At 39.4% G+C, this 60,948-nt stretch overlaps 1 protein-coding gene across 9 annotated transcripts; it reads right to left on the reverse strand.

The window, feature by feature from the left end:
• Positions 1-4,215: 4,215 nt before the first annotated feature.
• Positions 4,216-60,048, reverse strand: csnk1a1 (casein kinase 1, alpha 1). 9 transcript variants are annotated; one of them, XM_034599064.1, is made up of 12 exons: positions 59,284-60,048; positions 58,921-59,027; positions 47,935-48,061; positions 41,972-42,070; positions 18,388-18,471; positions 13,510-13,649; positions 13,114-13,192; positions 12,431-12,505; positions 12,241-12,347; positions 11,685-11,797; positions 8,800-8,884; positions 4,216-4,935 (listed from the first exon to the last, which is right to left on the reverse strand). In XM_034599064.1, the coding sequence occupies exons 1-11, from the start codon at positions 59,404-59,406 to the stop codon at positions 8,844-8,846; spliced, it is 1,095 nt and encodes a 364-aa protein (XP_034454955.1). In that variant the 5' UTR covers positions 59,407-60,048; the 3' UTR covers positions 4,216-4,935; positions 8,800-8,843. The 9 variants fall into 9 exon arrangements, with proteins under 9 accessions (XP_034454955.1, XP_034454953.1, XP_034454957.1 ...); XM_034599062.1 differs by having other exon boundaries at positions 11,649-11,797; XM_034599066.1 differs by lacking the exon at positions 8,800-8,884 and having other exon boundaries at positions 59,284-60,047.
• Between the last annotated feature and the right edge of the window lie 900 nt (positions 60,049-60,948).

Raw genomic sequence — 60,948 nt, forward strand, 5'->3', positions numbered from 1 at the left:
GCCAGGACAATTAGATAATGTGTTTGCAAGGTGTTTTTTTGGCCAAGTACAATGAGTGAGACTTACTATACATTGAATTTAACTTATATTGTTATTTCTGATGCTTCGTATTGCATAGTGTGGATTTACTGGAAGATGAGACTTCTTTGGTGATAAAACACCAGATGATGTTATGACATGCAATCATGCAAAAGAGACATGGGGCATTTGGTTGAAAATATTTATGCAGTGACTCCCCAAAGGAAATTTTCTAATACATTTATACGGTCAAGTATTTTCAATCGTGATATTTAAAAAAGGAACCATCTATGTAATAATCCAGTGCTTCTTAAATCATTTCCGTTAGGGTTATTGATGGCAGATGTTAGACCTTGTGAATGTTTAGTATAAGTTTGTATAAGTTAAAAAAAATGTTGACTTAGAGTATTATTATTATTTTCAAATCTTAGGTGTTGTGATATCGTTATTGTGAATTATTGTGGCCATAAGAACTGTATGTTAAAAATATGATGTCCTGACAGCCATATGTAACGGAATTCAGAATTCCCTTTAATAATTATTATTTTCAATTTACATTTGTGAATTATATTTACCATTTCACGACTCTGTTGAGTATTTGTGAATTTTATCTGCTATTTTCATTTCATGCTATCTTTATTCATGTTTCCCGTGGGAACATTAACTCGTTGCGCATCGCTCCGGTGTACTTCCTGTATGTTCGGAACTTCCGCCTTCTCCTCACAATGCGATCCACATTGCTGAGGGTAAGTCGAGTTAAGTACCAGTGCTTTGTCATTTTCTGTGGAAAATGTATCCCCTAAGCTGTAATACTACTTAATAGTGATGGCGACATGAAGCTTCATGCAGCATTGAAGCTTTCCATCCAATTGGTTCACTCATGGGCCGAAGCTTCATGGTGCTTCATTTGCTCTACTGTGCCATCAAGTGGACAATAAATGTAAAACAGGCAGAGTGATTATAATGACACCATGGCTTTGGTGTGTGAAGCTTTGAATTGAATAAATGAATGAATGATGTTTGTGATGCCAATACATAAATTATGAACTTATTAATATGGCGTCTGTCTTTATGATACAATGTCGGGGTCAAAAGGGAAAGTGGAAACAAATTGGGCAGAGGGTTGTAATGTGAATGTGCTTGTGTTACTAGGGACAACATGTAACACGTGAAATAGGGACAACATTTTATTCATTTTTATTTAAAAATAAAAACTTTTCCACAGTGCTGTGTTTCAGGCGGTTTCTTTTTTTTTGCAAACAAACGCGCAATAAAGTCCCAAGTCCACAAAATGTGAGGGGGGGGGGGGGGGGTCCATTGCGTTTCGCTGCCCCTTATATTTCGATTCGCACGCCAAACCCGCGAACCATTTCCTGACTCATTCACGTGGTACGGCCGGCTTGCGAGGCTTTGAACGTCACCACATACGTCATCAACACGAGCCTCGATACGCGCTTCACAAAATTCTTCCTGGATTACTCGACACACGCTTCGAAGCCTCGACACGGAAGGACACATCACTACTACTTAATATAGCATGTTGTTTTGTGGTGTTTTGAACGTTAATTTAAGTTTTATATGTATTTTCTTGAGGTTGTTTTTGGCGCGATTTCTGTCATGGCAGTGTATTGTGGGACATTCTATATTACATTACATGTCATTTGGCAGACGCTTTTATCCAAAGCGACTTACATTTGAGTGCAATCAACATCTATGAAGGGTCATTTAGGGGTTCAGTATCTTGCCCAAGGACACTTTGAATATATATATGTTTAGGATGTACCATCATAGGTCTGATGTGCAGACAAGAAAGTACTGGAAGGACATTTATGTTTTTATATTGTCCTTTGCAGGTATTTTCTCCTTTGTTAAATATTTTGTTTTCTATGTTTCTCTGCAGTTACCCTACTCATTGCACCTTGCTTATTCTGAGCAGAAGGTGTCACTGTTAATCCTTTTGTATATGTTTTTCATGGTTTTTGGAAACATCTTATTATAAATAAATATAAAATGTTTCTTTGTCAGTTTTAATAGCTCCTGGCTATGATTAGCAATGTACTATGAGCTAAGTATAGACTAATGTCTGATCAATGTATTTGTATGCGTTGTAATACAGACAAAGCGATCCACATTGCTGAAGGAGCTGATCTGCAGACAAGAAAGTACTGGAAGCATGTTTTCATATTGTCCTTTGCAGGAGCAAATAAATGCTGGGAAACAATTTGTGAGTCGTGGTCTTCCATGCCCTTATCCACACACCCGTTACAAATACAACAAATCCTTGAATAGAATGATAGAAGCATATATCATTATTCTTTAATTATATTGGAATCATAAATCTTAAGCCATTTAGGTAAAATATTTTCTGTAATCTTAAATATTTGTTGCATATTTTCCCACTATGTATAAGTCACACTTAGAAAAGAAGTGAGAAATCACATGTTAATTGGATAATCTTTCAAGTAGGCTACATTGAATTGAATAATTTTTCCTGTCCATACTGTTTGAAATATTTTAAAGAGGATATAATTAATACAATTTAGCTTAATAATTGTATGACTGAATATTGTAACCTTTGCTGTCTCATTTTGTAATGATGGACATTGATGAACTAGAAATATACATTTTTTTGTCTTATAGTTACCACTTGTATGATAATAAAAAGAATAGAACAGGTTATACAAGCCATAGATGTTGTGATCGGTGCTCAATTGGTTTGAGGCAATTTCACTGGCATATTCTTCCTCTGGAGCAGATCCTCCGGGGACCATCAGAGTGCATTCAACCAGGGGAATCTCCTCCTCCATGGCTCTGCACGGATGAATGACAGTGGGAGACATTTGTGCTGCAGCCTCATGGTCTCCTCCGTAACATCAAATTCGACTCGAAACGGCTTAATTTACAGTGTTTAAAGCCTGCTACAGGAAGTAACAATGCCAGCGGATGTAGCGATTCTAATGCACACCCCGTGCGTGCCCTTGGGTGAGAGCTAGAGTGAAGTGTGTGCCTCTGATGATGTTTTTAGAGGTAATTTAGGCTTAAAACACATCGTAAATGATGCCGTTTCGAGTAGAATATGAATGTCGGGGCTTGCGGACACTTGGATGACCCCACACGAGCAGTATGGAGGCATGTTATGTTTTATTCTTGTTTTATTCCGTCTGAAGCATAAGTCACTATTTACTTCAATTGTATTAATTCGGCTGTAACACTGTCTACCCCTGAAACTCCAGGGGTAAACAGTTTTTCACCCACTCCTCCATCGGCATTGTGGTGAGTAGTATTTTTCGGTGAACTATCCCTTTAAGCTACATGGAAACCAGCTGCTGTGTTTCTATCTTATAATCATTAGATAGGACTCATTTCTTCTGTTGCTGAATGAATTTACAGTCAAGCTGACTCAATTTACACCCGTCATTAAAAAAGTCCTGTATCCAGATTGTATCTAGGTAGGACTTAAATCTGATTACATTTACACTTATAATTGTATTTATATAGCACTTATCTAAATAAGGTTACAAAGTGCTTCACAAAATAATGGTTAAAATGAATAAAAATAACGCTGCGGCTAAAGATAAATCTGTCTACTGGCTTGTATGGCAGTACTATGAAAGCCATGTGGCCTACTCAGTAGATCAAACATTACCCCTGTGCCTTTTTAAACTAAACACATACGGTCATAGGCAACAGAGGTAAGAGGTATCCCATTTAAGAAATATCTCCCTGAGGGAGAAACTCCACAGATTTTACATATTGGTTTTCAAAAATTGTTCTTTTTCATTGCAGGATGAAGAAGAAGATACCTTATCAGCTGCCACAGTGAGGGAAGATGCAGAGAGGCCTATTAAGGTTTACAATTTAATGGAGATAATGGCATGTCTGGAGGCTTTGACTACAAATAAAGTGAAACTCTGGATTACTGGAAGAAAAAAATTCTCTATTAACTGTTACAATAAATAAAAATAAAATTACTGTGATACTTGTTTTTTGTCATCGATTGTTGTCCATTTATCTAGTGATTTGACTTAAAAACAATGTAATCATAAAAATACTCATGTACGGGAGATTTAATAATTCTATTTGCATAACATGAACAGCTCAATCGGCGAATGAGGGAAATCAGATACAACTGGTGCTTCACATTTTCTTGTGACAGTTCTTGTTAAATAGGTGATTGATAATGACATGTGCTTGGAAGCCTGAGTTATGTTATGTTTTTATTGGTATTTTTGGAGAAGACCAAAGGTAGTACAACAGATTTAATAATCATTCAGAGCTCTAAAGAAAGAGGGAGAGAGCCAGAGTATCATTCTACCACTGACTGTTGCCATCAGCTGCTTATATTGTCAACAGGCAAACTGCTAATCACCAAAGGAAAACAAAAAAAACATAGTCTTTTAGTAAATAACATCCAGGGTTGAGTCATTCAATTATTTGAGAAAGAAAAAGGAGAACAGTTTTCAGGTTTACATGTTTTAACATTTGCTTGGTAAAATGCGGGAGTGAAATAATTAGGGAGGGGGAGAAATGCTGTGGCGTATCCACTGGGAGAGAAAAAGGGGTCATCTGATTAACTTCTTAACTTTAGATTCCAAAGAAACCTTACAAAAAGTCAACACAGAACAGACAGAGGGATGGGTGGGGGATAGGTGTATGTGTCTAGGGGGGCTACAGCAACCACATCCAAAATAAACCTGCTTTTTCTTTCGGAGTGGAGAGTTTTATTATATATATACATTAATATATAGATAACACAGCAGACAAAGGCATGTGTAAATCTATACATTGCCATTACATAGATACTTATTGTGAAAGGAGAGACAGACTTTCTTTGTCGTTTGTCCAGGAAGAAACATTTGTTGGCCCTGGTCACCAACGCTTCTGCAGCTCTACTCTGAGCAAAGAGCTCTCAGAAACCTAGAGACACACAGACACACAGGCAGCATCATTAGCACAGTGTTCACACAGATCAATACAGACTGATATAAATGCTGGCCAAGGACCAACTGGACCAGCTTAGTGTCAGCGAGCAGGAGGTCAACACTGAAGATGAGCAAAAACAGGGAATAAGACAAGACACCAAAGATCAGAAAGAGCCTCCAGTCTGTCACAGGTCAACGCACCCACTCGCTCGCTGTGACTCCAGCAGGGGATCCCCCGCTGTGTTCTTAAATCGGATTCTCTTGACTTTCTGCTGACTTTATACTAGGGGGCCATGCAGTGAAAGTCCGAAGATAATCCGGAGTCTGTCACTCTGACATTTGCGTTTACACGTGCATCTCCTCTGGAGAATCTCCAGAGTTTTGTCTGAAAGCAGTTTTAAATGCAATCAGAAAAAATCCTATTGCACAGATATTTAAATATTTTATATAAAACCCAGTATTTTTGTTTGTGCTACTTTTAACCATGTGGTTTTAAGCTATGACTGCTACGACTGTGACAGAACATAGGCTTTAACAGGCAAACAGTGTGAGCAACTATACACAGACAATGGCAGCGTGAAGGCCAAATAAACACTGCTTTTCAGATGGTCTGTGCACTTCGATCAATTCAGTAATTAAACCGTGAGCAACATCCAACAAAACTGATCATCAGTGATAACTTAAGCACATTAGACACACTAATCATGTTGTACAACAGTGGTGTTCAGTGATTTAGATAAAAAAAACGATCCAGTGGTTAGATTAAGGTATGTGGTCAGGATGTGTGCACACATCACACGTCTGATGACAGCAGATCAGTGTTGCCTGTGTATGCACAGCAGCAGTAAACCCATGGATAACAGATGGAAGCCTTGAAGTCATGATATGGTTAACATCAGCACTTTTACGTCATAAAAATCTATATACAATACTATTTATTATAGCTGACGGTATGAATTATTCCTCACCGCGGTGATAAAGCAATATATTACCGCTGTTTGGCAGTTTACCGTCATCTCCCCCTAGGACATTTAGGGGCCTGTCCATACGCAGGGTTGTTCCTGCATAAAGAATTGCGAGCCGGCTGTCTGTCTCCCTACAAAATTCTGTGGAAACCGCTCATAATGATCATGTTTGTCCATGCGAAATTGAACACTAATTGACTGATTACTATAAACGAATGGTGTAGCTTCTGTATGATAGTCCAGGAACTTGAGGGCAAGGTAACAGCGCTCAGGGGCACTACGCAAATTACTGACACCAAATATCTTTAGCTGCCTTAGATCTCACAGTGAGACCTTCATGTATTGGTATTTGTATGGTTTAAACCTAAAACTTAACCACACATGAGCTCAATTTGACAATAAAAATGGAATAGACGGGTGATCAGCGTTTTTATTTCACCAAATCAGACAGAAATTCAAAGGAGCACCAGGAGGTAATTTACTTTATGACAACATTCATAAAATCAGTTCCATTTAAGCAATTAGTCTTCAAGGAAAAAAGTACAATGTTTGTTTGTCACTGCAATGCTTTATATCCAGCTAAATTACAGAGGTTTTGTTTTAAAAAGTTTTGAATTTGGGTTGGAAGATTGTGTTGATTGCTTAACAGACCAGCAATGTATGAAAAGGTCAGTAATTCAAACATGCATATAAGCCACACGTGAACAGTAATAAAGCAAATAGGTAGGCAGGTAGGATAAACGCAAAGTTTCCGAACTTCACTTTGCTCCATAGACAGTATATAAAAAGTTCTGCACTCAGACAATGGAAGTATATTGTGAAGCTGAGGTGGGCTCAGTTATGCCAAGGAATAATTTGAGGTTGAACAGCGGGCACATGCACTTGTCTTTATAAACTAAGAATATCTGATATCCTCCTCAGGAGACGCTTTCGCCTGTGGATCACAGCCGACATTTAGGCTCAAAACATGGTGTAATGACACTGTTTCCAGTTTGTGAGCAGCGAGCAGAGAAGCTGAGGTCTCACACACTCAGAAGGAGAGGGGTGAGGGGGTAGGGCTGAGAAAGGGGGAGCGGGGGAATCTATCAAATAGCGCAGCTCTAACTTTGTACAGTACTAACACTGCAAAATGCTACCTAATATTATTCATGATTGTTATGAATGTACACAGTTTTGATTTCTATCATTTATATTTCTGTAATTCTATAGAACTTGTTTCAAATGTGGCAATGAAAAAGACTGAGGAATGGTGTTTTATATACACTGCTCAAAAAAATTATGGGAACACTTTATCGTGACAATAAAATGCCAAGTCAGTTAAACTTCAGGGATATCAATATGTCCATTGAGGAAGGACAAGTGAAGTGTGTTGGTGCAAATGAATCCAAGACAACTCCCAAAAAGGGAATGTTTTGCATTGAGTGGCCACACAATTGCTCTCTCCTTATCCTTCCTAACTGAGTCTTCTCTAGTTTTGTATTCTGCTAGTGTTCTAGTCACCACTGGATAGCACGAGGCAGTACCTGCAGCCCAATAAGGTTGCACAGCTAGTTCAGCTCCTCCAGGAAGGCACATCCATACGTGAGGTCGAAAGAAGGTTTGTTCTGGATGTCTCCCAGCACAGTCTCAGGAGACCAGAGGAGATACCAGGAGACCGACCTTCACAGGAGGAGAGCTGGACAGGGCCGTAGAAGGACATCAACCCAGCAGCAGCACTGGTATCTGCTACTTTGTGTGAGGAGAAGCACTGCCCGAGCCCTACAAAATTACCTCCAGCAGGCTACTAGTGTGCATGTTTCTGACCAAACTGCCAGAACCGGAATGCATGATGGTGGCATGAGGGCCCGACGGCCTCTAGTGGGACCTGTGCTCACTGTCTAGCACCGTTTCAGCTGTGTTTACCAGAGAGATGGTCAATGCGCCAGAATGAGACCGGTGATAGTCCTGGTCTCGTGTCACTCAAAGTGCAGTCAGCAGATCAGAGGAGAGGCTCAAGAGGCAGGCGAAAACTGCCTGTTCTGTCTGTAGCTCCAGAGAGAGGACATGGAAATACACATTGCAGCAGTTTTTTTCAACTTTAAACCACTAATATATCATTTTAGGGATACCAATACCTCAGATTAAATCCCAGAAAGGTGTAAAATATGGGCCCTTTAAGTACTAGTATGAATTCCTCAGAGTGATTGTCAGACTGTACACTGGTGCAGTGGGCCCTGGGTTCATCCTGGTTCAGGACAATGCCCAACCTCATGTGGCCAGAGTGTGTTGGCAGTTCCTGGATGACAAAGGCATTGATGCCATTGACTGGCCCTCACATTCCCCTGACCTAAATCCAACTGAGCACTTATGGGACCTCTGTATCGTGTAAACAACGTCTCCAAGTACCGTCAAAGACTGTCCAGGGGCTTACTGATGCCCTAATCCAGGTCTGGGAGGAGATCCCCATGACACCTCCGCCGACTCATCAGGAGCATGCCTAGACATTGTTGGGAGTGCATAAAGGCACGCGTAGGCCATACACACTACTGAGTCACATTATCAGTTGCTGTGATGAAATTCTCGCACGTTCGATCAGCCTGTGATTTCAGTGAAGATTTTCAACTTGAATAATTCGTACATCAAGATCTGATGTGTGATTTAAGTGTTCCCTTAATTTGTTTGAGCAATGTATATATATACACACAAGAGTATTAGAGTGTTATCTCATGTCGACAGTTGTCTGACTAGGCAGAGGATTTGGTGTCAAAAGATGTTCAAAAATGTTCTGGATTTTAAACCAGTCAACTAAGACAAAACACGACAAAGACCCGTCAAAGAGTCAGAAGAGAGAGAGCGAGAGTGGCGCTGCTGAACATATGAAACAATGGTAACAAACACTGAGTAAGAGATCTTACGTTAAACAATTTCTGATCCAATGACCACTGAGTACATAGTATGCTCATATCTCCTGGTCCACTAGCTGTACTTTCTGTGTGCGCGCTGAAAAAAAAAAAAAAAACATGGTTTAAATACACAGCATTTGTATTTGGTATTTGGTAAATAAAAGAAAACTGGACTACTTGAACAGCACAACACTGGTCCAGCCAGTCACCAACAGTGTAATTCGTGCTCATGCATAGGATGGTCTCTGAATGGTCATAAACAGTATATGCTAATGGTACACTGATGTTGAAACATCATCAGTTACATCTTTAATTAAATAATGAAATCATTTATACCTACAGTCATTTTCACAGTAGTGCTGCAAATGCTAAGTGCTGAAGCACCACAGACTACAACTAAGCCAAACAAGAAAATGAAATAACGAAAGGGCCAGACTGTGTGGTGGGCTGTTGCAATCACACACATGTCCGCCGAGCGAGAAGTAGCGAGTCACTATCTCTGATAGAACAGAGATAATGGTACACCAGTGTCTGATTGTCTGATTCTTCAAGGGCAGACATTCACTCATTGTCGCGGCTGATTCTGGAGGTTGAACTTTTGTAAATACAAAAAGGTATATTTTGTTTACAGATAATGCTAATGTTTGTGATGGCTAATTGCAACTTTTGAGATCAGTGGTGTACCTTGCCAATAAATGTGCATGAATTTGGGGACTGGAGCTTCTGTAGAAGTGGTAAAGGGAGGGCTGAAAATAGGTAGGTAAGAATTGTGTTTCTGCCAGATCTATTATTGATGTCAGGGCTGCTGGGCCACAGGGATTTTAACCTGTTTTTTTCTCAGCCTTTACAGCTTTGTCATATCGCACTTTGTAGTGAAGATTAAGGTGAGTGTTTATATCAGTTTAAGTTGAATGACTAACTAGAAATACTACTGGGGTTGTATGCCTCCGCCAACCACTGCAGTTTCCATCTACATCATTTTTTTTCCAGATTCATCTGAGGTCCCCTTGATCTTTTTGCCTTTGAGCACTGAATTCAGTTAATCTTTGAGTCCAGGTCACAACTGGTCAAAAGTTGAAGTAATTCCCTCAAGGTAGTCTTGATATATCGCATTCAAGAGGCCAAAAACGTGTTTTGTGAGGCCACTGTGAACCAGACCAAAGAGCCCAAATTATACAACTTATTCTCTTAAATCCAAGTGAATGTTACTGCCCAATGTGAAATGATTTCTTCAAAGCATACTGGAGATATCTCAAACACAAGGCAAAAATGTGCCTCATGAGGTCACACTGACCTTGCCCTTTCACCACCAAAAATCTAACAAGTTGATCCTCGAGTCCAAGGGAATATTTGTTCACAAGAATGGGGCGGACGTATGACTACCCGACATAATGCCTCCGGCCACTGGCTATTGACCACGCAAAGGCATAAAAATAGAGATTATAAAGTTGCTTATATTTTCATCAAAGTAAGCCCATTACTCTGGTTGAGGGTTAAGGACAGAGGATGTCGCACCTTGTTAAGCCCTCTGAGACAAATATTGAATTGTGACTATGGGTTATATACATAAAATTTGATTGATTTAATTTCATGGAGTCATTGCTTAAATATCTTTACTTATCTGAAGTGGCATTACATTACTAATTATTTAACAATGTTGTTGAACAGCTGTTTGTAATCAGTGCATGGGCAGGCACATGCAAAATACTAATGCACTTCTCTGTTGATGGCTCCCAGGCCACTGGATAAAGTGCTCAAAGAAATACAACATGTGGAATAAATCTTTAAGCCAAATGTTATCTACCAAATTTTTGCAAAGGTTTGCATTACTGTTTGAATGTTGTGGTGGTAATGAAGCTGTGATTTATCTAGTCACTGAATGATTTAATTAAAATATGCAACAATTGTGTGTATGAGAGAATAATGGCGTTAGAATGTACAAGATTATGGCTTTTAAATTTTCTGATTCTCAGTCTTCAGTTTTGTTTTTAACTGAATTTACAACGTTTTATTGGTGCTTGATGCAAACTTCTTTTTCTGCTACTCTGCATCATGTAAGGTAATGCCACATTGTCATTGGTTAAGGGAAAGTAGCAACGCCTGTTTTCATGCAGCCGGTGTCCTAAATTAAAATGCGGCAGAATCGTCAAATTAGAAATCAGATCACATATTTTAATAAAAATAATTGTGCAGCCCTAATTAGCCATCTTTTGTTTTCCACTATGTTTACCAGTTAGGAGAACAACCATGGCAACGTTTGCAACAAGTAACATCACATGCATACCCTTTATTTCAGTCCTGAGGGACCAATAGTCCTCAGGTTGTTGCGCTTAAGGAACCACAACTGGCATATATTAGCATTTGACCAGATGTAGATCATAATGTCACAGCGACAGAAAACAAGTTTTAAATAAGGAGGGAAAAACAATCATAATCCAGTTTGAAGAAAGTCAGAGGCATGTAATGTGAGCACATCGGTCAGCATTATAACAGTGTCAAAGCAGAGAAAGTCCGTTGAGCCCCAACAAAGGAACAGAATAGCATGGCAGCAAAGTTAGTAGTCAAATTCCCCAAGGACGCCTTTGCTTAAGCAAGACATACCAATTGTATCAAGGTTTTTGATTTTGAATGTTCTGTTCTTTTAGGGTGCCCTCTCAGACTAATAAAGCTGTTAAGCTTCATCATTCCAACAAGAATAATTTCTTTAGTTTTTCTTTTCCAATTTGATGTTTTTTATTATTTTCAAAAACGGGCACTGAGGTGTGGGAAAGGGAATAGAACAATATCTAAATACAATACTGTAAGAATATATGAGCAATTGGTGTCTGTAAAAAAACGTCGCTTGGCTGTTTGCTACTAACCTTTCATGTTAGGCTTGGATTTGTCAGTTTGCTTGCCTGTGGGGGTTTGTGCCTGCTGGCCCTGGCCACCAGATGAGGCCCCCTGCTGAGCAGCTTTCTGTTTCAACATGGTCCAGTCAAATGTGTAGTCATACTGGTGGTTCAGAGTCCTGAAACACACAGAACATTTTTTTTGCATATTTACAGCAATTTGAAACAGGAAGGAAGTAAAGGGTGGACAAAGAGGGCTAATAATGAAAGAATGAAGCAATGAAAACGTTAAGAGGGAAATAAGTAAGAGATGTAGGAAGAGCAAAGTCAGGTGGAAAAAAGTAGTAAGAACAAATGAATATATTATATGAATAAATAATTTAGGAGTAGTTTTTTATAACTCTACTCTAGTGCTGAGATAATAATTCAAACAAAAGCTAAAGAGAATCAGCAACTAACATCAGAATCTATCAAAAGCATGTATTAGCAGTTGCTTACGCAGATAAGAGCAGGTATGCAGTATGATCTTTGAACATTTCGAATATTAATAGTGACAGTTGTCATTTAAGCCAGCACAGGTGACGACAGGGGCTAATGATTGGGCCACTGCATGTGTGTTTACCTAAAGAGGATGCGGAACAGTTGGCGCAGGTACATGTAATCTGGAGCCTCCTCAAAGCGCAAGCCACGACAGTAGTTCAGATACATGGCGAATTCTGCTGGGAAACCCTGGAAACAAGCATTCATAAAACTATGTCATGTGGCTGTGGACAAAGTAATCTGCAGCAACGGTCCTGTTTAATGTGTCTTACCTTACAGAGGACCTCAACGGGGGTGGACATCTTCTTCTCTGAGATCTTTTCATACTTCTGCTTCTTTGTGGCAGCCTAACAGAAACACAAAACCAACAATAATATTACTAGGAAAATGCAACCACTGAAACACCGGTGTAGAGCCCCTGTAACACTGGCCACAAAAGTATTTAAGTAACTTTTTTTTACAGCACAACAAACATAGCTGGCACCAGAGAGCACCACCTGTCATTGTAATATTTGGTAATAACTCTACTGATTAGTGGTAAGCCAAAATACTGACAAAAATAGTTGCATCTTTACGTTTCATAAAATTAACAAAAATGACATTAGTAACACTTTATTAGCAGTATATGAGCTAGTAATAGCTGATTAAGTAGCTGTAAGCAGTTTATTAACACAGACACCTGTGGGAACCCTTAGGCAGAGGCTGCTGAATTAAAAATGATCAACGAAAACACAAACACAGAATATAAAATATATGTTCACAGAAGAAGTTGGAACAAATACAGTGCATGCATCAAAACTTGTGTAAACACTGGTTATAAAACATAACGTTATTGGTAGACTAAATATTACCAACAAACTTTAAAACACATGTAAACATTTTTATTAAAAAAGTAGTTTTGAGAAAAGAGATGGATTATGATCATTCACTGGCAAAGTCAGGTATATTCTCATACCTTTAATCCCTGCCATGGCAGACTGGTTCTGTTGAAGTACATCAGCACATAGCCTAGTGACTCCATGTCATCACGGCGACTGCAGACAAAAGTAACGTTATTTGTTGAGTCAAAATATGCTCTATAAAGAAAAATCTATGCAGAATAGATGTTTCTTTTATTACTGTCATGGAAATTGAAACATGAAGTGACGGGTTAGTTGCATTAGTGTTAGACTAAGAAACTGCAAATCAAGTCCTTGGTTGCTCTGTTCAACTAAACAAAATCGGTTACCATGTTTTAAATGCTAAAAGCAAACACATTCAACTTATAGGCTTGATTTCTAGAAAACATTTTTATAAGAGGAAAACTATTTTCCTTGAAAGTCATCTTTGAGTATTAAATGTATGCACAGACCTCTGTTCAATGCCCAGATGAGCATTGATGGAGGCATAGCGGGCTGTGCCAGTCAGATTCTTGTCTTCTCTGTAGGGGATGTGCTGTCGTGTTCGGTTGTCTCGGTACTTCTTCGCCAAGCCAAAGTCAATAAGGAACAACTGACATGGGGAGAGAACAGATGGTGGTTATCAGTCAGAGACGGCGGTAAAGAACAGGGAAAATCCCAAACTCAAAGTTTAACAGGAATTAACATATCGTCAAGCTGTTTGTAACTGCCGTATTTCAATGTCTTAAAATGCTGTGAAAACTCCAGTAGGATTTTTTATTTATTTATTTATATATATATATATATATATATATATATATATATATATATATATATATATATATATATATATATCAAGTTAAAGATATCTTAAATTCGCCAAAATTGAAGATACCTTAAACTAAGCTTGAACTGGGGCCATGACAGTAACCACATTACCGCAACACTGCAGCCATGTGATGCCTACCATGGGATTGGGCTCATTGCAGTCATCACTGCAGGTGGTACTGAGCCGTCATACCCTTCTGCCTAACCCTGTCCTGGGGCAGACACCCAGGAAGCCATGCACAGCTCCACTTACAGTGTGGTTTGTGGTCTTTTCATACATGTTTGGACCGTGAAAGTTATTTTTCTCAGTTTTTACAGGCTCTGTCAGTAATTAAATTTCCTCTCTGTGTCTCCATCATTCGTGCTGCCACTGCCAACCAAATCGAGCAAAACCGAGTGCACCACCATCTCCATACATTGTTGAAGTTTACAAATTATGTTTTTTACACAGTCTGAGTCTACATTAAATTTTTCATTTCAACTAGACCCGACTTTGCCAGTGAATGTAACTAATTCTGACTATATCTATGAGAAACACATGCCTGGCGAAACATCTGTAATTCTGTTTTGCGATTCCTATGCATTTCTCAGATATCTGTAATTCAGTTGAAATATAACTATCTTTCATTTTGGTTACAGTTATCCACAATTTCCCTCTGACTAGCTATAATTCAAGTTCAGATATCTACAACACTATTCGGACAATTTCTAAAAAAAATTAAGGGATCTTAAATTGAGGCGAATAAAAGATATATTGAATTTGAATTATGCCTAGTCATGATTAAATTGAAGATACCTTGAACTGAAATTAGAGTCATAATGTTTGTAATACATATATTGGTTCTGGACTTTCTCCGGAGGTTGGTGCACACAAGCACAACTTAGGAGGTTCTCTACTCAGACATGTCCACACATTTGCCTGTGAAATTACAAAACCGCAAAAATCGTATACAATTTAAAAATGCGTTTGTGTGCGGGGGTGGATGTCCAGCATCGCACAAGTTCACAAACAATGAACCCCACTCATCCCTCACAGCTCATTCTGCAGATATTTCACAGCCCTATACACAGTGCTCACTGTTATGATCAGACATTCTACACAAATATAAACATTCTCCATTCTCCAGTGTTTCAGAGCTCATTTTCTGACGGACAGTTTTTGGCTGTTGGACAGATTTTCTCTCTGGTTCGTTTCTTCATTAATGTCGTTAGGAGACGCCAAGAAGTTTTTTAAAGTCATGAGTTTATTTCCTCTATGGCAGCCTTACAACATGTATATTCACACAGACTAAACTCAACTATATTTGTTTAACTGACAAGAATTCGGTGTAGTTGCTGGAGGTTGGTAAATGCATTGTGTTTGCACAGTGCATGAACGTGTTAGATGTCACATCCTATCGCAGATGCATCCTGTTGCTAGTAGGTGGTGCTATGAATATGTTGAATTGAAATGTAAATATGGTCACGACAATAAATAGTCAAGTTGGAAGAGCTTCCTGTTTCAAGTAGTAGTTCATAGTGTTTATCTAGCTTTTATCAAGAAAAACTCAAATTGGTCCAGTTTTAGTCATTAAGTTATTAAATAACCAAAATCCAAGCAAAAAATGTATATCACAATCAACATCTCCAACTTCCTGTTCAATGTAGTGTAGTGGTCCAAGCAGCTTTTTTTTTTTTATCTGGCCATGATACATGTACTGCTGGGGCTAATTTGTTGAAGTTTTGTAGGGGAGGGAGTTTTCATGTATGTTTAGCCTTACAAAAATGCAAAAAGTTAAATAAAAACAGATAAAATTCACAAGATGTCTTCATCATACTCTTAAGGGTCTCTGAATCTGGTCTTATGAAGTTTGGTGCAGAATGGACAATATATAGTCAAGTTGGAAGGACTTCCTGTTTCAAGGCAAAACAGCAAATTTCGACATCACGCCACTGATCCAGCTTTAAATGAAGCTTCACAAAGAGCAAAACTTCTCAATGTGAAGGTGTTTAGATTACTCTGACCCAATATGAAGGCGATCCGATGAAGCCTCTAGAAGTATGTTAAAGTACAATACATGGAAATGGCAAAATACGATTTTCAAACATGTTGAAGTAAATGTTTCTTATTTCCGGTGTGTGTGTGATGAATTTCATTAATTTCCGAACATGTTTAGGTCCGCCAAAAGGTGATCAATTGTAAAAACTAAAAATCAACTTTTGGCATGTTGCCATGGCAACAAAGAAAACACACGATTCATAACCTATCATTGACCACGTCTTAAGTGTCGTAGAGGTCACTGCTTAGGCTCTAATAACAAAGATATCAGTTTTATCTTTAACATTGTTTATGTATGCATGTTATTTTAAGAATATAATTCTCCTAGGATTGTGCAAATAGATGATTATCTCATTGATAGTCAGAGAGATCATTGAAAGACCAATTATTAATTATACTATAATAACTAACACTTATGATGTATGAACGAGAGATACTGCAGAAGGGCTGGGAGAAATTGAAATTATTGACGTAGTGGTGGACTGATTTACACAGAATTATCGTATGCATAATATGAACACATTGGTAATTCAATTTTCTAAATATTACAATATCCGTTCATTGCGACAGCCCTAATACAGAGACTAAAAATATGGTTATTGATAGTTTCTGCATGTAAGAGATTCTGCAGTGTAATACAGTTAGCACTATGTCAATCCATTACATAATTCACTGAGTTGTCTCAGTTTCACACTCATCATGCTGTCTAGTTTCAATCCCCTTTTGCAGTTTCTGGTTAAAAAGGAGAAAAAAAAATTATGGATTCTATGACCAATACCAAGAGTATCGGTTCAGATAAATAAGACCCAAATTAACAAGCTGAGGGCTCTGCCTTTGTGTTGTGCTACATCAGCTTATCCAGCTTCATACAAGTCACTCTTTTTAGCACTTTACCCAAAGCTTATTAATGTTTGCAAAAGCTGTCAATGTAAAAGGCAATGCTACTGGTGTGAATCAAGAAACCACTTTTCACAGTTTAATGCTGGTTGTTGTTACTGTAAAATCAATTTAACTTGTAATAGCGTGTGTCATGTTATTTGTCATGTGTCCATACAAACCGCGACGTCAGAGCTACCATTGTCTTAAACAACAAGAATAACACTAACGCAACACCCTACACTGAAACAGAACGCTGTACATCCAGCTTCTAGACAAGTGATTTTCAACTCAAGGGAGCACAACCAGAAGTAGAACACAAGTTAGAGAGTTCCCTCTCCCCAAACATCAGTACAGGTACCACATCCCATGTCAATAAACAGTAAGACGTGCTCTGAGCAAATGTGACCATAAGACATTATGTCTTGATTTTTAGGTAAAGTCAGAGAAACTACGTTTGATGTTACAGGTTGAGTTTCCAAGATTTTATGTTAAGCCTAATATTCAGTACACCTGAAATATGTCAGTAAACTGACCAATCAATTGTTCCATCTGCCAAGGAAGTATTTAATGTAATGTAATTTAGAATTAATCAAATTACATTACAGTATTGCCGGGTGCAGCAGACAGAGGCTGGAAGTAACGTATTAATTCTGCTGTGGAGATCAAATGATTTTCTTGACAAAAAGGTCATGTGCTAGAAGCGTAATTTAACCCATTAACTCACTATGAATCCAGCGGGGTATCCCTGCTGTGTTCTCACATCGGATTCTCCTGACTTTCTGCGGACATTAAACTAGGGGACCAGGCAGAAAAAGTCTGCAGATAACCTGGAGGCTGTCGCTTGGACATTTGGGTTCACACATGCACCTTCTCTGGAGAAGGTGTGGAGGATCTCCGGAGTTCAATGCATGTCTGAAAGCAGCTTAAGAAATAAACAGGCTATTCTGACTGTTGCAACTAAAATGGTGTTTTGGTGACTTGGCAGTAGATTAGAAAAACTACATCAAATGTTCTTTGTGTTACATGGGAAAGCGACAGATTCCTCTGAATATTATTGGAGCAGTTTCACAGTAGCTAGACTTGTCTTTGTGTGTACATTTGTGAATAAACATCCACACTATTGGAGGTTTTCAATGCAATGCTTTGTGATTCATCCCTTTGATTTCTAATTAAATATCAGTTCTGTGTGGCACAAGTCTCAGTTACACTGCTATCTAATAGGACAAGGACAATATATATGAATAATTAATTATTTTATTGTACTATTAATACAGGCCATTTACCATAAATGCTTTTACTACTCATTGCAAACATCACTTTATGAGACAGGAACTGGCTTTTCAAACATGAGAACAAGTAATTTGGTTAGAGGGACTGGGGCGCCTTTTTACAATAAATAAGAACAATAGCTACTCCTTCGGCAAAGTTTCCTTTCCTCTCCCACTATATTGAAGTTCAATCTAGGTGGAGGAATGCATACTCTGGGTATTATGAGTGCAAGTTGGGTGCTGGTTATCTGATTAACTTTAAACCAGTGTAGTTGGGTATGATTGCAAAGAGACAACTGCTGATGTGAGGCAGCTGGTGTTGTGGTAAAAGGTCACACCTGGTTTAATCCTGAGAAAGATGGGTCCTGAGAAGAGCTAACAGCCAAGCTTCTTTTCCTCTTCCCCACTGACGAGTCTAAACACTAGGGCAGACAGTAGAGGGGCAGGGGTCAAAATCACACAGCCTCTATCCACCTTTAGTCACAGTTAGCATGAGTACAGCAGGCACTTCTGGTTGCACCTACATGATTTGCTCCCTTACAAATACAGCTGAAAGTGTCCTGTTGAGCTAAGATAGGCACCTCCTTCTGTGCATCCAAGACTGGACGTGCACAGGCAAAATCTTGTGGTACAGATTTGATAATTCTGGCCATCAATCTAGAAGAAACCACATGACTGATTTCTTTCTGTCAGGACAACTATGTACAAAAACTGAAGCGCTTCTGCAGATGTGGAAACTACAATATTATGTCTGATTAAGACACTAAAGGCCAGTGCAAAAAGGCAACACCATTGCTCAGAAAAGACCATGGGAACAAGGGGATGGTAACGAGCCCATGTCATGTCTCCAAAAGCAAAACAAAGACGGCACGTGAAATATTTAATAACTAGGATGGCTTAAGAAGCTGATTAGAAGTAAAAGCTTAACGTAAATTAAATTGTGGCCAATGCTACAATACTAAAACTGACGAGAGCTGCTAGAACTATTTTCATATCGTTTAATCAATTATTAATCTGATAAAACGTTAAATTTGTATCCTTTCCAGCAGTTGCAACTTAATGACAATTCCAGTTTCAGATATCTACAATTTAATTTAGACTAGTCATAATTCAAGTTCAATATATCTGAAATTCACCTCAATTCCAGATACCTTAAATTAAGTTTGAGCTAGTCAGAATGGTGTTGTAGATATCACGAACATTGTACATATCTGGAACTGGAATTAAAGACTGTTATAATTAAACTGAATTGTGGAAATCTATTAGGGCTGCACGATATTAGGAAAACATGCGATAACGTTGTTGAAAATTGCAATGACGATATGTCTGCTTCCTCCTCACGCGCCCGCTGACCTGCGCTCATTTTACACTTTACCAATAACACCATCACTGATCACAAGTTGTTAGGACACGTGTTTGATTTGCTCTAGAGTTTATGAAACATGTTTAAAGCTGCTACACAACACAAGACATAACGTGACACGCACAACCTGGACATCAGGGTTAAAGTGACCGGAAGAATCAGGAATCATGAGCAGACACATCGATTAATAACTAAATACATGTGATTATCAGTACGTGTGTGAGACGAGCAGACACTCTCACTCATGCACCCCCACACACCTGCAGACAGAAGAGGTTTTCCTGCAGATTAGAGTTTGTCCTTTTAAGCCTTAGGTGCAGCACCCAAGTCTAAACTGAATGAATGTCAAATCTGTGTGGAGAGCACTGACCACCGTCATTTACTTATGGTTGTCGTCTGATTTTTTAATTGCAAAAAATTGCACACTTGCAACAACACTAACAGCCTAATACTTTATTAGTTCATGTTTGATTGATTGCATTTATAAACAAAAAAGCAGCCGTGCAGTAATTGGATGTGATACATTGAAATGCATCGTTGTGAATCGAAACATTGACTGCTGAATTGTAAACGAATTGAATCGTGAGGCTAGTGAAGATGCACACCTCTAGCGATAACGTTTAAAATTGCGATGACGATATGACTAGATAAATAAACTAATAATTATATGGTGTTAAGGTCTTTCTGCTTAGGTTTCACTACTAACAGACATACAGCAAATGGTCTATGCAGACACTGAAACGGGCGCACAGCCCGGCCACAGCGCCACCAAATCCGGGGCAGACACCCAGGGAGCCATGCACAGCTCCATTAAGTCCACTTAAAGTGTTCATTTGGGGTATTTTCATACATGTCTGGACTGTGAAAAGTTATTTGTTTTACAGATTTTAGCAGCTGTCAGTAATTAAAGGGGACATAGAATGCCCATTTTACCACAAGTTGATCTGGTTCCTTGGGGTCTTAATGAAATGTCTGTAACATACTTTGGTCAAAATACCACAAGGATAATTTCAAACAGCACCCTTTTTACCCTGTATAAAACAGCCCTCCACAGAGTGACCTGTTTTGAGTGCCTGTTCCTTTAAATGCTAGTGAGCCAGCTCCCCCCTCCCCCTCTCCCCCCATGATTTTAAACGATATAAATTACATATTTTATATGATATAAATTATCAAATATGCATCCCATACTTTGTATTCCCCTTCTGTTGTCCTGGAGTTTTAATTTTCCCAATCACATAATTAAATGTCCCCCTCTGCCCATCCACTACAAGCACACAAGCAGACAGACAGAGAGAGAAAGAGAGGGGTGGGGGGGGCTATGAAGACCATCATTTACCCCCGAACCCCGACATTCAACGGGGACAACAACAAGCGGAGAAAGCAGAATCGCGGGCTGACCTTATATATACAGTCTATGGGGCTGACCAGCGGAGAAATGCACGTCCCGTGTGAACAGCCAGGCGGCTGCGTGCTGGAGAACGGCGCTGCGCTGAACTCGCAGCGGCGCTTCCGCGTCCGGTGTACCCCGGCGTAACGAGTGGGGGGGCTCGGTGTCTTTGTGCCGGTGTTACAGTAGTGCTGAACACGGCGGAAGTCTTCCACACTGCTGGCTGTGTGGCGCTGACACAAATTCCAGCTCACGCATGGGAGAGCGAGCGGTCGCTCCCGAGCAACTGCTGCAGCCTCCCAGTCCCAACGATCCAGACAAATGCCACATGTGAGTGAATCGCGGGCTGACCAGCGGAGAAATGCTCGTCCCGTGTGAACAGCCAGGCGGCTGCCCGCTTGGGAACGGCGCTGCGCTGCCTCGCAGCCTCCGGTGTAAACCCGGCGTAACGAGTGTGGGGGGACGGGGGGGATGAGGTGGGGGGTGGGCCAAGACCATGTAGGGAGACTTCCAGTGCCTTGTTACGACACAAAACCCAGGAAGCTCAATCGAGTCGCTCAAGCATGACGTTTCTGACTTAGAAGAACCATAACAAAACGCGCGAGTGTTTTTTTCCCCAGAGTTTTTGGGTTGGTAGACATGCCAGATACCCACATTAACCTGTAGAAGCACTAACAAAGTGGAATTTGCATGCTATGTCCCCTTTAAGTTCTCCTCTGTCTCCATCATTCACGCTGCACACTGTGCCAACCACATCAAGCCGAACCGAGCTCCATACATTGACTAAGTTTACAAATTCTTTAGTTTTTACACAGTTTGAGTTAGCATGCGTCTAAATCACAGTGTGTGTGTTTGAGTGAGAGAGGGAGAGTGGCTGATGAATGTGCGCACTGCTCTGAAGCAAGATTTAACTCACTAGGAAAAGTATCGATCATTATGTGATGATCAGTGTTGATCTTGTGGCGTAATTTCGGGGGGGGGGGGAAATCAACATTTTAACTGTCCGACATAGGCAATAGCCCCCACCTAGTTACACCCCAACGTTGGTGTAATCTGCAGTTTGGCGTGGAGCCTGTGTCCGCTGGGAAAAATTAGAAAAAGACTGGTGAGTTAATTAAACCCCAGAGCCCCCAAAAGGAGGGGAGGTTTTCCGGGTCGGCTTCGGGCTGCACTCGACACATACCTGAGGTTTAAACTATAGAAAAGACATTTTTGAAGTAGTGCGAAGAGGCCTATTTCGTTTGAATCAGGAATGGGGATTACCTACTCTGTGTCCTTTGGGAAAAGTGGAGGCTGCGTTCGGATTTCTGATCCCGGAGTCGAGGAGCCGATAGTTTTAAGAATGTGTACACATGCAAAATACTTTCAGAGTTTTGGTTCAAAATACTTTCAAAGTTTGCCACCACTGATTTAGAAAAGCAAAATGTAACTGTGGAAGCTCTGATGCTGCAGCAGAGTTTAATGAATGTTTTTTTTTTTTCAATTGACGTAAATATGCCAACAAGGGAAATAATCAGTCCACAGCCGAGGTTAAAACGAAACTGTAAACAATGTTTAAAAAAATAAATAAGGCAAATCGGAAAGCAAAGCAAAAGTGTCAAGTAAATCAGTCCACCAGTGATAAACAGGCAAAACAAGGTGCCAGGGTCGTAGCAATGTTTTGCTCCAGAATGCCAGCTTGAGTAATAGGCAGATAAAAAGATAGACTTACAGAATGCTGTGTCTTTAACTGCGCTCACGTAAGTGGACTAACAGTGAATGGCCAGTTGCTGGGTCATTTGCCCCAGAAAGTAAAAAAACAGTTATGACTGATTAAAATCAGAGGAGATTAAAGAAGCTAGAGCAGATGAAGCCGTATGCTCCCAGAACAGCAAATACCAGTGATAAAATGTTCCGGATAAATGCTGATCTAAAAGTTTAAAAAGAAAACATAACATGAGCAATGATTTTTACAAATGCCTACAAGATTAATGTGCTAAATAGTGTGGGGGTAGGATGTCCCAATACCTGTTGGGACGGAGGGGTAGGGCTTAGGCGTGGGGCTCTATACCCCTCCAAATGGCGATTTTTCAGACCCTCACTTCAAACGGAGGGGTACCCAGAATGCCTTGCGAATCACCGGCAAGCTAGGAGAGAGAACCACAAATGTAGTCTTTTCTCCATTAATAAGGATTTAAAAATTACAATAATGATTGTAATATCATTTCAATGTATCATGGTCACTTTTTTCACAACAGCCTTAAAAAAAAAAAAAGAAATTCGCGAGCGCGCTGCCATTAGCGATCCTTTTTTTGCATGATAATCCATGATAATTTTCACATAATGTAATTTCGCAACGACTACTGATGATGTAAAGGCTTCTTGAAGGGCTGTCTCAATTCGTAGGGGAAGATTTGAAGCACTAACCCTTGTGACTCCGTTTCAAGGGGCTAGATAACCCTTGAAAACAAGGGGTAGGAATATGGCCAAGGGGTGAAATGAGGTTGGGCCGGAGTGTAAGTTTATTCGTTGAGTGAAAAATTATCTTCATCTTAACGGCACTAGAGCTATAAAATAAACATAGTAGAATGAAAATCAAATAATGAAAATGTTAGTACTGTAAAGACAATGTTCTCAACTTCTTTAGCACTCAGATAGTTACGTTTCATTGTATCAAAACACTATATTGCAAAAAAGTTAGATAATCGAGTTCAGATCCAAAGGAAAGCAGAGGGACAGTCTCTCTACGCTCTTCTAATTACCCAACGGATCTGCAAGTTCATCGAGATGGATATGCTACCCTTAAGTATTGTTGAGGGCGAAGGTTTTCGACAACTGATAAACTTATTGGAACCGGCATATCACATTCCGTCACGACATACCATCACCAGACTGGTAGAAACGCACTACGAAGAACGGAAGCGCTCCAAATAATTGAGCACAGCTGAAAGCTTTGCTCTAACCACCGACTGCTGGACTGCTACTTTCTGAGGGAAGCTCCCCAACCCTGCATTGCACTCCTACAGACTGGTGGAAAGTGAATGGAATAAGGTTCCCCAGGCTTGCCAAGTTAGCACGGAGGGACCTGTGTATCACGGCGACGTCAGTCCCCTCAGAGCGGGTGTTTTCGGCGGCTGGACTGACGGTCACCAGGCTGCGTTCGCGTCTGACACCAGAGCATGTTAACATGCTCATCTTTCTCAACAAAAATCAGTAGGCTGGTGCTGAAGTTAATTAGCCTAATTCATTGTTAGGTAGGCTAATCTCTCTCTCACCCTATTTCTCGACTCGGTGCCTTTTTTGATAGTTTTGAGTTACATTTGGCAAAACCTGTCAGACCGAAGTATTATATATTTTTGGTTAAGTTATTGTTTAACATGATTGTTTTTTATATTATTATTATTATATTTTGGGTCAGTTGTGTTTATGAGCACTGGCTTCTAGCTGTCGGCTCCGCTGCTTAAGAGTACAGCAGCGCATATTTTCAAGTGTAACCATTGAACGGATCCCGTTTAACTGCCACAAGAGTTGTTCATCTTGTAATAAAGATCTCAATGAGGAAACACGGTGTTTTTTCTATTTTCACTGCATTTTAATATAGCCTATAAATAGTGAATTTTAATATAAAAATATTAATCGAAAATCGATCGTCAATTCTCCCGATGATCGATTAAGACATTTTAATCGAATGCCCATCCCTAATTTCCACGCAAACTCTGACCCATGTGTACGAATTTTTTGGAGACGGGAAGGTGGCGATGCAGACGTGAGGTTGTGAACTGAAGCCAGATTATTGATCCATTTCATCACTGACATAAAAACCAACAGCTTTAGTTGTGCTCGAGCTACAAAACTGTTCCACACGAACCTTTTAATTGCAAAATATATATAAAACATCTTACAGCAAATTATGTTCAGATTCCATTAAACAGTGGAGTTACAGGCGCACAGAGCGCACAGGATATCACTCACTAAAAATAAAGAAAAACTATTCACTTTCCAAATATCCCAGAGTGGAGAATAGGATCCACTAATGTGAGGTAATCAGTCCAATTGCTATAAATAAACACTTGTGCGTGATGGATGCACGCGAACGGAAGGACGAGGAGGAAACGAGGGTTCAGCGATCACAAAGAGTTTTTGTCCTATGATGATGAATGATCAGCTGATAGATTCTATAGTTCTGTGATCTTTGTGCTGACCTGAGTTCAGTATCACACAGATCGACCGACAAACACCTCATGTCAGTGTCAGAAAGTTTTGCCTCCTCTTCTCATCGCTTGATGCCGTGACTTTGTCATGATTCACGGTGGAAACCCATTGGTCAGCAGGATAATTTAATATTTATGACGTGCTTTGCATTGACCATTTATGGTTGAATGTGAGCTTGTAGAGGGCGTAGTATGAGGCAGATCCAAGTACGAATTTTTCCAGGTGGACTGTGATTTATAAAGTGAACATTGCGTTCAGGTGTGTGTGCACATGGTTTTATAAATCAGAATTTTCTTTGGCGTACGCCATTTCTGGCTTTTGTGCGCACGTAGACTTTTAATATGAATCCCACACACTGTTTTATAAATGAGACCCCATCAGAGGTTAACATGTCAGGGATGAGAGGAGACGTTATTTAATGAAATTTTTTAACTGAGCCTTTTTCGTTTTTTAAAGCTGACTTTTCAGAATGAAACTAGAGGAATGTTGTCAATGAGATGGAACAAAAAAGAAAAAGGCAATGTTCCTGCCACAAACTGTATTTACTAATACTACACTTTGCTTTTTACAAAAAATATACTAAATCCACATTTATCTTACATAACCTTCAGAAAATTGAGTATCAACACTATATTAAATTGGAGATTACAAATTTGACCTTATCTCTCTTTGAACTTAATAAAAATCATTGCTTTCGCCTTTAAGGTTTTGTTTACCATTTTATCCATCACCCCAATACAAACATTGCCAGCTTGAGTGGCATTGATGTTTGCAATGAGACCTGTCTCCTGCACAGGATAATTCCATTCTACATATAAATACAATTAGCTAATGCGTGTTTGGATACAAATAGATATGAACACATTTTGTTGGTCCACAATGGTGCACCTTGCCAATTCACGTCAGACTAAATGTAGGGCTGGGTGATATAGAAAAAAATCTTATCACAACACTTTTTTTCTGTATCAGTCAATATCGTGATAGAAATCTAATAACCAGAAACTAAGTATGTACAATGTTCTCCTTATGCACAAAAAAGATTTCACTTGCTCGTACAATCATCCAGTGCACTTTACTTATAACATTTCATACAAACCACTACAGTGAAAGGTGTATCAATCAATCAAAATACATTTGTATAGCCCATATTCCTAAATCACAATTTGTCTCATAGGGATAGATAGATATATCTATCTATATCTATACACACACATACATACATACATAGCAATGTATTTAATTCTATTGCTTTATTCTGTTGTCTACCTCATTCTGACATGCCTGCCGTTGTAACAACTGAATTTCGCCGGTGTGGATCAATAAGGTTAGAATTACTCTTATCTTAAATCAGCAACACTGCATTGAGGCGCATTACACATACGCTTGTCAACAAAAGACTGCTCCTCTGATGTTTTCTAATCACTCACACTTAGAACTGATCTTTATATAACCTGCTGAAGTCATATTTATGTTCCAGGATAAACGGGGGCATCTATTATTCTGCAACAACAAAGTTAAAACTCTGCATTACGTCTTAATCTGCTGGAGGAACATCTGTCTGCAGGTGTGTGTCCGCTCGTCTCTGTCCCTCTTCACACACAAACTGATAATCACATGGGATATTCACCATCTAGTCCTATATTCTAAAATAGTTATTAATGATGTTGGATCATGAATCCAGATCGTTCCCGTCACTTTAACCCTGATGTCCTGTCAGTGCACATCACGTCTCTTGTTGTGTAGCAGGTTTATGCCTGTGTCTCATTAACTCTAGAGGGAATCAAACAAACACCAAGTAAACGTCAGTCCTGTACGTGTCCTAATAACTTGTGATCAGTGATGGTGTTTATTGTTAAAGTGTAAAGTGAGCGCAGGTCAGAGGTTCAGTCACTGCATGGATGCAGAAAACCAAACCTAACTGATGAGTTGAGATTTGTTTAAGATTTGCAAGTTAGTAATGATATCCATTATTCAGATACCAATTCGATTTTGGCTTCATTGCTGCTGGATTCAAAGTATTATACAGTTGTCAATTTGAGCACAGATTTATCTTAATTCCACTACACCCAGACAGCCCGTACTTGAACTTCTTCAGGGAATGTCTGGTGGTGTATGCAACAGTGGTAAAACGTGACCTGATGACCTGCGCTTGCCTGGTGGCAGCACACTCCTGCCGTATGCTGATGACCGGTTGATAGTCTCCCTGTCGAAAGACACTTGTCCCTTTTACTCTATTTTGCTGTTGCAGAGACTTCCTGAATGTGGTCACAGAGCAGGCCTGGCTAAGCTACAGATCTGCTCGCCAGAGGTTCCATATTTGGGACAGCGCCTTTTGTTGCCTGAGAGAGTACAAGTCTTGAACAATATGCCTCCACCATTCTCGTTCTCGGGAAAGGCATATTGTTCTACTATTCTAGACACTGACATCTACGTGTAAGCTGCCATGGACTCCATCGTCGGCACTGCCACACTGCGCCGACCACATAACAATGGACAGAGGAGATGGACAAAGTTCTTAATGACCTCAAAAGGGCACTCTTCAGCACCCCCTGCCTGTAGGTTTCTGAGGAGAACAGTTATGCCACAGAAACATCCTGGTGCAGAAACACAAGACTCATTACTGTCCTGTTGCATACTACTCGTCATGCTTGTCTCCTGTTCTTGGCACGATCGGTTGTCAATGGGCTGTAGCTGCTGTTGCTCTCAGGATTAAAAGAAAAATTATTTTAAATAAATAAATGGAAATCAAAATGATGAAAAAGGGGGGAACAAAATTCACCCGTTGTATTGAATCATAAATATGTGGTTCATGTTCCCCATTCAGTTTTGCATATCTTGAAAATTTCTGCCACTCAGCACATACACACCAACTTGGTGCTCTGGATTTTAGGTGATCCTTCTCAAGCCCCCACCTAAAATTAAAGCACTAACCTCATCTAAACCCAGAAACTCTTCTTCCTATGATAGATGAAAAAGATGAACATGACTGTTGTGGTTATTGAGACACCAATGCCCAACACTGATTTGATTCTGTACATGGACGGGTCAGTAAGTATACCGCCTGACATTAAAAAAAAAAAAAAAAATATTGCTATGCTGTAATAACTGAATAAAAAGTATTGGAAGCACAAGCGTTACCTTCTGGTACCTCTGCGGTATTGCACGCCCTTACAAGAACTTGCATTCTGGCAAAAGAACAAAGTTGCAACCATTTACACTGATTCTAGATATGTATTTGATGTTAATTTAAGTAAATTAAATAGTTGAGGTTGTCCATTCTGTCCGCGATCCTTTTGTTCCTGCTTTCAACTGTCCCGCACGGCCCCTCAAAAAAAAGGTAGGAAAAGGTGGGGATCAATGACATAAGATCAAAATGGTTTGCACCAGGTATCGCACATTTCTCACACTTGAATGGAAAGATGCATTACTTTTCAGCAAACTAGGAGAAAATACAGCACAGTGAAACAATCATTTGTTACATTGATCAGGGTTCCTTTATAAATATGGAAATAGATATTGTAAATATGCCAAGCTATTAAAGCTACAAATACTTGCTAGTAATTGTAAACCAGATATATTTAAAAAAAGGTTAAAGCTTTCCAACTAGGAAACAGGATGAAAAAATTATCGTAAGGTGCCCTTAAGTGGATGCCTTTAGCTATAATTAGCACAGATCAGGTTGAGAGAATGAAATCCACAATAAAAGAAACACCGAGTAAAACGATGATGACCACTAGTTTTAAGTGGCAAAATACATTGCCTATTGTTCTTTATTCCATTCAAAGTACACCTCAGGCAAGCCCACCTTTGACATTGCATAAAATTTTTTTTAAAAAAAAAAAAGACTGCTTTGGAGTGCTGAGAATGTTAATAAAAATAACTCACTAAACCAGACCTCCTTTCATTTACAGGTATCAAGCATACTGCCAAAACCTTCAAATGAACGTATCCATCCCTTTCATGTAAGATATTATGTACTAATCAAATTCAGAAATGTGTCTCCCTCTCATAGGTGGAAAGGCCTGTTCCAGGTGCTGTTAACCAGCACAGCCCTTAGGGTCCGAGGTAAAGCAGAATGGAACCATGTAAGATAATTGCCAGCCCTTCCCCAAGACACCCACGAAGAGGTGACAGAGGGAAACAGGGGGAGGTTCATGATCCTCCTTCTAATGAATGGTCTCAGGAGGAGGAGCTTGTTCTGGCACTTTAAATGTTCCACACCCAAGAAACACTATTCAAAAGGCACACAAAAAGAATACAAAGAGCTAAATGAACTGCTAAGCAGAATGACAATCACACTGACATGGTTAAGAGGGGATAGAACAAACAAAACAGACTTGACTAAAACCATGCACCTCTGAGGTTCCAAATGAGCAAAGATAATCACAAATTACCTATGATTAGATCTGTTAAAATATGCTGAGTTTGATGCATTCTTCAATGTTTATCCCTTTTTTAAAATAAGGCTGATTACACACATCCAAGTATACAAGTGTGGCTGATGAAATACCCGACCCAAAGCCTGACACTGATTGGACGTTTCATAGGTAAAGGTAAATTAAATAAATTCTTCTGAGAAGACGATGAAGATAGCATGACTTCACCCCTGTTTCTATCTGTAGACAAAACCCTAATGCTTTCCATGATTTGTGTTACAAGTGTGATTTTGAGTAATCAGACAGTGAATTTTTTGTCTAATAAGTGTGCCTCTGTTGCTTTAATTCCATAGATAATTAAGACATTCTAAATATGTTACAGGACTGTTAACTTTTTGTGATTGATTATATATAATTGTTTGTTTTAAATTCAAATATCTAATTCCTAGTTTTACTTTGTTTTAATAAATTTTAGTGTTCCTAATTGATGTTATTATAAAAGTGTTGTTATGCCAAGGGTGTGAAGGTCTAAAGCTCTGGATCAGTTGGTAATTGACCCAATAATTTTGTAATTGTACAATATGAGTGTTTGGATTTTAAAGATTCAATTAGAGCAGGGGTGGGGAACATCTGGCAAGACTGTTTATGAATGGCCTTGCAGGTTGGATCAAACACACAATAGAGAAAAAGCAAGAATACTAACTTAATACATCCCATTGACTTATAATAACATCCTGTGCCAAATGTTTAATATGTATTCAAGAGAAATTTTGTGAACGGGGCTAAAGAGTCCATTTTATCTGTTGTTTTGGTTGTGAGTGGTTTATTTTATTTATGTTTTTTTCACAATGGATATTTTAATATTTCTAATTCAAATTAAAATGTCAGATTGAAAGTTCTTTACAATTAAGTTCATTAATCTTTGAAAAGGTGACCTTGCATGCTTATGCTTTAGTTGGGGATGCAACGATACCAGTATCGGTTGAAACAACGCTCATGTACTCGTAATCAAAACTACTACAACCGCACCCAATACCACTTCACGGCAACTTGATATCAACCTCTCATCGGTTGAGCAGGTAGCCAGAGCAGGTGCAATGTCAGCAGTTTGGAGATATTTTAAGATAAGCGATGACAAAAGTAGAGCAGACTGCAAACTATGCTCTGCTAAATTGTCAAGAGGAGTGAAAAGTAGCTCCTTTAACACTAGCAATTTCATAAAGCATCTCAAGAACCAACACAAGGCCGAGTTCAAGGAGTTTGCTAATGCTAGCAGCGGCAAACAGCAACAACCAACTTTGCAGCAAATGCTGGAGAAGCGAGAGAAAATGTCCAGACACAATCCATGAGCAGTAAAAATAACAGAAGCTCTTACCCAGTACATTGCTCTTGATGACCAGCCGTCGTCAGTTGTCGATAATACAGGATTTCGCCGTCTTCTCAGTGTACTGGAGCCGATTATGAGATTCTCAGCCGTCACGACATCACAGAAACCACATTACCAAAGCTGCATGCCTTCGTGAAAAAGCACATCAACAGCCTGTTGCAGGACATTTCAGCCTTCAGCTTCACCACTGATCTTTGGACTAGCAGTCTAAGCCAACTCTGGAAGCCTTCCAAGCTGTTCAGAGCGGATCGTGACACGGAACTCTCCGGCAAAAGGAAAGGTGGAGGAATCTGTTTCTATACAAACAGCAGCTGGTGCCACGAAGTGATAGTGATCAAGTGGCACTTTTCTCCTGTTCTAGAAATTTTCTTCATAAACTGCAAACCCTTCTAGTCTCCTCGTGAGTTCCCCTCATTCATTCTGGTCAGTTTTTACATTCCACCTCAGGCACACGTGCAGGACGCACAGCGCACACTCGCCAAAGCATTTTAACTGCGCAGTGGATGAGGATTTTACTCTCGAGAGTCTTTCTACAAGCAAAACAGTTTCGGGGTTTGCGAACTAGTCAAGCCATAGCAGGTGCGTTTGAGGACATGCTTGAGACGTGGGGAATTCCAAAAAGTTCTGTTCACGTTGTGCTACGGGACAGGGGCAAAAACATGATCAAGGCCATGAGTGATGCTGGATTCCCTAGCCTGCAGTGTGTCGCCCACACACGTCAGCTGGCTGTTAACAAGGGTCTTTTGGCTCAGAGAAGTGAAGCTGATGGTGGCAGTCGGACGTAAAATAGTTGGGACATTTTAAACATTATGCCTTAGCCTACTCACGCACGCGCCTCTGATGCTTTGGCATCAGATGTAATTCCTTTTGTGACCGTGCTTCAGAGACTTTTGACCAAAGAAACAGATGACTATGGCATAAAAACAATGAAAGGAACCTTAGCTACAGCTATCAAGAGACGCTTCACTGACATGGAGAAAAACCCACTCTACTGCGCTGCAACTGTACTCGTTCCAAGGTAGTGTCAGTGTGCATGCGTTTTTGCTGATCATGTTAGAAAGAGAATGACGAAAACAAATCTTGATTAGGACCAACTTACAACTTTTTACCATTTAACTTTTACATCATCAATTGACTTTATACTGTAACTAGAAGGCAATATAGAGACAACCTTGTCTGTTACCAGCTAAAATATTATTTTCTAAAGAGTTTTTTCTCCAACATTAACACTGCTACAGAGGCCAAAGAGATGGTGATGCTGGAGTTGCAGAAGGTGTCTGGAGGACAAGCAGACAAGCACGAGAATCGGGGGGGAAGCATCTGCCAGAAAGCTAAGCAAGGCATAGGCCAGCAGCAGTCTAGACAGTGGGTTTGAAGAGATACAGATGAGCAATAATCAACATCACTGAGCAGTGCACCAGTGGGTGCTGCTATTCTGTTAGAGACATACCTTGGAGAAACCACAACTTCTTGGAAAGACAAACCACTGCAGTACTGGGGGGTTAACAAAGCGCAGTTTCCCACTCTCAGGCTCACAGCTGATAATGCAGAGAAGCTTATTTTCATCAAAAAGAATCTGCCCCTCACGCTTCTAAAAACGTTTTAGTCCTCACAGACAGCACTATCATTTCAGTTCTGCTACATTCAGGAGTTGTATTTTGTGTGGTACTGAAATCCACTGAATGTGTTACAGGTTACATTTATGTGTGAAATGTGTGGCAGTGCCATGTTTGTTCAGGAAAACAAGGTTGATTCAGAAAAAGGCTTAGTCCTCAAAGATAGCACTATAATTTCAGTTGTTTTGCAAAAATTGTATGTTGAGCGGTATTGAAATCCACTGAATGTGTTACAGGACATATTAAGTGAAATGTGGGGCAGTGCCATGTTTTTTTCAAGAAAATATAAAAGGTGAATGTTAAAATGTCAGCAACATCATGTTGTATATTTCATTTGTAACAGTCAGAAAGTGAGGAACATCTCACAAAAATAAGATTTGTTTTCAAAGTCATTAGAATTGTAATGGTATTATTTTTTGTACAAATCGGTACTCTGTATCGGCAAGTACCCAAATGTAAGTACTTGATCTGAAAAATGGTATCGGTGCATCCCTAGCTATAATATTATTATAATTATATTAGTGGATTAAAATGGCTTGAGAGTTGACAAAAATGCAATGTATCGCAGTGGTTTCTGGGATGTATCGTCCGGCAGAATTTGCTATTGAGAAAGGCATACCATATTTTTCATGATGCACCAAGTTAGAGGTTTCCTTGCACAGTTACACATATCCGAGCAAAATTGGTATAGTTCAATGATATATCCTTAACTGAATAGATATTGAATCAAATCGACCTTGTAAATCGGAATTTTTTAATGATCAAAAATAATGAAAAGTCTATTAGAATCTTCATAGACATGTATCGTGAAAAAAATAGTTGATAATTAGGGGAAATGATCCTGCTAGGATGGAATCCATATTGCCATGCATCGTATGTGCTAGTAACCTCTCCACGGTGGTAACCCTCTACTGTGCATAATGTACATGGGTTGAAGACTCTACAATGTGTTGATTATGATGATGGTTAATGTGATTAAGATTTTGATTGAAGTTGTTAAATCTAATTGTTAAGGACATTTTCGGAGACACCGTGTCCTCTCCTTGAGACATAGTGCAGCTGTCTGTCGTGTTCGGGGAAGTGCGAGAGCATGGCCAAGGTCAGAGGCTTCACTCCCTAGACAACATAGGTATGAGAAAAGGGTCCTCACCCTGAATTAGAGGAAAGATTTGGCTCTATACAAATAGAACTTAATTGAATAATAATGGTTTGAATGTAATTTTGGATTTTAAATGTTTAAGTATGTTGATTTATATTGTGTGTTTCAATATACAAAGTAGTTATTTTTATTTATCGCTGGTCCTTAATATATATAATACTGATCATTGATGATCATCCTGGAGCTGAGAAGAAAATTTAAATATAATAATAATCCTGGTGTGATTACAATTTTCCTGATTATAATTTAAGTTATCAAATTGGATTGTTTGAACTCAAGAATTGTTCTATTACATTCAATACATATGTCCTATTTTACCTTATGATTGTTATGTTTCATGTATTCTTTGAATAACATCAAAATATTTGCTGAAGGACTAAATGGTTGCCGCAGAGTTTTACTCAAATTGGCCGAGAGATGTTTGCCTGCTACAGCCCCCTGGACATGTTAGTTTGGTGACTTGTTTGTGCGTAAGAGGGGGGGGTTCAAATTAATGCCTGATGTGAGGCCTTCATGCTGAATTTACACAACTTTTATCCAATGTATTGTACAGCTTTTGTCATTCCTCTGCCGAACACATGTCCCACTCTTTATTGTGATGTTTGTGTTGATCTCATGATCAAAATGGGGGGAACTGTTGAGGAATTTTTGACCATCCTCACACAACTTCTGTACTCCATTAGGAGAGTGGGGCCTGTTTTGTTCCACACATACTCCCTTCTCTCTCCAAGCAGTCTCCAAGGTTACGTTACAGATAAAAGCCCAACCAACAGTATTTGTAGTGTCTACGCTTGGGGACTTTCATATCTGAATCAGATGTGCCCAGACAGACAGGAACCAACTACAACTCTTTTCTAAATTACACCAGTGGCAAGACTTAATGACACAATGTGATTTAGGAATGCATATTTAGACTTAACTATCCGATAGGATGCGAACACCTACAGATAACAGAGAGTGACAGCCATACTAGCCATTCATGAATGTGCTGTTGAAGGGGTGATGCAAGTAGAGGAAGATCGCTTCACACTTGGGGTTGACAATTGCTCATTTTACTCTGTTAGCGTTGTTATATTGTTCCACCTTCTGGTCTCCTTGATGCATCAAGTCTACATTAAAATGTTCTGCATAAGACATCAGCTGCTGCCTGAGTTCTCCTTTCCCCAGCTTCCAGAAAACATCCACAACACTTTGTAGTAATATCAGCAAACTAAACAGCAGGCTTAGATTTCAAGAGAACAGCTGCTTCTGTGTTTGTGGACACTTTTTTTCTTCCTTTTGGGTTTTAAACCCGTTTTCTTTCACCAGAGAAGAGCTCATGAATATCAAGAAAATAACTCCAGCGGATGTATTTCCATCTTTATGTGTTCATCCTTGAAATTATTGGACATTCTGGTCAAAGGTGTGCTCACCTTTGGCAACACAGTGAAACACCGGAGGGAGAGACACGCTTGAGCACTTGTGCATCTCTGCAGACATCGTGCACCTTTCCCGGGGATATTTCTCTCCAACGTACGTTCACTAAGCAACAAACTGGATGAACTTCAGCTCCTGGTGACTAGAGAGACTTTTCTTCATCTTCCGTTTCACCGAGATGTGGCTGTGTGGATCAATACCGGACTCGGCGCTGCAGCTGGAAGGCTTCCAGCTGTTCAGAGCGGATCGTGACAAGGAACTCTCCGGCAAAAGGAAAGGTGGAGGAATCTGTTTCTATACAAACAGCAGCTGGTGCCACGAAGTGATAGTGATCCAGTGGCACTCTTCTCCTGTTCTGGAAACTTTCATAAACTGCAAACCCTTCTACTCTCCTCGTGAGTTCCCCTCATTCATTCTGGTCAGTTTTTACATTCCACCTCTGGCACACTTGCCAACCAGATACTGTGAGTCTACCCGGACTCCTTGGTTATAGTCTTCTGTGATTTTAACAGGGGAAATCTCAGCAAATACAGACAGTTTATTAAATGTCCGACCAGAGAGAAGAACACTCTGGATCACTGCTACATGACAGTCAGTGGAGCCTACCACGCCATCCCCCGCATTGCACTGGGACACTCTGACCCCGTCATTGTCCACTTGATTCCCGCATACAGGCAGAAATTGAAGCTCTCAAAAACGGTTGTGAGGACATGTAAGAAGTGGACCAGGGAGGCTGTGGAGGCCCTTCAAGCGTCTTTGGACTGCACTGACTGGGATGTCTTCATGTCTGCTACCAACTGTCTGGATGAATACACAGAGGCTGTGACTTCATACATCAGTTTTTGTGAGGATTGCTGTATACCATCACGTACCAGGGTGAGTTACAACAAAGACAAACCCTTCACAGCCATACTCAGACAGTTGAAGTTGGTGAAAGAAGGCTTTTAGGATAGGGGACAGGGACTGGTTTAAAGAGTCCAAGTGGTGAGAGAAGCTAAACGACAGTACTCAGAGAAACTCCAACACCAGTACTCAGCCAATGACTGCTTCTGTCTGGAAAGGGCTGAGACAGATTACCAACTACCAACCTTCAGCCCCCCACTCCATCAACGACGTACCTCTGGCCAACCAGCTGAATGAGTTCTGTCGTTTTGAAAGACGATGGGACAGACAGGACACCATCCTGCTGTCCCATCCTGACAGACACCTGTCTGTCCCATCGCATGTTTTGATAGCTCAACGCTCTCAAAACAGTGGAGATGTCCTCTCTTCAACCAGGTGACGAGGTGTCTCCAATGTCTGCAAGGGTGCCTTGCCAGGAGAATTGTCAACAATGGACGAATTAAGTTGTTTTGAATTTGAAGACAGGCAATTCTAAATCTTCGAGCACACCATCAGATCTTTCTTGGAATGGTTGGGATGTTCATGATAAATAAGCCCGAGCCACTTAAGTCTAGTCCACTGAGGCTGTGGGTTGACGTTAAGATGTATGCTCCTGTGTAGCCAGAGATTTTGCATGCTTGGCTTGCTTCAACATATACCTACTAGTACAGTGCTTGTGGGGAAAAAAGGTGTACATTCGCAATGATAGTTCTGAATTTGTAAGACTTATCCCAGATTCAGTTAGAGTAGGTCTAATTCAATGCCACCCAGTTCACGTAAATGGGGGTTCCAAATCTTGACTGCTCACTTATTCACAGGTTCTCAGACATAACAGGCCCTTAAAAAAAATTTACCTGCGGTGATATTTAGGTTTTTCTGCTTTGATCGCCTCCCCAGACCATAATAATATTACTCCAAGCTATGTCCACTTATATGTTCATGTTTCATTCTAGCTACCCCGCGTAACATTTTGGTCCAAAGAACACAAAAAAAGTTCACCTTTTTGATCTTCATAATATTTTCACGTGCACTAGTGCTACACACACACAAAATAAAATATTGTGTTTAAGAGAAAAATCATTTATATCATTACGGTGCAAAAATGGAGTTGTATGACCCGCTATATCAGTCATGTTTACCAAATCTGGAGTTTAGACTAAATATTTGAAGATTGATTAAAGATCCCAACTGGGCCCCAGGATGCTAGGAACATGCACCGAGGTCTGATCAACATGTGGTGGACCTGCCTTAGAAGAGTGTGTCTTTTGATTAAAAGCCCAAAACACCTGATGCCACTAGGGTACACAAATGAAGATATGTCCCTAACATCCGCTGGTAGTCACTAAAATCAATTGGCGGTAGACATTAATTAGTGCGGTAGAACGTACAAGGGATGTTCTCCATGTCCTAAAATGCGAAAGCGTTGTTTAAAAAGGCATAGAGTAATGATGTCTGATCCACAGTAATGATGTCTGTGAGCCACATGGCTTTCATAGTACTGCCATACAAGCCAGTAGCAGCATACCCTCAAGTTCGACCTCTATCATTGATTACAAGGCCAAAACACTTGATGACGCTAAGGTGCACAACTGAAGTTATAACAGTAACATTCGCTAGTGGCCAATAACACCTGCTAACATCTAATTGTAGTTGGTAACCTTAATTGTGCAGAAGACCTTCAAATTTATACAGGATTTTCAAAACCTTTCCTATATTCTACATTTGACATTTATTTTTACAGCAAGTCAATAGGCATGCAGAACAAACTTCATGCATCAGTCATACATGTTTGTCTTCCATCTTCCAAAGGCAGGTGATTCTAGGAATAAGACTTTTCAAGCCATTAATGCCACTGCATGGCTTATCAGATGCTTTAATTTGAGTACAAATATGAAAGAAATATCAAATACAGAACATCTGACAGTGCTACAATTAAGGGAACACTTAATCGTCAGAGTATACCATCACGTCAGTTAAACTTAACCCCTTATCATTCCCAACTGAGTCTTCTCTAGTTTTGCGTTCTGCTAGTGTCCTTGTCACTATTGGTAGCATGAGGTGGTACCTGCAGCCCAATCAGGTTGCACAGGTAGTCCGGGTCCTCCAGGAGGGTACATCCTTATGTGCGGCCACATGAAGGTTTGCTGTGTCTCCAAGCGTTCTCATGAACACAGAGGAGATACCGGTAGACTGGCTGTTACACAAGGAAAGCTGAACAGGGTTGTAGAAGGGCATCAACCCAGGAGCAGGGCCGGTATCTGCTTCTTTGTGAAAGTAGGAACAGGAGGAGCATTTCCAGAGCCCTACAAAATAACCCCCAGCATGCTACTGGCCAAACCATCAGAAACAGACTCCATGACGGTGGCATGAGGTCCCAACACCCTGTAGTGGAACCTGCGCTCACAGCTTGGCACCGTGCAGCTCGATTGGCATTCTCCAGAGAACACCAGAATTGGCAGGTCCGTCACTGGTGCCCGTTCTCTTCACAGATGAGAGCAGGTTCACACTAAGCACATGTAAAAGAAGTGAAAGAGTCTGGAGTGTGGGGAACATTATGCCTCATGTGGCCAGAGATCCCCCAGCACACATTCTGCCGACTAAGGAGACTGTTGGCCATTGTTAGACTGTAGTAGATATATCCTACTGAGTTTAAGAACACCTACTTTTTTCGATTTAGGTAGGCCAACTTAAGTGCCTTACCTTAAATGTTACACAGGTCAACAGTAAGTTAACAAGCTAAAAAATATGGCAGGTCAGAACATGTCAAATGATGTACATTTAATATAAAACAAGCATTGAAGGAATACGCCAACTTGCACCTTTTCTGCAGTACTGGTTAGAAAATTCTGGGTAAAAACTGTTTTTACAGCAACATAAGTAGTTTTAAGGTCAGTAACAACTGAATTTACAGCAACTCCTACAGTTCAGCATAGATGTCCACGATTCAATACAGGCAAGTATAGAGGAAAATAAACTATTAAGTTGCTATTCTACTTACCGATTAGGGATGCACAATATCGAAAATCTATCGTCATTGCGATAAGACTTATCGCAATGACGATAGATTTTCGATAAAGATGGCAAATACTGAGATAAATGGTGTTTCCTATGCTATGCATTCACGCTCTGCATGTCAATATACTTGGCCAATCAGATGGATCCCTGCTGCCCTAGATGATAAATAAGACATTCCGATCATAGACAGGTTTTTCCGTCAGTGAATCATTGTCGGAACAAGAGAATAAGAAGAGAATAGAGAGAAAACTGAGAATTTGAAACCAGAGATTTGACGAAGCGACGCGGCTCCTCCAACTCAACTCTACTGTGGAAACTTAGTGATCACGTTTGACCCAAGTTAAATTCATCATTATGAGCGGTTGATTATATAAAATAATTGTAAAGCTTATTAATGATCTCAGAACCTGAGGGAAAAGTAACAGCGCACAGAGAAACAAACAGACTCCGCTGCTGTGTGTTTCTCTCAACTACAGTTTTTGTTTGTCGCCACAATATCAACACTGTTCATAACATAATGATCAATACTTTTGGGTTAATCTTTATTCAGACACACACACCTTTGTAAACTTAATAAATTTCCACAGCCCAAACATGTATGAGAACACTCAAAATTAACACTGTAAGTGGACAGAATGGAGCTGTGCATGGCTCCCTAGTGTCTGCCCGATTCGGTGGCACTGCGGCCCAGCTGAGCGCCTTCTCCCAGCCATGGAGCTGTCTGTGATCTCTGCGTCCGTAGCCAGGGACTGTTTGTATATTTATCACAAGTCATATCGTCATCGCGATATTAAACGTTATCGCATGTTTTCCTAATATCATGCAGCCCTATTACCAATGTAGTGTTTTGTCTTCACACAATCCAGCCAGCTAACTACATAGTCAGCAAATTAAATCTAACAATTAAGGCTCCTCCTTCCCCTTTGATGCAATAACACAAGGGCATTTAAGAATGTAACAGGACGCCCAACAAAAGAAATCCTGGCTAGCGCTCAGCAGCCCATAGCCGATGTAAATAAAATAAAAAATTAAATCATTGTAATCGAGATGTTCTCTCCAATTTGTAAATTGAAAGTGTAAAACCTAGTTTATCAAAATTGGCGAAAAACAACCAGATAGGCTACTGCAGAAGGAATGCATGTCAAGTATAAGACAAACCCGCTTTTTAAAATTTAGATTCGCTTTTTAAAAAGGTGTAATAACCTGCATTTGATACGAATACATTTGTCCACATTTTTCTCAGTTCTGCAATTTACCAACATATTTATACGCAACTTAAATCATTTATGCAGATTTTTTATAGATATTGAATACATAAACTGAAATCATCTCCGATATCTGAATTGAATTTTATCAATTGCAAAAATGCAAATATGATTAAAAGTAGAGGTTAATATGAACTGACCCAGATTTATTTAGTCATTTATGCATTACTTCGATTTGACTGACTTAATCGGCTATCAGCTTTTTCCTGCTCCAAATACTATTTTCCCCATACCATTTTCGCTCTACATCCTCCCATTAGGAAACATCAGCCATTTTAATGGGATATCATATCTTTCCTATGCCGATGACACCCAAATAAACTTGTCCTTCAAGCCAGACTTCACCTAACAGAGTGCCTATCCGGCATTAAGGAATGGATGTCACTTAACTTTCTTCAGTTAAATTTGAATAAAACTTAAATAATCATCTTCAGTCCCGACCAGCTAGCAGGCAGACTCCTATAATTTCCTGGTCCCCTGGCAGCCAATATTAACACAGCTTAAAATCTAGGTGTCACATTTGATTCTCATCTGTACTTCAAAACACATTTTAATCAATTCACTAAATCCTGCTACTTTCATCTACGAAACATTTCTAAAATCAAATCGGTTCCATCTCTCCCTGACTTAGAAAGGCCAATACCTGCCTTTGTTTTCTCCCACCTTGATTATTGCAACGCCCTGTATACATGACTCAGCCAAACCATAGTAACTCGTTTGCAGCTTGTTCAAAACACTGCTGCTCATATTTTAACAAAAACAAAACGTAGGGCTCATGTCACGCCAATTCTTGCGTCCCATCACAAGTTACCAGTTAAATTCCGGATTGATTTTAAGATTCTTAGAACTTTTAAAGCTCAACATGGGCTGGCTCCCACATACATTTCGCAGCCCTCGACTCCCTAAAATCCCGGTCGTAACCTGAGATCGGCCAGCCTGTCCCTGTTGGCTATCCCTAGGTCAAGGCTGGCTACTCAAGGTGACAGGGCTTCCTTTGTCAGGGTCCAGAGGCTCTGGATTTCCCTGCCTGATTAGATTAGGCTCGCCTACTCACTACCGATCTTTAAATCACTGCTCAAAACTTATTATTACAGGAAAGCATTTCTAACATGGGACTTGTAATTATTTTCATTACAACAATCAGTCTTATAGAGTTCAAGTGCGATGTTCCTGATTTCTCAATTCCTGTGAATCAATAGCTTTGTCTGCATTTGTGAAAGAGCAACCAATTACTTCCCATTATGTTTCCTTTTCATTACTACAATGAATATATAACACACCCAGTCTTCAATATTAGGGACCATTTTATGTTGTCAAATTATCAATCACATGTCAGTTTCAGCATGTATGAGGTGCAACCTTTGAAGGTCAACAGTACAAACACAGACAGAAACTTGTAATTCTAGAAAACTTTGTTTGTACAAAAAAAAACTGTCTAATCAAGCAGGTCTGCATTGACATTTTGATGTGATGAGATTGTAGATATTATAAAACCTTAAACAATAAAACCTGTGGTGGAAATATACATCAAACATACACGATATCATGCCTATAATAAGACATTGATAATTCTCAGCAATGTTGCTATCACTCAAGTAATGAGTAATAAGACTTGATAATTTTTACAAAAACATGCCATGTAACCAATAACAAGGTTTTTCTGAAACAGCAGTAATGGTGAGTCAGCCATGGCTGATAGAATAGATTAACATTAACATGAAGAGATCATCATTTATGAAGATAAACTTGTATGTTATCTTGGTACTAGGTCTGTGGATTGTTCATGGTTCGCCTGATATTCCAACGGCTCTATATAGACCATCAAAAATCCACACTACTATGTATAGGATGCAGAGAGGTCTTACCTTATTACAATGACGACCAATGCCCATGAGAAAGTTGTCTGGTTTGATGTCCCTATGGATGAAGTTCTTTGTGTGTACATACTCAATTCTGCTGATCATCTGAAGATGGAGAAAAGATCATAGTTAAATAATTCAAAAAGATATTCACTGTTCTCCCAATTAACCCTTAGGGCACCTTTGGGACATGCATGTCATTTTCTGTTTATATATTTTGATAATTTCTGCTTTGTTAATGCATATGGCATGTATATTTTTTGGGAATTTTGAAATTTCCACCTCTTTTCCTATGATATGTCTTGTTTTCACTATGTAATGAAAATACCACCTTTATACACATACACACACACATACACATACATATATTCATATACACATACATACATACACATATACACATATACATACATATACATACATACACACATACATACACATACATATACATACACATACATATACACACATACACATACATACACACATACATATACATACACACATACATATACATACATACATATACATACATATATATACGTATATATACACATATACACGTATATATACACACATATACATATATACACACATACACATGTATACATATATACACACATGTATATATACATATACATACATATATACACACACACACACACACACACACACACACACACACACACACACACACACACACACACACACACACACACACACACACACACACACACACATATATATATATATATATACACATACATATACATATATACACATACATATATACACATATATATACATATATACATACATATACATACACATATATACATACATATACATACACATACATATATATACATACATATATATAGTGGTCGCCAACAAGACGATCGCGACTTCACTCTTCACTGTCGATCACTAACTCTCTGGACTCACTGGCTGAGGTTGCGCCACAGATCAGCTGTGTTTCTGTTGTTAACACGCTACTACATGCTACTGGCAGCGGAGCTGCTGGTTTCTCTACTGCATTTCCCACAAAATAAGTGGGATTATGTACTAAACTAAACACCAGGACTCTAGGTTATGAAGACCTTCATCTGCTGGTCTGTCGATTACAACCAAAGCCCTGTTAGAGCAAATTAATGGATTCAGAAAGTAAAACACTGGAGGGCTTTTACTTTGAAACGGGTTCGAGAAGTTTTGGAAATGCATACGTTTTTAACAGACAGATAAACATTGTGTTTCACAGCAGAAAAAAAACCTGAGAAATTGATCATTCACCTGAGTTTTAATGTTTATCTGATGAATGTATATCACAAACATAAATGGCTGCAACACTTTCTGTATGCGTTTCAAAATAAAAGCACTCCAGCGTTTCTGTTGACCGAATCCATTCTTTTGTAAAAATTTATAAAAAATAAAAAAGATATTGTAAAATATTTGCAGAAGCGGAAGATGCACGGCTTCATACTGTATAGGTGTGTAACGTGCGGGTCTATGTGTCCAGTTATGACAGTATCCAGAGGTAAAAAATTTGATAAATAATATCGTGCAATGTCATAATGTCTTGCTCTGTCTCTTTCCAACACACATCACCGATCCAACCACTCACACACAAACACGCATGTACACATTTTGTGTGTGTGCGCTCCCAGACTCCTCAGGCTGGGAGCGAGGTGGAGTCTATACACATAAAGGCCCTCGGGCCCCACCCCCAGTCACTGACACGCAATGATCAGTGCCGCTGCTTCATTATCAGAAGCAGCAGTTGGTTTGTAACGTGCTGGAGTTTCCCCATGTCCTCCCTCCACAATCCTGCAGACCCCTGCACTCACTTTAACTAATAAACATCGACAAGTTATAAGGACCTGATCAGTACATTAAGTTCATCAAATGGAGAGTTTGAGGCTGCATTTAAACTAAGGATGTCACAATATAAAACTCTGGTGCCACAATTATCGTTAAAAATATCACGGCTTCACGATTATCGATACTTTAGAAGGAAAGACACAACAAGCAATTTATAGCTAATAAACTGAAATATTTATTATCTATATCCAGTTCGTTTTTATAGTGTAACGTTTGCCTATTTAAAAGTAATCTATGTAAGCGTTTTTATTTAGTTGCCTTATTGTGGAAGGTTGGTCAGTGAATTTGTGTTTCCTGTCAACATCAGCAGTGTATCTGTTTGGTACGTTTAATGTGAAGGGTCAAAATTAAAAAGGGCATATTGTTCAAGAACACTCTTCATATCTTTATTTTAGTATTACCTCCCAGTATAGGTGAGTGTGAAGGCCAGCGTTGTTGGAAATAAGGCGAATACGTCTGTTCCCTCTTCTGAACTAACATTTTAGTGGCTCACACACACACAATCAAGCGCAACGCACACAACAATCCGGATTCATGATCCAACACCATCGATTAATAACTAAATTAGGGCAGTCAAACGATTACAATTTTTTCTCAGATTAATCACCATTTCTAAATGCCAGAAAAATCCCCATTTACTATGTATATTGCTGTGGGAATCAGAAAGATAAATTACAGAAGGCGGATATATACATTTAACATTTTTTTTTTTTTTTTTATTGATGACAAGTCCAAATGCTAGTTATTAAGATTGAAAAATAAACTCAAACTAATACATAATAATTAAATTATGGAGTGGCGGTTTCTTTGCTATAACTTTTTTAATCAAACTCAAAGAACCTTTATCCTAATCAATTGGGGCATCTTAGCCTTTGCTCTTTTTTTAAGCAAATATAGGATGGTTGTATAAAACTTCTCTTTTTTAAAATCAAACAAACCTTTACACAATTAAATGTGAATGTGAAATCTGAGCCCATCTGTAGAAGCAGTGTTGTGCCAGTTCACACTTAAAAAGAATGACTTCCAAGTTCAGTTCATGCAGATGAAAATGAACTAGTTCACAGTTCATTTTTTTTATTGTGATGATTAAGGTGACAAACGTACGGTCATGTGTTTGGTTATGAATCGATGGTGTCGGATCATGTCTGCGGGTCGCTCCTCTCACTTTATCACTGAGTCCTGACTGTGAGCGTCACGTCTCGTGTTGGACTGAGAACAAAATGTTGACGAGTCATTTTCATGATGTTTAAATGCAGCCTCATAAACTCTGGAGCGAATCAAACAAACACTAAGTTACTTCATGTACTGATCAGGTCCTGAAAACTATTGATGTGTTTTAGTTCAAGTGAGAGCAGAGTGGAGGAGGACACAGAAACTGAAGCTCGGCACAAACCAACTGCAGCTTCTGCTCTGATCATGATGCAGCGGCGCTGATCACTGAGCAGCTGTGACCAGAGAAACTCTATTTCACTGTTCTTCTATAAAGTCACTGACCGGCTGCTTAACGTGAACGAGCTCTAAACTCACTGCGTGTGTCGCTCTGAGCGAGTGAGTGGGGCAAGTATGGGTACATGGAGCGGGTCAGTCTGCGTATGCGTTTAAAAAAAAGAACGCATTAATTCCACAAATTAATCATCCCGCTTTAATGCATTAATTTTGACAGCCCTAAACGATCACAACTTTGGCGTCTAAATCATAACCATCCCATCCTGTTTACCGAGCACATACCCTGTGCAAGATATTTAATATTTATTTTATTAATTTTTTTGGTTGCGTGTGCGGTTTATTTTATTCATGTTTTATATATTGAGGAAATTATATTAAAATGTCAGACTGAATATTCTTTAGAATTGAAAGTTCATTGCTCTTTGAAAGGGTGTAATTGCAGGATTATGCTCCAATATTATATTTTTTTCAGTGATATGAAATTGTTTCAAAATGACAATATTTATCGCAATAATTTCTGGGACAATATATCATCTAACATTTTTTATCATGACAGGCCTACCTTAATATTTGTAATAATGCACCAACTTAGGTTTCCTTTCTCAGGTTACAGCTTTCGTTCTGAGAATTTCTTTAATAGCCAAGCACAACTGGTATTGTACACTGAAATAGCCCTAACTGTATCGATATTGAATTCAATCAAAACCTTGTAATCAGAATCAAATCGAAGTGGGAAAGCAGTGGCGATACCCAGCTCTCATCAGCATGTGCTTAAAGTAAAAAAAAAAAAAAAGGAATAGCCAATTTCAGAATAATATATGTCAGGATTCTTTTTTGCTGGTGACCCTAAAATGTTCAGTAAGAGCACCAGTGTTGCTATTGGAAAAGTTAGTCTGGAACCCTGCAAGAGGTATTATTTAAAAAACTAATTTCAAAGAGTTAAAATACTATACTGATGTTAATAAAATGAAGTTATTAAAAAAGGGGGAAAAAAATTATATATTAAGTTTTATAGCAGTTTAAGAGAGTGGACATGCTTGTCTACAAAGGTGCTGAAAGGATGTTGTTTTAACACAGCCCTAAGGGTTAAAATATTAAAAGTAATTCCATTAACGCAACTTGTAAAGAAACAGCTTATCCTGTCTGGGGATGTACAAGGGATTAATGGATGCTTTCACACTGCCATTTAAAATAATACAATTTGATTTACAAACACTGGTGATTTAAATTAATATTTTAATGCAGGATGAAATTAACACAATTGTTTTAATATTTGTCTGTAAACACTGCAGATAGCCAAGATAATAAAGCACCCTCACAACAACGACAGTCAACTCTCCCTTACTGCCAACATTACTGCAACAACCCGTTCCTGTAGATACATGCTGCACAATAGGAGAATACGTCCCCTTCTCACTCAGAAGGCGGCGCAGGTTATGGGCCAGGCTCTGGTCATCTCACGCCTAGACTATTGCATCTCCCTCCTGGCAGGTCTACCTGCTAGTGCAATCCGACCTCTGCAGATCATCCAGAATGCAGCAGCTCGACTGGTCTTTAACCTACCTAAATTCACTCACTACTCCGCTCCCTTCAGTGGTTACCAGTGGCTGCCCGCATCCGTTTCAAAACACTAGTACTTGCGTACCGTGCTGCTAACGGATCGGGCCCAGCCGACATCCAGGACATGGTCAAACCTTACACCCCCGCCCGTCCACTCCGCATCTGCCAATCGGCTTGGCAGATGTGACTAAATCACTGTGAGCTAAATCACTCAACCAAATCACGACTCTTTGCTGTCCTGGCTCCTAAATGGTTGAACAAGCTCACCAATGACATCAGTACAGCAGAAAGTCAAAACATCTTCCGCCGCAGACTAAAGACACATCTCTTCCAACTATACCTTGGATACAATTTTTTAAATACACTGTATTTAGTAGCACTTACAGATAGCACTTTGTAGTTTGGCTTTCTTGAAGAAAATTGTACTTGCTTGATTCTTGTTGTTCTGGGTTTGTACCCTCATGGTTCAATGCACTTATTGTAAGTAGCTTTTGATAACAGCATCAGCTAAATGAAATGTAATGTAATGGCCAACATAGGATTATTATTGTTACTAAGTCAAACTTGCGCTTTACTGCTTTGCCGAACACCAGACTTGGTTGTCTGGACTATGGGAGGGATGTGAGAGTACCCAAATGAAACCAAGTGCAGGCAAACAGGTAAAATGCTTCTTGCTGGGGGGCAGCATCAACCTATAACCTTTACTTAAAATATTTAACTATGACCCTCCGTGTTTCCAATAAATTATGTACTTCTTTCACATAAGTTATCTTTTACTCTTTAGTCTGTGTACCCATCAAACAGAAGCTGTTGTGCAGGAGAGTGACCTTCATGCACGTGCACCCCCACTACTTCAGAAGTGGGGTGGCTGTGGGGTAGAGTGGTCGTCCTCCAACCAGAAGGTTGGCGGTTTAATCCTCCGTCTTCCCCATCTGCATGCCAAAGTGTCCTTGGGCAAGCTACTAAACCCCTCAAATGGCACCTCATAGATGTTGAATGCACTAATTGTAAGTTGCTTTTGATAAAAGCTTCTACCAAATGACATGTAATTACATAATGGTGGATTGTGTGTATGCTTTAGGTACCTGGTCAGCCAGCATAAGGACAGTCTTCATGGTGAAGCGGCGAGAGCAGAAGTTGAACAGATCCTCCAGACTGGGTCCAAGCAGATCCATGACTAGGACATTGTAGTCCTTCTCTTGCCCATACCACCTGGTAAAACAATAGAAATTTGTGAACAAGCTCCTCAGGTTGAGCTCAGATCCCACACTGTTTGTCTTTCTTATGAAAAGGTCTGAGGAAATGTGAGTTAACAAAAAAGGTATTGTTTAATCAATACATGGATTTTGAGAGGTAACAATATAAGTGTATCCCCAGGATAATTTTAGCAGCGGGGGCAGGATGGGCATATATACATACACACATATACACACACAGCCTTTTATACTCATTTTGTATGCCATACCTGCCTATATTTATACGACAGTCTAATATGCATGTATTATGTATACATCTTTTTCAATATCCCCTGACACTAATGAATAAATAGTGTTGACCCTCATGCAATCATCCTGTGCTGCACTTTATTTGAGTACATTTCTCTACAAACAATATTTACGTAGTTTAAGGTTTATATTATGTACATATTTTCTGTATTTTTATTCAATCGCCTTTTTTATTCTTTTGTCTACCTCAGTCTTACTATCTGCTGCTGTAACAAGTGTATTTTCCCAACCTGAGATCATTTAAGTATTATCTTAATATTTAGATATGTGATTATACATTTTTTCAAAAAAATACAGACCTATATACATATATAAATATATTAGATGGCAAGTTTATATGTACATCTCTAATTGGGATGTCTCGATAACAAATTTAGTACTCAACACAGATACTATTAATATTTGCATGATTCTCGATAACCAATTCAATACCATGGAAAAAAACAAAAGCAAAACAATATATCACATTCCTTTATCAAGATATCTGAACAGAAATATATGAACAGCGAGGATGTTCATGGGGATGGCACAGCTTCTCTAAACCTTGAGGACTCTTTTCATGGTAAGGATGTTCTCCACTCTACGCAGTGCCACTGAACCTTGAGTAACATTACAAATAAGAAACGGAGCCCATTACAACAGTCTGCAGTCAATTAAATGACACCATGACAAAAAAATATGTTATGTAATATTAGGGACATTAGCGACTTTTGTTCATGTTTGATACTCTGAAAGAAGACAAAAAAAAAGGGTGTTTTGCACTTTAAAAATTTTCTTTAAATAAAAATAAAATAGATGTCCGCTAGTCAGCTCTAAACTTATTGCAGCCAAAAGATTTTCATAGTATGGATTTTTATGAAAATGTCAAATGCATTATTTGGTATAGTACAAAAATGAACCTCTATGCTGTAGAATATCCCCAAGTACTGTATTTCAAGCAAGTACAGTGCCTTGCATAAGTATTCACCCCCCTTCGACTTTTCTACATTTTGTCATGGTATAACCACGGATTCAAATTTATTTCATTGTGATTTTATGTAATGGACCAACACAAAATAGTCAATCATTTGGAAGTGGGGGGGAAATATTACATGGATTTCAAAATGATTTACAAATAAAAATCTGAAAAGTGTTTTAGGGCATATGTATTCACCCCCTTTACTATGAAACCCGTAACAAAGATCTGGTGCGACCAATTGCCTTCACAAGTCACATAATTAGTAAATAGGGTCCACCTTTCTGCAAGACATCCCAGTATAAATACACCTGTTCTGTGAAGGCCTCAGAGTTTGTTAGATATCATTACTGAACAAACAGCATCATGAAGACCAAGGAGCTCACCAAACAGGTCAGGGATAAAGTTGTGGAGAAGTATGAAGCAGGGTTAGGTTATAAAACAATATCCCAAGCTTTGAACATCTCACGGAGCACCATAAAATCCATCATCAGAAAATGGAAAGAATATGGCACAACCGCAAACCTACCAAGACAAGGCCGTCCACCCAAACTGACAAGCCGGACAAGGAGAAAATTAATCAGAGGAGCAACCAAGAGGCCCATGTTAACTCTGGAGGAGCTGCAAAGATCCACAGCTGAGGTGGGAGAATCTGTCCACAGGACTATTAGTCGTGTACTCCAAAAATCTGGCCTTTATGGAAGAGTGGCAAGAAGAAAGCCGTTGTTGAAAGTGAACCATAACAAATCCCGTTTGGAGTTTGCCCCAAGCCATGTGGGAGACAGAGCAAACATGTGGAAGAAGGTGCTCTGGTCAGATGAGACCAAAATTGAACTTTTTGGCCTCAATGCAAAACGCTACATGTGGCGGAAACTGAACACTGCCCATCACCCTGAGCACACCATCCCAACAGTGAAACATGGTGGTGGTAGCATAATGCTGTGGGGATGCTTCTCTTCAGCAGGTACAGGGAAACTGGTCAGAACTGAGGGAAAGATGGATGGAGCCAAATACAGGGCAATCCTTAAAGAAATTCTGATGCAGTCTGCAAAAGACTTGACTGGGGCAGAGGTTCATCTTCCAGCAGGACAATGACCATAAACATACAGCCAGAGCTACAATGGAATGGTTTAGATCTAAGCATGTTAATGTCTTAAAATGGCCCAGTCAAAGCCCAGACCTAAATCCAATTGAGAATCTATGGCAAGACTTGAAAACTGCCTTTCACAGACATCTAATTTGACTGAGCCTAGAGACAAACATTTCCATCTCTAGATGTGCAAAGCTGGTAGAGACATCATACCCCAAAAGACTTGCAGCTGTAATTGCAGCGAAAGGGGGTTCTACCAAGTATTGACTCGGGGGGGTGAATACTTATGCATCCAACAGATGTCAACATTTTTGTTCTCATTATTGTTTGTGTCACAATAAAACATATTTTGCACCTTCAAATTAATATGCATGTTGTGTTGATCAAATGGGAAAAAGTCACTGTACCAGGGGTCTCATTTATAAACGTTGCACACTACTCGGTTTAATCGTGGCAGATCTCATTGTTTTGTCATTAAAAATAAATGGTTGTAACTCAGATACAGAGTTGGCAAAAGTACATTCTTCACTCAAGAAGTACAGGCCCTGAAATGTACTATATAAATGTAATGTATTAAACAGAAAAGTACCCCTCTGAACACAGGGTTAAAAGACATGCTGAAAGTAATCAAGCCCCGTTACGAAGTTCCCGTTGGTCCGCATTTCAGCCAGCAAGTCACACCAGCCCTTTATAAACCTGTCCCTAGTGAGGGTGTTCTCCACAGAGACAAACCCTATCAAACCCTCTATGCAAACTATGTTTTATAAAAATATATATTTAATAATGACAATAATGCAATACAGTAGTAGTGCAGTTTAAATAGTTAATTTTCTACATGCTGCACCTTAATGGATATTTATATATTTTACCATTTTTATTTATTTGAGTGTTTATTTAGTAATTTTACTTTAAAAAATATTATAGACTGAGTCCTTGTTTGTCTGACTGTTCGTATTTATGAAAAGGCAGCCACATGCAGTAATATAGAAAATTGTGGATGTGATGCATTGAAATGCATCGCAGTGAATCGAATCGTGAGGCTAGTGAAGATGCACAACTCTATTACCCCAATCGTCCAATGTGCAGTGATCAATTCTGACACCTTCAAAGAAATGCTACTGACTAGGACTGGGTATCGCCACTGATTTCCCAAATCGATTCAGATTCAAAGGGTCTTGGTTAGAATCACTATCGATTCAGTAAGGGATATTTCATTGTACAATACGTATTTTTGCTTGGATATGAAAGAACTTTTCAGAGAACTAAAGCTGCAAACTGCAAAGAAAACTCTAAAAATATTAAGGTCTGCCTGGCTGTCATACCAAATTGTTTTATGATACATTGTTCCAGACATTGTGATAAATTGACCTAATTTTGTAACCATTACATACCACTGATGTAATGATAATAGCATATTAATAACCCTTTCAATGCGCAATGAACTTTGAATATTCAGTCTGATATTTGAATTAAAAATATTTCAATAAATAAATAAAATTAAAACAAACTATACACAACCACAACAATAAATAATTTCTGACTGTTACCAAAATATGTTACCAGCTTAGTAAACATGGGATGATTAGGATTGTATTAGGTTAGTATTGCAGCGTTTCCTCTAGGAGTGTGTGTATGCATTAGGGATGACCGAGTACACCATTATCTTTATTTATTCAACCAACTAAATTATCCGTATCCTTACTCGGACTTAACCCAGAAGTGGGCAGGACTTAAAAACCTGAAGATGATATTTTAAGCCCGTCATGGATATGGGTTGATCAGAAGTGGCTAATTATTGTTTATTGGAAAACTATTTACAGAACAGCCTTAAAACTGCGCTTCAGATCAATGTTTTTGATCACAAGAGTAAGAACTATTCTATTAGAAACTATTAGAAATCTATTAGAAACTAAACTTCAGCGAATCAATAAACACATGCAGTATTAATAAGTATTAAGTAAACTGCAGGCATTCATACTCAATATTTTTTTTTCTCTTTAAAAATTACATTTAAAAACAGTGTTTGTGTGTGACTGATCAAAGGGTTTTATTTTTAATTTTTTTTACTACCAGTCGTAGTTTTTTGGGGGAGCTGCTGTATTTTTTTATTTCTACACAAAGTAAAACACAATGTTAATTATGTGGTGTGGGTGTGTGTGTGTGAGTGACAGAGAGGAGCTCTCACTCACTCGACTGGTGGAGAGGAGCACTCGCTCCATGTGCGTCTAGCTGGCCTTTGCGCACAGCGGCTCGGCCAGTGGAGCCCCCACACTCCGCCTGGCTCTCACTCGGCGAGGAGCGCTCGCTCCATGTGCGTCTGGCCGGCCTTTGCGCACCACAGCTCATTGAGATGTCAAAATGTTTAATTTAAATTCTTTTGAAGGAGAAATTTTCCTCCTCCACCTAAAGTTGTTTGAAGTTTTCTGATGTACTTCACTAAAACACAAAATTAATACTCAGAACTGAGTCAGAACAGTTTTTGTTGCGTCAACAATGTAATATTAATTCAACCATATTTGCTTACTATATTTTGCAATTTTACCCTCAGGTGTGCACAAACTAAAGGCTACGAACTTCTTTTTAAGAAACGTGAAATTATTATCGGTATCGGCCATGCAAAGCATGTAATTATCGGTCAACGTATCAGCCGGAAAAATCCATATCGTGCATCCCTATTGAGAAACTCATCGGACTCGGTCCTAGCACCGACCTGAGCTCGAGGGCACAGCCCAGACAGACGCAGCTCCTGAAGGAGCTGATTAAAGTATGTGTGCTCTTCCTGATGGGCTTGTAGAGCCAGATACAAAAGGCGCTGGCTTGATTCACTCCAGAATTTCCCACACACTGTTTTTTCCATTTCTATTACTTTGTGAGCGTTATCTTATCAATGAGATCCTATTTTTATATGATACATTCGTACGGTTTTTTCTAGAAATTTAAAAAAACCTCCATTCAAAAGGGTCAAATAGAGTAGACTGAGGGATGCTTTCTTTGGACTTGTTGCTTCTCCTGGAGCCGTCTTTGATGTGGATGACTACTTCATCTAGACGACAACCACCGAGTTTTATAAATTGCAGCCTGCTTATTGCCACATCCATGACAGCAGCATTGTTAACAGTGACAGTCACTATTTCTTTCAGTATGCCAAACTGTATGTCACCTTTTTCTTAACCCACCAATAGGCCTGTCGCGATAATTTTTTCATATATATGTAATTGTGTTAATACTCCTTTTTTGGTTGTGTGTGGTTCATTTTGTTTAGGTGTTATTTATTTAGGATAATATTGTATTTTGTCATGCTAATTCCAATGCCTGAATATTCTTATAAATTTAAAGTTCATTTCTCTTTGATACCGTGTTGTTGCTTTTATATGCTATTATCATTGTATCAGTGGTATTACATGGTTTCAAAATGTTGGCCATGTCATTTGTCGCAATCGTTTCTGGGACAATAAATCGTCCAACAAAATTTGTCATCTTGACAGGCCTACCAACCACAGTCCAGTTTGTGCTGCAAATACATCGCCATAGCCACTTCAGGGTCACGGCTGACACATTGACCCGGTATCCTTGCACCGTTCTGCATTACCCTGCCACATGTTCTCCCTCCTCACTCTCCCGCTGACCTGCACTCACTTTTCCACAATAAACATTAGGGCTACTAAAAAAATCCTAGAGGAGACATTGATGTCTAGACCGTTTCAGTTTTGAGTACTTTCTGTCTCATTCAAGAATGTCACTTTTACTTCTGTACCAAAATTCTAAAAACAACAAGGTACTCTTCAGGTACTGAAAAATGCAGGCCTGCCACTGCAAAAAATATTGTTGCTGCTGCTTCAGAGTCAGGACCGACACACATTACATGTCCAGTATCCTTGTACCATTCCGTATTACCCTGCCACATGTCTTCACTCCCCTGCTGACTTGTGCTCACTTTACGCTTTAACAATCAACACTGATCAGAAGTTATTAGGACGCGTCCAGTACTTGGATTCTACTTTGTTTCGCTCTGGAGTTTGAGACGTAATTAAGGCCCAATCCCATTTCACCCCTTGTTTTAGAGGGTTACCTTGCCCCTTGAAACGGAGTCACAAGGGGTAGTGGTAGTAATCCTCCACTACGAATTGGGACAGCCCTAAAAGTAGCTGTTACATCATCAGTAGTGGTCGTGAAAACCTGACACGACATCAGTAGTCATCGATGTAAACAGACGAGACAAAAGGTTTTGCTGGGGATGTCATTGTAATAATATTGTTGAGATCTTAAATAAACCAATGCTATTGTTTGCAGTTACTAAAGTGACAAACCTATAATATCCAAACAACATCTATGCTAATGCAGTTGAATCAATGACATTTGAAATTGAAACACTTGGATGCTCTGCATTATTTTACATATGAATCAAAAGCTCACAGCAGGGTGCTAGCAGTGGTTTGTATAAAACCCTACCAGGATGCCTCGTATTAGAGGAGCAGTTAAGTTCAATAACATCGCTGCTATATGCGGGTTCAATCAAGTGCATTGTATATCTTCAAAGAGGGTGTATGCGATATGAAATAAGGGATTATCATGGAAAAAATGGATTGCCATCATGCTAATACTAGTATGCTAACGATCTTTTTTTTAAGGTTGTTATAGAAAAAATGACCATAATACATTGAAACGATAAACTGATTACAATCATGATCGTAATTTTAAACTCGTATTAATGGACAAATTGCTACATTTGTGAGTCTCTCTCCCAGTTTGATGTTGATTCGCAAGGCATTCTGCGTAACCCTTGGTGTAAAGGGAGGGTCTGAAAAAAACAATCTTTATTTCAAGGTCTATAAAGTCCTAACATTTGACCCTACCCCTCCGTCCCAACAGGTATTGGGACAGCCTACCCCTACACGTGAACGTACAAAACGAAGGGGAAGGGCTAAGGGATGAAATGGGATTGGGCCTAAGTCCAACATTTTGCACACACGCAGTTCACCTGCCACACACCACACAAGACGTAACGTGAGTCAAACAGCTACGACATCAGGGTTAATGTGACCAGAACGACCCGGATTCATGATCCAACATAATTTATTATTTACTAAAGTAATGTAATCCTCCTAGAGCAGGGGTCAGCAACCTATACTATCAAAAGCCATTTCATTATCATAACATTTTGAAATAAATTCACGGTTCCAAAAATTAACTAGTTTACGTTCCTTTGTTATTGGGACTTACAGTACGGTCATGTGCTTGGTTATGAATTGATGGTGTTGGATCATATCTGCGTGTCGCTCTGCTCATTTTGACACTGAGTCCTGACTATGTGTCACGTCTCGTGTTGTACTGAGCAGAAAATGTTGACTAGTCATTTTTCATGATGTTTAAATGCAGTCTCAAACTCTGGAGCGAATCAAACAAACACTAAGTTACTTAATGTACTGATCAGGTCCGGATATCTAGTGATGAGTGTATATTAGTTAAAGTGAGTGCAGTTAGAGTGGAGGAGGAAACAGAAACTCCAGCTCGGTACAAACCAACTGAAGCTTCTGCTCTGATCACTGAGCAGCTGTGACCAGAGAAACTCTGTTTTCACTGTTCTTCAACAAAGTCACTTACCAGCTGCTTCACATGAACAAGCTCTGATCTCACTGCGTGTGTCGCTCTGAGCGAGTGAGTGGGGGTGGAGCCCCGGGCCTCTGTTTGTGTGCTGTCTGGGAGCACACACACATTTTCTGTCACTCCTGGTATTTCACATGATGGCCTGATACGATGACGTTTTCAAAAAATGGACGTCATTTCATCATATGAAAACTGATACGTTCAGTTCATCATTCGCGAAAAATATAATTGTTCATGCACAACACTGTACAGGGAGCCACTGCTGAGGGGCTGAAGAGCCGCGGGTTGCAGACCCCTGTCCTAGAAGAACCACTGATGATGTTTGCATTCTAAATACATATTTTATGTTTTAATGGTCTGTCACTACTACTGAATTAACCTACTGCTTACAGCCTTGCACTAGAGTATATAAAAGGTGTGTGTGTGTTGGTACATTGTGTGGGCAGCCACTGCTGTTTTTTTAAGTCATTGAGCTATACTTAATTTTCATTATTTTCCTACATGCCACTGTTCTTGTAATGTTTGTTTTTTTTATTTATTGCTTGAAGGCTACATGGCCAATGTTTTTTGTATTTTCAAATATTTTGAATACAGGAGTGCATGTTTTAAGTACATGGGATTTATTGTTTTGTTTTCTACCATGGTATAGAATTATCGAGAATGTGGAATTTCATAACATCGGTATCGACAACTACAATTTCGGTATGGTGACATCCTTACAAGAGTAAAAAACAGAAACTATGACAGGCTTGACTGTATGAAAGGAAGTCAGGTTAAACTAAGAATATAGGAGGGGCAGCAGGACCAACAGGTTGGACAGGCTGTAACAAGGCGTTGTTAAAAAAGGCACCAGAACAAAGACGCAATTAACAGTCCCCGGCTTGTGTAACAGTTGTAACTGCTTCCTGCAAATCAGAACCATCTCCAAAATCAAACCCATATTTTCACACCCAGATGTTGGGAAAAAGTAATCCACACACTTCTTACTCTAGACTACTGTTACTCCTTCCTCTCTGGCATAAGCCATAACTCACTCTCCCACCTCCAATAGATCAGAATGCAGAAGCTAGGCTTCTTACTGGTTTTTAAATCACATCACCCCCATCCTTGCTTCCCTCTATTGGCTCTGATCATTTTAGAATTGATTTTAAGATTTTACCGCATACTTTTTAAAGCATACCTGGCCCCAATATACATCACAGAAAAGTTATGTGCCTGTTCATAGCCTTAGATCCTCAGGTGGAGCCTGCTGGCTGTTCCAAAGTTAAGGCTGACGACTAAAGGTGCTTGGACCCTCAGCTTTGGAATTCCGCTGCGGAGATCACATGATCATGTTTAGAGCACCCTGACAACGTTGTCAACTCATATCACCACTAACTCTCTTTACATCAGTGTCTCCCAATGCTTTTTTACAAGAAGATATTCATTGTCTTTTTGTTTTTCATTTTTATGCCTGTCGTGTGTTAGTCAATCCCCACTCACTCTGACTTTATGCTAGGGGGACAGGCAGAGAAAGTCCACAGAAACTGTGGAGGCTCTCACTCTGCCACTGCAAGGCAGTGTGCAGACTTGTAAACTTATCAATATAACAATTTTACAGTAATGTGCTCTTTAATAGATGGGGGGGGAGAGAAACACCTGAAAACCAAAAAATGTCCAGAAGTGCTTAACTTTCACTGAAATTACATTAAAGATATAAAGTACAGATGTCCTCAACAACTAGTCATATTAATCTGTCAGGTAATCAATCACAAATAAACCCTGATGATGCAGAAAAAATCCAAGACAAACCTGCTCTATTGTTAGAATTTCAACATACATATCTTCCTCAGTGACGACAGAATATTGATTTTCTGTTTGACTGGTACAACATAAACTAGACAGAAAAAAACCTTAAGGAATAGTATAACACTTCCCTATAGCTTTGTTTTAATTTGTAAGTGTCAAGACATAAAAACAAAGTAACTTAAGATCTTGATGCATCCGTCTCTATTACACAACACATTGGTATACCAAACTTCAGTTAAAACCATACACTAAATACTCAATATGATTTCCTTCTCTGCTACATGAACTTGCATTTATTACATACGGCTTCTCATTATTGATGGAACTATTGTATTCCATTTTGGGTATAGCATGCTGAGAACCATACCATATGTGTTTACAGTACTAACATACACTACCTTCTGCAGTTATGCGATTGACAAACAAATAAAACTGGCTTCAAAAGTGACGCAACTACTATTCAGTATAAGTACAATTTTCCTGATTTATGGTAATAACAAAAGGTAGGACAGCATGCTGTCAATATTAGTACATTCTGTAGTTGTTGTAGAGTGACTGTCTGCAATGTTTCCACATACATTGATTGGCTTACGCAACACAACAAACATTGCTCGAATCATTAGAGGCCTCAAGAGAGTAAAGTAAAGCCATACAGGGCTGATATCACCGGATGAAAACGCCTTTGTACCGAGGGCATGAATTGTTTTGTTTTTCTTCACGTCTGTGCTCCGCCGCCATTTTCTAACAGGGTTCAGGAAGACATGTTGGGAACTAACGCAACAAAAGAGGAGCGGCCATTTCCAGCCAAGTAGTTGCTTTTCCTCTGCCCTACCAACTGATATTCACAATACATGTGCAGAAAATAATGTCAACATAATGTCAACATAAAGCGACTATAAATGCCAAGTCAAACCACGATAATATTTTAAAGTGTGCGTGGAAAAGACATCGTTACTAGAATCAACAGAGTAATTTCAGGGCCGACTCGCAGGCCCTATACCTTGTTTTCACTTTTACAATGGTTGTTTTTTCCAAAGCTAACAACATCACGGTATTTTAGACTAATAATTACATAGAATACCATGTCATGGTCGATAAGGAAAGCAAGACGTGAAAAGGTTGTCATTACCTGATGTGTGGGATCCCGACACCACCTTGTAGAATCTTGTACAGTTTGCTTTCGTATAACAACTGTGGGTGTCTCGCTTTCTGTGACTCCAGTTTAACAGCTACCTCCTAAAAACGGCATAAAAACAACATACATCTGTATTTAGCTTTTTAGGACTCTGTGGTCAAGGTAGCAATCACAGCAAAGACAAATATCAGTCAAACAAATTTAACAGCTACTTCGCTAGACATGCTAACATACAAGGCGATGTTGCAATGTGTCTTCGATATTTTAGATTCAGCCACTGCTGTTCCTGTCGGGAAAACTGCCAGAAACATCGCTATGAGAACAGTGACAAATGTAGATGTCGATGCAGTAGGTTACCTCTCCATTTGTGATGTTGATGGCCAGATATATGTCGCCGAAAGATCCCGATCCAATTTTTCTAACAAGCTTGTATTTTCCACCGACTATGAACTCGGCTTTAGAGCCACCGCTGCTCGCCATAATTTCCACCAAATGACGATTTCGACCCGATTCACTTCAGGAAATTCTGTTTGGTGGTCTGGTCCGATTGTCAGCAGCACATAGAGTCCTAAATGTCCACTTGGTGTTATGGGCAATTACGGACTTACCTCACTAACGATAATAACAAACGCAAGCAACTATATATTATATATATATATATATATATATATATATGTGTATATATATATCCACTGATGTTTCCCTTTATTCTGTTACAAATTATCTGCGTTAAAACACAACCCCCCCCCCAGGAACCACAGAATACAATGGGAGTATAAAAGTATAAACACCCACAATAAACTCTGACAAAGGCTACGGCCTCCAACAACCTCCCAGCTACCTCGATGTAGCAGTCGATTCGACTCTAACGCTGGCTAACGTTAGCATCAAGCTAACGCTGTCGCAAGGACCACCGCAAAAAGAAAGACTCTCGACCTCCTCCGCGCTGAGGATCAAATCTGCCTTTTCGATGACGTTAACGTAATCTCTTCGATCTCTTTAGTCCCCCCTGTTGTTATTGACAAACTTCAAGGGTCACAACCGTCTGTTCAAAGTACAACTCGCTCACTCCGCCATCTTATCTTCTCTACCTTTCTCTCAGCTGTTTCCGTTGGAGGTGATTAGGTATTCCAAGACCCCTTCAGGTTTCTGTCGGAGGAAAATACCAATTCGGACGCACGAACGCCATATCAAATACAGTGACATGAAAATAAAAGGTCTTCTCAATGATGCCCGTAATTTACCAATATAACAACTGACAAGCAGCCTGCATCCACTTTTTAATATTTTGTCTAGTACATTAGGCCTATTCTTGCATTTTTCTGCCAAAAATGTATCGTAAATAAACTGAAGTGTCATGTATGGTATTGTTGTACTGGAGTTATAGGTGATGATGGGAAAATGAACTAAATAAACTGAAGCTGCACAGATAGATGCGGTTCAGTCTGCGTTAATAGAGTTAGGAATCGAAGTGTTCCTGCCGTGGATACCCAGAAGTAGAGCAAAAACGTACGTCTTATAATTAGAATTGAGAGCACATCTTTCATACATGTAAACACCCCCACTTCCTCTGACATTTAATTTCCTAAAATAACACAGAAATATACATGAGGCCTTTCACCTTGCATCATCTACTCTCCAAACACAAATTTTGTAAACTTTACCAACTTGAACTTTGTGGCAGGTTTTGTCATCACATCTGCTACCATCTGGTCTGTTGGGCAATAGACCAACATCATTTCCCCATTGCCCGAGCACAGACAGTGCGAAGGCCCTATTGAAATTGATATGATTATTATTATTTTTCAGGCAAATGAATCACGTTTTTCAAGGGCTAGACATGCTCAAAAACTCACCAAAGTTTGCAGAAAATTCAAAAGTGGTGAAAATGTAGAGTAATTTGAAATGGGCGTGGCAAAATTGCTGAACAGCCCCACCTAGAACGCAGCCCCTGAGTTTGCTTTCACTGATATTCACGAAAATCAGTGCACACGTGTATCATGACCAGATGAACAAAAAAGT

The sequence above is a fragment of the Hippoglossus hippoglossus genome, chromosome 10, assembly GCF_009819705.1.
Source record: "Hippoglossus hippoglossus isolate fHipHip1 chromosome 10, fHipHip1.pri, whole genome shotgun sequence".
NCBI lineage: Eukaryota > Metazoa > Chordata > Actinopteri > Pleuronectiformes > Pleuronectidae > Hippoglossus > Hippoglossus hippoglossus.

Coding starts and splice junctions, on each gene's coding strand:
- csnk1a1 (XM_034599062.1), bottom strand. CDS start 59,406: ATGGCGAGCAGCGGTGGCTCTAAAGCCGAGTTCATAGTCGGTGGAAAA. Junction 42,071..47,934: donor TCCTTATGCTGGCTGACCAG/GTACCTAAAGCA, acceptor CTCCATCTTCAG/ATGATCAGCAGAATTGAGTA. Junction 12,348..12,430: donor CCGTTGAGGTCCTCTGTAAG/GTAAGACACATT, acceptor GCTTGTTTCCAG/GGTTTCCCAGCAGAATTCGC.